Here is a 64,702-nt window from a genome sequence, read left to right as displayed (position 1 = left end):
CCTTATCCCCGCGGCCGGGAGCGGTTACCCCCAACGGCTGACACCTGGGCGGGGAGGAGGAGGAGGGAGGGGATTCCCCGGCAGCGCCGCGGGGCGCCCGGCGGGGAGGGGTCGCGGCTGGCGCCGAGCTCGTGCCCCGCCGCGGGGTGGGGGGAGAGGGCGGATCTCCCGGCCCGGCCCGGGGAATCCCTTCCCCGCTCGGCGGGGGGATCCCGCGGCCCCGTCCTTCCGCGGGGAGGGAAGGGCGGTCGGGCAGGGGGCGGCCGGCTGCCGCCCGACTCCTTCCGCGGGGAAGTGAAAGTTGCGCGCGTGGGAGGCGGCGCTGAGCCCCGGGCCGCTGCCCTCCCCCCACCCCCGCCGCGTGTCGGTGTGGCGCTAGGCCGGGACGCGGCAACAACCAACGGCCGCCGCGCGCGCCGGGCCCGGGATCCGGCGGCGGTTCCGCGCGCGGAGCGTGGCACGCGCCCGCAGCACTATTGTTGTTTGTGCGTGCGCGCGGAGCGTCCGGGCCGGCGCAGGGCCGCGCGGAGCCTCTTGTTCCCAGCACCCTCTCCCGGGCCGGTGTCAGAGCCGCCGCGCCGCCCATGGCCGCACTCGCCCCGCCCTCCGCCGGCTGCCGGCCCGCCGCCTGACCCGAGTGGACGCGGCCCGGCCCCGGGAGCCCGCGGCGCTGCACCTGCTTCCGGGCGGGGGGGCGCGGAGCGGTGCCGGAGCTCTCGTCCGGCGGGGACACCTGTCCCCCGCTCCCTCCGGTTAGGGTCTTCTCGCTGCCCCCCCCGTTCGTTCTTTTTTTCTGTCGGTGATAAGACCGGCGGCAGTTGAGGAGCCGTCGTTAGCGCAGGAGGGAGCGCGGGGTCGTCCCTAACTTGGTGTCAGCGCTGTCAGAACAATGGGCGGAAAGTGCTCAGCGCCTCTCGGCGCGGGGCTCCGTGCCCCGGGGCTGCTCGGCTCCGTCCCTCCTGCGGGGGGGCCCAGCGCTGGGCTCTCCTTTTTTTGTCTGCACAACAGACGTGCGGATTAATGAGATTAAATCAGAAGTACTTCTCGTTTGCAGCATATGAAATTAGAGCACACCTAGATCTTTTTCATGCTTAGACTTGTTTTTCTTACTCAAATGCACCTCGCCGAGTACAGTCGGGCCGGGGCCGGGTTGGGTAACCGCCCGGTGGTGCGGGGATGGATGCACGGCGGCGGGGGCTGTGGCAGCCCCTGTGTTTCAGAAACTGCCCTTCTGGTTACCGTTACCGCTGTCACGTAGTCGGATGGCTCCCGTGTGTTTGTTGACACTGCTCTGGAGTACATCTCAGGTGTTTATATAGTTTAAATTTTAGCATGAAAGGTATCTTCCAGCTTTGCTGTGGTGTTGTGATTGTTTAATACAGAACCAAATCCATATTTAACCCAAGTATGAATGAAGGCAGAAATTTAAGCTTGTTCACATAGGCTATCCCTAACAGTGCCAGCGGGTGGCTCGCCCAGAGGTCAGTGCTGGAATATGGTGTTTGCAGAAATTTTTGCTGTGTTTTTTTTTTTTTTTTTAATTTCCCGCATTGGATAAAACGGATGCTTTGCAGTGAGAAGCCCAGTATTTTTTACATGGTATGTTGCTGTGCTGCAGATGGGTGTGTTCAGATGAAGGTGAGTTGGTGACGGCGTGATCCACCAGGGAGCGTTTGCAAGCTCTGTAGGTGCCCATCTGCTCTCGGGCCGCAGCTCTCGCTGCAAAGCAGTGCCTCAGGTGGCTGCTGCGAGATGAGAGCATCACCCTCTTCCCAAACAACAGCAGTTAGGGTAATGGGGATAGGCAGGGATCACTTCTTGAAAATGGCACTAGTTGTTTCATGAAAGAAAACTGTTGCCTGAATTTGTCTTTCCTGAATCTACTTTTGTGATAAGAACTTGAATTTTCTGAAGGGAGAGTTTAAAATAAATATAATTGGACTCTTTCAAGCAGGCTGCATTGATAAATGGGGTAACCTGAATTCACCCCTTCCTCATGTATATGGGCACTTCAATTAACTACTAGTTACTGATAATTGTTTTGATTTATTTTTTTTTTAGTACAAATTTAGGACATTGAAAAGTGACTTCCATGCTCGTAACAGCACTGGTGGAGATGAGTGCGAATCATACATAGCATTATTCTTCCCTGTGTAAGAAATCCTTATGCTAATGCAAGGAGAATTTGGCAAGACTGCTGTTTTGTAAAGTGACCTTCCTGTTAAGAATCCATTTCCTTTTTCATCAGAAATACCATCACGTAATTTTGCAACCCTTAAGAAGGAGGTACAGTGAGGTAGCGATGTTCAGTGGTGTTTATCAAGAGCAGCGGGCAAAGGAGGAGCTGATGTTCTTAATGCTTCGTTCTAGTCCCTGTTAGGGGGGCTGGTCTGGGGAGGGATTGGCAAAGGAGTCTCTTGAGTGTGAGAATGGTAGTAGGAAAAACAAATTAGGCGTGTGGGGGAGTGCACAGTGAGACAGTGGGATGCTGTTGCTGGTCTTGACACTTTGTGAACAGCTAATAGAGATGTGCAGTGAGAACTACTGGCTAAGTATGGTAAGTCTTGCTTGTGAAGACAGTCTGAAAGGTGGGAACTCTTTTCTTTTCTTTGTTTGAAGAGACAGTTGACTTAAAGAGAAGATTTTAATAGAGCTGAGAAAAACAGAGTAGTACAGAAACTAGTGGTAGGAATGTTTCTTATTCTGAGATGCAGGAACATGGTGAGTGGAGGGAGTTCTGCATCTTTAGAACTTACTGAAAAAAGTTTTTTAGGTTGGCCTGTGGGACTCTTGGTGAAAGTCAGGAAGTCTGTGTAAAAGGCTTCTTAAAGTATCCCTAGTTTAATTAGATGGATTTTTCTGTTTTGTTGAAGAAAAACCCCTCCATTTGAAATATATTAATGCGTGATTAGCCTGCCAACATTAGGGAATAGATGTCTTTTTCTGAAGTTTTTTTTGTACATTATTATATAATACGTATTATTGAACACTTGTGGAAACAGGTTGAGTACATGAACACTTCTGTGATGCAGGATGGCAGAGTTTGCCTGTGAATATGCTGGTAACACAGCCTGCATAGATTATATGTTAGATGTGGTTAAGGGCTCCAGTATTAAAAATAATCATGTCCGCAAATTGGCCATGCCATGTAATTTTTCTGCTCTTTCCTTTATCTTAATTCTCCCTTAGCATAACTTTTTCCTGTTCTGCATTCTCCATTCTGTAATTCTTCTGCTTAAAAAAGAACTTGTTCTCTTCTGACTTGTTTTTAATATATGTTAAAAATGAACAAAAATGATTTGAAAAAATCATGTGCTTGAAGTACTAGGAATACTGCAGAGCTTAGACTCAATGGCAACACCTGGTTTGTTCAGGCAAGAGCCATCTCTTACTGCTGTGCTTGATTGGTTCCTTTATTTTGATGGCCGTTGCAAGTAGCACAGAAACTGCAAGTGTTTTACTTCCAAAATTACTTCATTCCGCTGATGAGCTGCCTTCTGTCCAGTACTCACTAGGCGGTAATGAACTACCAAACGGTTTGCCAGTAACTTTGCTGCTTAGCTTACCTTGCATGGAGGACTGATCCTGTCACATCACTGCAAACAGGTGTCCAGCTGAGAGTCAGCATGAATTGGCACCCACAGCTGGGCTCTCCCGGTGCAGCACTTTGGTCCGATCTGGGAGCACCTGGGTGAACTCAGTGTGCTGCCTTCTGTGGGCCTCCTTCTGCACCCTGCCGAGGGTTGTACAGGTCCTGAAAGAGCGCGAAAGTCCCGAGATTGTAGTACTCCCGATAAGGACATATTTAATACTACGAGTAGTATGGCAGCAGATGGACTTCCTGTGTGCATTGGAATTGAGCGTGGAGCATGGTCAAGTGCGCTGCTGCTCTTTGTGGGCAGAGCAAGTACAGCACTGTTTGGTACTGATCCCTTCCTTGGTGGCTGTTGTGTATGCTCCCTGTGAATCCTCTCGTGATGGCTGGAGTGTATTGCAGATTCAGGGAGAGCAGTGCTACCAATAAAACCTGCTGTTGTGATTGTTTTCTCTCAAGCCGAGTTGGTGAGGTCATTAAAACATTGCAATAAAACTGTGTTAACAGACTAAGCCACAGATGGTTTTGATGTGTGATGTGTAATGACTGGCTACCAACAAATAATGCCTTCAAAACAGAAAGCGATTTTTGGGGTACAATTCTTTTCTTTTTCCCTCTGTAACTTTTCAGGGAAAAATCCATACAAAACAAAGGAGGAAATGAGTTACAGTGAGACTAGGTGCGCAGAGCACTGTATGCAAATGAAAAAAGGTTTTCCTCCAATACGTCTCAATTCAAGTGATCTTAGAATTTTGCACTTGTAATAATCATGGGTTTGAAAAAAAAAAAGTTTTTTTTTTTCCCCCAGAAGTTCAATACTGCTGCTTTAAATTGCTGGAGTCCCCAGTGTCCCCTTGCAGGGAACAACAGCAGCCCTTAAAGGGACGCTGCCAGCTTCAGCCTCTGGTCTCTCTTTGGTCATTCTTGAAAAATATATTCTGATCTGTTTTTAAATAACTCTTGGTAATTATCAAGAACCTCTTTGTTAAGTGAGGGAGAAGTGTATGCAGAGAGAGAGCTGATGAAGACTTGAGTAAATGTTTATCCGCTGAAGTCAGTAAGGCTACTTAAAATTACTGAATTCATGCCGAAGTAGTGAAAGTAGGCAGGAACAGACCCAGGTGAATTGTGTGTCATATCCTATCACCTTTAAAAAAAAAAAAAAATCGGTCAATTTAAAGATATGTATTTTTTTTAAGTCTAAACTGTTCTTTAAAAAGTCTATTTAGTGCTTTAGCAATAATAGTTTGTATTTTTGCTAATACCCAGTTGGATTCAATATGGTTGACTGCAAAAAAAAAAAAAAGGAATATTCTTTCCTTTTCATACACAGAATGGCCAACAGCCATCTGTTCTTCATATACTGAAGAATAATTTATCTCCTGTCTCCCTTTCTTTGTTCTCCATTTCTTGTTTAGAGTAAGCAAAATCAAATTGTCAGTTATTGCAGGCCTTAGATTGTGCATTATCGAATATGTTAAGCAGGCACAAGAAATGTTTAAAAAAAAAAATCTATAATTTGTAGTTGTTGGATATTATTCATATAACACATCTCTTCCTCTTCTGTTCTAATTCCCTCCTTGTCACAGCTGATACTCTTCCTCAAGCATCCTTCTCTCGCTCAGAGGAATCCTCTGCTCTTGCAGAAAGGATTATCTGACCCAGGACCTTCCATTGTCCTTAATCTGGAGTTTCCATTTCATTTTCAACGTGTTATTGTTGCATCCGTCCAGCTGCAGTGAATATCATCATCTTTGTCAGTGTGTCTGATGCTTGTTTGTCAGTTAGAGTTAGTGGGGAGCCTGCAACAAAGAACTTCAAGTGGGAGCCATGCAGTTCTGTAACCTTGTTATGAGAACGATCTGACCAATCCTATCACTTTAAAAATGGCAGCACTGCACCCTGTAATTTTTTTTAAAGGAAAAAACTTAAGTGTAGATATCTCAAGTGGTATGGAATGCTCTGAAAGTATTGTGTGTCTGCCTTGAAAAAGCTATGTTAAGCTAACACAAGGCAAACAAATGGAATTTTTCACATTGTATGTTGCACTCCTATAAATTCCGATCTGTAAAGAGTTGTAAAGAAAAGGAAATAAAAATAATTGTCCGAACTGGAGCACACTGAGGAAATGCTCTGCTGTTGGATCACTGATCCATAGTGTGTGATATGTTTTAACATGGTATTGTGAATAGCTCCACTATCTACATGATCTCAAAAGTGTTCTAACAAATCACTGTTTTTCTGATACCTGTCAAAAATTGACAGGTATTGACTAATGAAAGCTCTTCTTTCTTGATCCCAGTGTAATAACCAGGAAGTAAGCAATAAAAATGCTGTAATTTTGGCATTAGTTGGAATTATAGGGAAGGAAGAGAATCAGTATTTGCTAATGGAACAGAAGAGGAGAAGAATCTGTATGAAAAAAGTTTGATGTTTTCTCTAAGAGCAGTGCTAACAGTGAAGGAATAAAAACTATTTAGAGAAGTACTTGACATTAATTTTTTTACCTCTGCCGTCTTTTCATATGTGAGCTGAGGCACTCCAAATCTGAAACTTACTCAAGTTTCAGCATGTTTCTGTGATCTTAAGGTTGTTCTGTGTTTGCACAATTTTAGACCCTCCTCCTGCCAGTTTGTGTGGAAATACAGGGGATGCAATGAAAATATGACACGCTAAACTCAGTGTGATTATTCTTGTGCATAAGGCTACTTACATTTGAATATTTGCCTACAGCACTTACAGGTCTTGATGCTCCATGACTGCCATCTGTAGTGAGAGATCTTGTTTTTACAATAACAGTTTATGAAGCTATGGTTTAAGAAGTGATAAATAAACCTTGATTGTGTTTGCAAGCTGCATAGAAGTAGAGCTGTCTTTGAACTTGAGGCCTATAACAGAAATGTGCTGCTTTATGAATCGGGATCAAGTTGAGAATGTTGGAAGATAATAATTTTCTTTTTCTCTTGCCTACTCTCTTTCTTTTCAGTGATTTTTTTGAACGCACCATTCTGTGTAACAGCCTTGTATGGAGCTGTGCTGTCACAGGTAAACCAGGACTCACATATCAGGAAGCACTGGAATCGGAGAAGAGAGCCAGACATAATCTTCAAAGTTTTCCAGAGGCACTCATCATTCCAGTTCTCTACTTGGCCACCCTTACCCATCGCTCACGACTTCATGAGATCTGTGATGAAATCTTTGCCTATGTCAAGGATCGGTATTTTGTTGGTGAAACAGTGGATGTGATTAGAAATAATGGTGCAAGGTAAGTATGTTTAAAATAAACACATTTCTTTCTAGCCGATGCGGGCCTTTTCTTTGAGCGTGCTGCTTTTAAGCCAAAAATCAGAATAATAAACTGTCAGACACACCAGAAGTCAGATGATGCTTAAGGTACCAATACCGTTACTGCTCCTAACTACATTAATTAAGAGTAGGATTGTATTGCTGGGCTTAGTGTGCCATTCCTTAGCTTAGAAGCATCTTTGGAGGCAGGACAGTTCTCTCCAGTCTTGATGCAGCGCTCTTTCAGTCCCAGTGGTGGATTTGCAGAGGAGTGGTAGTCCCTTGACACACCTGTGTGAGGAAGGTAGTCTGCTTGTAGGATGAGATCTAATTAGAAACGTGGAGAAACTGTGAGTTAAAAATTGTATGAAATTGTTGATGAAATCCTACGGAGCACAGTCAGTTGAATGATGTCTTCTGTACTGAAGAAAGCTTAAAGAAAGCTTAAAGAATCAGAATTGGATTTTTATTTTCTAAGTAGTAACTAAAATTGTGATCGTATTCTCAGAGAGGTAATTAATTGTAAAATGTTTGTAGTAGGTGATTACCTGAGATTTGCTTTTCTGTTTTGTCAGGAAAAAGGTGCTGGCTTATGCTGCAGAACGAACTGGGCACAGCCTTTGGGCTTTGTAACATTGTATATGTTGGGTGGTAGGAGTAGGGTGGTTCAATATAGTGGGCAGAAAACCCATGCAGAATGAAAGAATGTTTTCTTAGTATCTCATCCAGATCTTATTAAAAGGGAAAATTTCTTCGTGTGCTGTAGAAGATAACTTGCAAAGAACCTTTTGTGGCTGTGTACTTTATGCGGGCCTGTGCTTAATAATGAAAGCTTTCTATCTCTTCTCTATTCTGCCTTGTCAACCAGTGAAGTCTGTCTGCAAAGCCTGCGCAATAACTTTAGTAGAGCTGCTGTTCTCTGTATAGAAAACGTATATCCAAAGTTTGTTTCTATTTTTCTCATTTTGTCTAGTGAGTAGACCTACATCACCTTTAGTAGTAAAGTAATTTTGCTTAGGGAATAAGTTCTTCTTTTTCTTTCTTTCTTTTCTTTCTTTTTTCTTTCTAACCAGGATCCCAAGTATAATGAATTGTAAATGTAATTCACCTGTTGGTTTTCATTTGCCAAATGAAATGTGTTTGTTTTCAATCTTTGAAGATACTGTCAGTTTCCAAATTATTAGCAAAAAAAATGCTTTAGAAGATCAACCTTCTTTTTTCACTAGGAGCAGCTCTCCCATCTTTCTGCTGCTTTTCTAAACTCTTAGCTGAAATATTTATGTGTATCTGAGCTTTTTCAAAGCTTAAATGAGAAGTAGGCCTGTATGTAGAAACAAGGAAGATTTGTATGTATGACATCTTTTGAAATTCAGAATCCATTTCAGTTTCGTTTGTACACCATCATAAATCTGTTTTTAAGTTTTCCCCAACAAAATGGTTTCTACTTACCTTGTGGGCTGAATTCTGTTCAAGTAAAGTTGTGATATGTTTCTATCTCATGAAGGTAGCTTGCTTTTTTTTTTAACTAGCCTTTGATTCAATCTTATTGGTTATTCAAAATTATGTAGAGATGAATATCTAACAATTTTATGTTTATGATCCAGTTTCACGAGGAAACTTATTAATAAGATCTAAGCTAAATTTCTTAACCCTTTGGGGTGGGTTAGATAATACTGAAAACTTATTTCCATTTTACCATCTTTCCATCTTTAACTAAACTGCTAAAGATTTTAAATTTTAAACTGCTTGAGTATGAATTGTCTGTTAAAATGAAACATGAAGAATTCTCCATAGCTAATTGTATACTACTGATATTCTGGACAAATGTATAGCAGAGAGCTTCTTCAAGTCTTCATTAAATTTAGGAAACAGTGCAAGTTAAATGTTACTGTAGTGGGATTTTTATGCTTAGAGATAAATAATTAGAGCATGAAGTGAGAAGAGGTGATACATGGTTATTCTGCTGTGCAATTGAGAATTGACTTTGACTTATATTTTGAAGTACTGTGTTGAGGATTATGTATACTAACTGATGTTACATCTAAATAGCACTGCTGTTCAACAAAGTGATTTTTGTGTTTGCTATGTGCAGCTACATTTTCATGGTCTGTTCTAGCAAAAATGGTCCCTATCTGTCTGTAGTGAAGTAGTGTCTCACGAGACCAGCAGAATTAGGCAGATCATGAAACCTCATTTGTATAGGGTTGTTGTAAACTGCATTAATGTATGAAGCTTTCTGCACATGGAATGTCAGCAGGACTGTTTATTATCTGGACTCCCTGCATCATTTAATGTGAAGCCTACACTGCAATGCTGGGTAAATAAAGGTAATTTAAGTATTGATATAATTCCTAACTTTGTACATGCAATATGCTTGTAGGATAGATTAATTTGATGCAGTTTCCTATATTTTCAGCAAAATAAGTGGAAGAGAACATAAGCACTGGATAAGTTAAAAGCACATACATTAAGCCAAAACATTATCTTGAGTATGAGAAGCATTCTGTAGCACTGTAAGGAATGGACAGGTCATCTGGAAGGGTAAGAATACCAGTGCTTTGTCCAGAGGCTTGGCAAAAGACTTCTGAGATTGACCGTTCCTCTTTTCTCCCTGCGCCTTCTGGTTGCTACAGAATCTCATATCTCAGTGATTTTCCTGGTCTTATGTCCCTTTTGGGCTCTTCAGGTTTCTAGCTGATCATTGCGCTGCTCAGTTTTGAATTTATCTGCTTCCACTTTGTTGCTGAGGTCTGGTAGGAGGAGCTCAGAGAGTTTGGGAGCTCTGTTACTTCCTGTTACTTTGGTGTGTCTGGTGACATAACAGTTGTTATTGGCCAGAATGAGAATTTGCAGAGAAGCCCCCAGTCCTGTGACGTGGCTTGATCTGTGAAAATGATGCATGAAATTTAGTAGTCTAGTAGAAGTAACAAGGAGGTAATTCTGTTTGCTCTTTAACCCTTTCAGATGATGTAGAGTTTAAAAATAGCTAGCCTGCCTTTGTTTGTTTGTGTTCTGCTTTTCTGGCTAAACTTGGGCTGACCTTCCTCCAAAGTGGCAGCTGTGCCATGCTTTCAAACAGGAGGTGCTCAGACTTTCACTTAAAGAACTGTAAGAGTTCTGTATGTTTTTGTAGTGCTACTTCCATAAAAAACGCAATCATTTTTTTTGAAACATCAGTTAGGAGTTCATATAATATAGACTGAAAACTTTATTTTAAATTAAGTATAAACTTCTGTTGCCAAGGCATTGAGAACAGCTGTCAATAAATACTGTTTATGGAAAGCTATTTATTGATAAAGGCATAGAAATTTTTCTGGATTTTGTTGAGGGAGAGGGCAAGAGTAATATCTCATGTTATCTATCATCACTTAAGATGTCAAATAAGCAGCTAATGTTTTATCTCATACTTCATTGAAGCACAAGGAGAGATGTTGACCACATCACTGGAATCACTTCCTATATTTGTGCTTCAGAATGCGTAGTTTAAGACCTGTATATAGTAGTCTGTTTTTTCTGCAAAGAATAGCATATCTTGCAGTTTTCTGTCCAGTTCTTGCTGTGTTAGTACTGTGTTGTATTATTAGTATTTAAACCTTGCTGATATATTTTACAGCATCTTAGAATCTGAATTCAGTTATCTGTGGTGTTGGAAGCCTTACCTGAAACAACATCAGTGAATGCCCAAATAGGCTGAGTAATGACCAAATAAGACATAACAATGTGATTAACTCAACTGTAGGACCTGTTATTTTTAACTTGAGTTTAGCAGTGCCGCCTTCTTTTTTTTTAAAAAAAAAAAAAAAGAGGAAAAACTAGATTTAAAGCATGTATAAGCATCCAGTTGTGATTTATCAGTGTTCTGAGATTGGATGCTCTTAAAAGAAATAGTATCTGTCTTTATTAGGGTAACTGAGTGAGCAATGTAGTAATTAGTTAATTATCTGTAAGCTTGCAGTCTGGCTTGAGCAGTAAAAAGGTCGGAGGTTTTATGTTGGACAACTTTACCAGCTCTTTGATTTCGCCTCCTACTCTTTATAAATAGCTTATGAGGTGTTGCCTTCCCTTCCTCACTGATGTTAACGCACTTGACTTGATTGTTGTCCAATAGTTAGTGTGGAGTGTAATGAAAAAGTAGACCGCTGGCAAACTGAACTAGGTTACCTAAAAGGTAGGGAATAAGAAGGAAGAAAGCATATAAAAAAGTGGCAGATAGAAAAAGGAAATACATTTTTCATTTAATTTGACCACTAGATGACACCACTGCCAAAGTGCACTTGCCTGATATCTGTAAGCAAGCAATACCAGAATGCTTGTAGACAATGCGGTGTTTGTAAAATGAAACCAACTTACAGAAGGAGTAGATGGTGTTCTCTATGAGGAAGATTGCTTCATCTGAGATACAGGTTAATATCCTTTCTCTGCTCTGAATGATCTGATGTTGACCACTGCCAAGCTGTATGAAACGTAGATAATCGTGGAATAACATTGTCTGTAAATGAAACTTCTCTAACTCGGTGATTGTTCAGCCTGATGTCCTAATGCTTTAGGACTGTTCATAGTGGATTAATCATTGCTTTAAGTCGATTAAAAACTTGAATACTGTTTTCTTCTGTAAGTCTTCATGGGGACACATGGGAGCATGTTGCTACCATTACAGTGCCTGGCTGATAATGGAGTTGGTATGATAGGTGATGATCCTTACAAGAGCTAAGATTATAGCTAGCTTTCTAACTCCTTCGTTTGACCCGGCAACCAGGTTATACTTGGTTATATGTGTAACTGACTGCTGAGAACTGGGACAAGCTGATACAACTCACCAGAATGTAAAAGGCTAAGTGTACTTCATGTTCAGATTGTAATGAGTTGCGCTGATTTTTGAATTACTTTCTAGTCCACCAGTGTTTTTTCCTTTGTTTCAAAGCTGACTGGATGCAGAGGCACTGAAACTAACATCTACAGAATCAGAAAGCTGCAGTGCTGTTTTGTGTGGGAAAGGCTTAAAGATACTTCCCTGCATACAAACAAGGTTTCCTGCTTGATGTAAAAAATTGGATTTGAGTTCCGCAGTGAATTTCATGTGGTGATTATGAAATAGCATAGTTGAGAGTACTGGAGAGAAGCCTGTGTATTCATAGAGCAAATATAATTTGCATTCTTCCATCCTTGCCCTTTAAGGACCACTCAACTTCTGGTCTGGAAGAATCATACTTAAGGATTTCACTTTCCACTGCCCTTAAGTCCTTTGGGATATACTGATCTTTGTACTTGTTGACTAATAAATATATTTGTGTTTTACTGATTGGAAGCTATGAAATGATGATAATATTAGTTCACATTTCTTATGGGTTCTTAAACAGCTGTTAAAACTACCTTTCATTGCTGCGGGACTACTAGCTCTTGTTTCTGTGCGCACTGTCCTTTTATAACTGTATAAATGTAAAGGCATGGGGTTTGATTTGTTTCCTGATCTTTGTTTTTTAATTGGTACAATACTATGAAATGAAATTCAGAAATATCTGAGTTGAATGAAAAAGAAATCCGGCAAGTAAGTTTATTCCCTTTGTTTGGGATTTTCCTAAATCGTACTCATCTTGGACTACTGGGAAGTTCTAAATATGTTCTGTGTCTTGCCCAACTATCTTCATAGGTGTATGGTTTCCGTGGAACAGACTCATAGCATTCTGGAGTTTGTGTGCCTGGATTGTTTGGTTAGGAAGGTTAGGCTACTGAGATCACCTAGCTACCCCAAGAATTACATTGTTTCAGGATTTTTAATTGGGGGAAACCTTAACTACTTCTCATTCATTTCCTGCTCTGGCTGTGGCCAATATTTGCCTCTTGCGCATGCTCTGGTTCTCATCAGACCCCTCAGTGAGCCACCTGAAGTAGCTGATTGGACAGAAACTTACCCAGCTCTTATGTTGGGTTAGTTTTTGGCAGGTAAGTGAATTAAATTTAATGGCAATTAGTAAGTAATATTGAGTGCCAAAGCTTCAAAAAGCAAGCACCACAGTAAGTATGCGGCTGGAAGGAGGGATGTAAGGAAAGATTTTCCTCTTCTGGCAATGTCTAACTGTTAAGTCATCTTTGCATCTCCAAGAACAGCACCCCAAGGCTACAGGTACAATTTGCCTTTGTACATCTTCAGCCAGCCACATCCTTACCATTCTTCTGGGAAGGTTTTCTGCTAGTTGTGCCAAACTGATCTTCAAAGTGCAGCCCAGAATTATTATTCATAGAGAATGATAGAAGTGGGGCTTCTGGAGCAACCATGTCTTGTGCTGCAGGCTCCAGTTGGTATGGTATCTCTTGCCTGGTCCTCAGGCACCAAGGGTCTGTTTCAGAACAGTTCAACTCCAGAGGAGTTTGTGTTATATCTTGGCAATTTTATATAGCTTTGTAGCTGTGCACCTTTAAGTGTGTGCTTAAACTTGAATTGTTTTGCAACAAGCTCTTACTAGCTCTATATGTATATGGATTACTTCATACAGCGTGGAGGTGCAAAGGCTGCTGAAGTTGGTTGTGTTCTTTTACTTGTGCCAGGTAGGCCAGCCCTACCTGAAGTTGATGGAAATCAGTAGGAAATCTCTCTCACTGATTAGGAGAAAAAAAAACACCCCAAACTGAGGTATGTGCTGGTATTTAAGAAATAATAGATATTTTTAGAAATTGGTGATCCCTCCTCTTGCTTTGTGTTTAAAATTCTTAGGCTACTGTGTTGTTTCTTCTTCTTAAAGGCCAAGTGCTTCTCGAACCTTTCCCGTAACATCTATTTAGCCTAGCTAAAGGGGCCTCAGAGAATTTGGTTTCTGGGACTAACATAAAGGCCACCCTTGTGACAGGTCAGAGAATTTACATGCTGTTGTTATTAGCAGCCTGTAATGCAGGAAGAGGTATGCAGAACTGTTACAGGATAGGATCATCATTTTCCAGGCTTTTTGCTCTAGTTCTTGGCTGTCAATTTCCAAGCTAGAGTTGTTGAGATTTGTGTTTAAAAAAAAAAAAAAAAAATTATGCTGGCTCTATTCTCAATCTATCTGATCATACTCTGAATAATGTTTGGGATTCACTTAGTGTGAAAATAAACCTTTTTGCAGTATTGACTGTAATTTCATGGAAAGTGCTTCTTGACTGAGAGAGACGTGTGTATATATATATTAATGTAATTTTCTTCTTAGATTGAGGTGCCCAGTTTTTACTTTATTTGGAAATTCTCCCTCTTTCCTGTAATTTTCAATCCCAGTAATGCTTTTTTTTTTTTTTTTTTTTCAAATATTCTGGAGCAATCAGAAGAAGACTGATCTAAAGATTGTTGTGTAGCAACAAATGAGTTAGAACTGGTTGTGTTGAAAGATAGGTTAGAAGTCAGAAAAAGGATATACTCAAGAATAACTCAAGGTACTGGAATAATGTAAGGAATACATAACAAGCTCTTAACACATGATGAATTTGTGAATGGTCTTATATAAAGTGCTTGTGCGTGATGGTGGGTAGCTGGATTTGTTAGCAGCCTGTCATGCCTCTGTGGCTAGAATTAGAGGTTATCATGGTGTAATTTTTAGAAATGGGTGTACTGAACTAAGTAGATTGCAGCATTTTTGTGATTTTTCTTTTTTAAGAATTTATTTGGTGCATGTTTTCCTGTAAGAGGAGACCTAATCTGATCAGTTTGACTTTGATGTAAGCTGTCTAAAGATCTTAAGGTATCCTTTTTAAAAAGTATTTAAACTAGTGTTTTTTATTTGGATGTCTTGATTCAGCTGTTAGCTCTGTTCCTCTGTGTGCCTTAGGATGTAAAATAAGAATTGTAATAAATGAACTCAAGGAATTTTTAACTTCTGGAGAAGAAGCAGACATTAATTCCCACTAAAAGCTGAGTGTCTGCCCAAGGAATTTGCTCAAACTAGCCATGGCTTGACCGTAACAAGGCTAAAAAGAAGTCTTCATTCATAGATTGTTAATTCTTTAGTGCTGGAAGGAATGAATGCATCACTTTCTTTAATCTCCTGTCTATTATAAGCAATGAAATGTTATTGAGATAGGTGCAGTGTGTTTCACTTGGTTCCTTTCCGAAAGGTTTCTTTCAGATAATGATTTGGATGAAGGCATAGAGGATGCAGAATCATTTGCTTTTTGTGTTTGCTTATTCCATTAGTCATTCTCCCTGCTTAAGAAGAACAATAATAATGAAAAGCAGCTTATTGAGGATTTTGCTGCTTACTGGATCAAGTATATGGAATATATAATTTCTGCACTTAGAGAAGGTGATATGAAATTAGCATGCGTAAAGAGGTAAATTAAGTGTTGGTAAAATACTCAGTGCCTAAATATTCAGTCTCCTTTGTCCAGGAGGATCGATTCGTTTATGTTTCAGATTCTTTGTCCTCTCATGGCCCTGTGTAGGGTAGGTTGCGATTCGGCTTTCATGTGGCTTGTTTTACTGTGATTGCGACTTCAGTGTGCATGCGCTCCCTCTAGTGGTCATTAAACTAAAATAGTTTAGACAAGCGTCAGTAGCCCTGTCTATCAATGTTCTTTGATGCTTTTGATTATTTTCCACTGAAAATTCATTTAAGTGCTTTTAAATTGAGTGGAACTCACTAGAATATGCATTTAGTAACGTGGAAATAAGTTCTGCTAAGTTTTTTTTAAAGCTGGTATTATTTTTATATTAGAAAAAAAAAAACAAAACAGCCAGATAATGCACATTCTAACATCCAGTTGCCTCCATAATATTAATATAAAGTGGGAGCCTGCAATATTTTGAATATTGGAGAAGCGGGATCCTGCAGTGACAGGATATTTGACATACTTGGCTGCTCTCAGGATTGAGCTGGTGCTGGGCCAGGCCTTAATAAGCCCTGGTGGACCTGGGCTGAGGCTGTGTACAGCCACTAGGATCTGTCTCTCTGTTACAAAGTCGGGTGCTCTTGGTTCTTTACAGGGAGTCTGTTTAGATTTGCACAGTTAATTAACTTGAGCTCCGCTCATCAGGAAAACGTGCCTTCCAGACCCAAACCAGCTAGCTGTGGAAACAGGGCCAGCTGCGTTTGAATGGCGCTGTGCCTGGGGTTAATAAGTCCAGCGGACTCAAGCTGGCTCTACATGAAGACAGCTCTGGTGTCCCCATGGATAATTAAGCATATTGATTGTCCTCTTTACTCTAGGAATACATGAGGATGTTAATAGATTATATTTATTTATTTATTTATTTTGGTAACATGCCCTGTGGAGCGCGTTGGAGCTTGCTCCCTCCCTGTTGGAGAGAAGCGTGGGGAGGACAGCTGCAGGCACTGACTGCTTTGCTGCTCCTAGCTAAACTCACAGGGATTTTTCAGTGCTTTCAAATTTTCTCCCTCTGCCCCTGAGTTGTGTTGTGGTTGTTGTTGTTGTTCTGTTCTCTTCCCCCCCCCCCCCCCTGCAGGTTTTTATATCATGCTTGCTTTCAGAAAGGTGATTGTTTGAATAAATATTTGGAAGTCGTTTCCTTTTTGCCTGTATTTAGTTCAGTTTAGATAAAAAACACTTAAAATTTGGCTCTTGTGGACTTTTTTTTTGTTTAGCTTAGTTTGTTTTTTAATTTAGGCATAATACCAGGCTAATTCAAGCCCCGTGCTTCATGTAGTTTGTCATACTCTTTTCAAGTGGAAGTGTTTGGTGCTTAGAAGAAGAGAATCATTGTTTTCTTCCTCCGCCACCCCTTTGGGCTTTTAATGGTGGTACATGACAACATCCATTGACTGCGATAGTTAATTTTTGTGAAGCAGACAGGGCTTTAGGAGATTAAACTACAAAGTATGAATCAGGGAATTCCAGGAAGGGGTGAAAGTTAGTGGTTAAGAATCAGCTGTGGCAGTTACCCAGCATTAAGTGTAGATGAATTAAACTTTTTGATATGTAGTTAATTGTCTCTTTTTATAACTAGCATCCTGAATGCTAGTTATAAAGGGATAGACTTGTTTTGTCAATTGTGTGCATGCCAGATGGAGCCTTAATATGTGTCAGCAGATAAATGGGCCATTATTAAGATTAGATGCATAATGATCATTTCAGCCTTGTTTATTTAGGTCATGAGCAACGGTAGAAAATGATCTCTTTAAGTTTAAAAAAAAAAAAGTTGAAATCTGAAATCTGAAAATCTTGCGTTCCTTAGGTTATTCTGAAAATACAACAGATGTGCTTGGTGGACCATTTTCAAGTAACACTCTGTTAACTTTCAGTATTTTTTTTTCAAACTTTAAGTTTACTTGAGTAAACTTACCATTGAAACTAATTCTGCCAGTGACTTGAAAGTTTTTCTGGTTAGTGAAGCTGATGCTGTGTAAGCAAATGAGTTTAGTCACTTGTTAGATGGAACTCATGAAATGAATGTTCTACTTAGTATTTCAGTGCAAGACTCTTATGTATTATCCTGTAGACAATATAATGTTGTTACATGAGTGTTCTTAAAATAACAGCTGATACTTTCTGCGTTAGAGAAAGACTTTAACAGCAATAAATGTCTGTGTTTTATTTCAGGTTGCAGTGTCAGATTTTGGAAGTCATTCCTCCAGCACATCACAACGGAATGGCAAATGGCCACGTCAGCAGTGCTGATGGAGACACCATTGTCATCAGTGATAGTGACGATTCAGAAACGCACAATAGTTCTGCACAAAATGGGTAAATGATACTTCTGCAGGATAAGGCAGTTAGGTTGGGTGGAAATTAGACTAAAACAGGGTCTGATTGAAACAAATTACTCAATTTGTATGGATTGTGAGTATTCTGCCAGCTTGGAGGTGACAAGCTGAATGTTCGCAGATGCCTTACACCGTCATGCTAGTTACACTATGTGTAATGAACCAGGGAACTGTGTATTATGAGAATCTTGAGTACCTACAGAATACATGCTGTTAATCTCTTTGGAATGACTGTGTTTGTGCTGAAAGATAGTGGAGGAATCTTGTGTGCCTGTCACTAGTCGTCTCTGTGCTACAGAACCTGTGCTGCTATGTTGTAGAGAATGCATTTACATTCTGCAGTTCTACAGCATGGTGCTACTTAGTTTGCTGTATTCATTTATCCCCAAATATTCCGTAATGGGGCTCAGAACTGAGATTGCCTTATAATGAAAAGACATGATGTTACTGGAACTCTGTGAAGAATCTTTAAGTAGTTTTAATGTGATTGTCCAAAATACAAAAATCTGCAATGTTTTCTTCATTGTGTGTGTATAAATGCTATACCATAGCATTTCATGGATTTGAATATGATTTAGGTGCAGTGAAACAGCACGTGTCTTGTATTAAGGAATTATATTTTTGTTGCAGTGGCTTAAAAACTTTGAATAAGAGAACTTCTGGTCTATAATTGGGGTGTTAAATTTGGATTGTCTCTTTACCAACTTGTAACAGAGTTTGCATGTGCTGCTTATTCTAGCAGAGCAATGAGAGGAAAGATTTCTTTCAACAAGCACAATGTTGATGGAAGAAGAATGTTTGAAATAGGTCCCAATCTAGCATCTAATAACTTACAGGATATCCATGAACTTTTATTGACTTTGAGATATTACATGGATGCAGAAGTTAATGTTACTGATTGCCGCATTAAGACTTCCATGACGTGATGTTCCTTGAATAACTAAGGTGGAGCTCCTCACTTGACTGAGAATAGTGTAGGATTATTATTTTTGTTTTTTTAAATTATCCACTGTCCTTTGAAGGTAGCGTCCAAGTTTTTTGTGAAGAAGTCTTACATCTTTGAGAAAATTAATACATTTTATGTTCCACAAGGCATATGGAATTTGGAAGGAGGTTGTTCTTGGAGTAGTGCAAGCACACACACAGCTGACTGTGGGATTGATCCCTTTATATTGCTGTTACTTCCATGCACTCAGAGGTGGCAGTAAGGCTGTCCTACACTCTCAGTCAGTCTTTGGTTCTCCCCTGCTGATTGCTTATTTTTCCTCCCTACTCTATGTTGCCAAAAAAAATTTCTTTCTGTTAGCAAGAGAAGTGTTGTGAGAAAATATGAATACATTTCGAAGCAGTGTTTTGTGGTATACCGAAAAAAAAAAAATTGTCAAACAAACTGAAGCTGTAAACCTCTTTTGGCTTTAAAATGCCTGCTGAAAGTTTTGAGCTAGACTTCTTATAACAAATGCAGTAGCTCTCTGATTATTTTCCAAGTTTGCATATATCCTGAAACTATCATTTGTGAAATCTACTTGAAAATAGAGCAGTGTTGTCAAATTCTCTATGTAAGTATCTAACGTTCTTTATGCCTTTACTGATTACTTAGTTTTACAGGTCTAATCCTCTAGAGACTATATTTTGCTGTTTGTGGAGGATGTGGATGTTACTAGTTTTGGGACTGGTGTTAAGCTGATGCTCTCTGCCTCTTGTCTGCAGACAAGTGTCCAGGTTTTAGAGCCACCTTTCAGGCAAAGCTGCAGTGCCCCTAAACAATGGTACAGCAGATGCTGGATGTGTTTGTGACGGGGTGGGGGCGGTGGGGGTAGAGCACACGGCACAGATTGATGGGCCATCTGCAAATATTTTTCATAAAGAATCTGTAAGGCTAAAGAATCTTAACTGAAAATAGATGTCATTAGAGATCTCAGCCTTTCTCTGACCCCACTCATGTTTGCTTGGGGCAGAAATAGCCAAGAATTCTGTAAAAGGAAAAAAAAAATGCTCCTGGTGGCTATTTTTGTTGCATTCTGTGGCAAAAGCTTAGGTTGTACAAGGAAAAAGAAACCAGAACAGTCTCAGCTGATGTTTTTTCGTTCACATAATTTTGGATCTGATAAATTTTCCTGTGTTCCGTCTTGTGCCATCCTGTGATGACTTTGTGCAGGGTGTTTTGTGTTTTGTCCTGTGAAATTGATCTAACCTTTTTTAACTTCTGTATGGTTTTTATAAATCTTTATAAAATACAACAAAAGTTAATGTTGCAATTTCTGTGCTAAAATAACTGAACGGTGGTCCATTTTTTAAAGTTTTCTGTATGTACTGAATGACTTCTTCTGCACTAAGCAATAATGAGACTTTAAATCAGCGTTTACAAATGAGGATTTCAGGAACATGTTCATTTCTTAGGATAATTATCGGAAACTCAGTAACTAAGCTGGAAAAGTTTGGTGTGTTTGGAAGTTAGATTGGGGCTCCTATGTATGATCCACCGAAGATGAGAGAAGGACTTATTCAAACTAGAAAATAGAAGTTAGTGGTGCAAGTGTTAGCCATTTGGTTATTCTTTCGATCCTGCCTTCTATTATAGGCAGTACTGGAGTGGAGAATCTGTGCTTTTGGTGTAATATTAGCACTCAGTCTCTTATATCAGTGTCACCACAATATCTTCTCGTGTCCTTTAGCTAAGACTGAAGGGCTGGAAATGCAGGGGTATATGGTGAGGAAACAAGTTCAAGTTTCATATTTTGTAGGGAATTCTAGCAGCAGCATTCATTCCTTTAGCTTTCCATCCTTGGAAATGATCATGAAAGATTTCATTTCTATCAGTTTATGTATTTATTATCAGCCATCTGAGTGTTGCATTTCTTTGGACTTTTTGTTTCACAGAGTTAGTGGAGTAAGGGAGGGAAAGATTCATGCAGATTTCATGTTCACAAAGTTTATGAGATGTAGTTCACTGTATCTTCATAGGGATAAAGATAACAGTGTTAAACCGCCACAGTGGTATATTTGATCTATTTTGTTCTGTCACAGAATCTGTCTTCAAGTATTTTTATAAATGCCTGAATGATTGATAATGTCAATGAAATGCACCCCTCTATATCTACTAGTTGAGCCACAATAACTTTGTCACCTTCCCACACTGATACAGTGATGACAGTTGAACTCTTCCTCAGAAAGCAATACAGCTTTGATTACAAATGGGCACCCTAGGAAACGTCTGTTGTGTAGTTTAATAGCAAAATGCGATGTTATTAAATAAAATCTCAGTGAAATAATACCGTTAATGAAATCTGTGCATGAATAAATACCACACTACTTAGAGCAGTCACCCCAACATGCTTTCCCAGGAAGAGGTGTAAGAAAACTGTTACCGTTAACTCAATAAAAATGTTGTTTAACTGATTACTTCCCCTTTACAGTTAACTTCAAAGAAAAACTTGTCAACCACTTATTCTGAAGTGTAGATGCTTTGGGTTTACGGTTCTTGATTTTTCAGAATGTTGTTGGTGAGGGTGCTTATTCTAAATTGGTAATTAAGAAAATATTGTGTCTATGTTGTTGGTTTTTTTTAGTTAACTTTGGGATGTGATTCTATCTCTATGACTATCTCTATCATCTTTTCAAATATTTTCTAAGTCTCTCTTTTGGATTCCTTCATCCCGTGCCTACTGCAAATACTGAGAATATTAGGAAGGTTCATTTTCTGAAGATTGGGGGTATATCAGTGCTTGTCTCCCTGTTTGTTCCCTTCCTTCACCACTAGAAAACGCATCTCTTTTCCTGTTCCAAGCAGTTTTACTGGCTTTGATGTAGATTTAAAACAAGTAGCAGAAAAGCTGGCAGAAGTGAATAGGTCCAGTTGGGTACTGATGGAAGTTATAGACTGTCTGGCTGGGGATTCTGAAAAGTTCTCCTGTATATGTATATAAACAAAGCACGTAGAATATAAGACTGGTATTTTGTGATTGCCACTAACTATTTCTTAACCTTTTTTTAGGAAGAAGAAAGCCATAATTGATCCTTCTTTGTTCAAATACAAAGTCCAACCTGTTAAAAAAGAACTGTATGAATCTGTTATTGTTAAAGCATCTCAGCTAAGGTAAAATTAGTATATGAAAGTTAAAATTATACTTTACAACAACTGTGTGTGTCACTGTAAAGATGTTTTTGATATAAAATGGCATTTTATGGTAGTAAGAACTATTAACTAGAGGCACTGGAGCAAGCAGCTGTTTCACAAGCTTTGTGTATTAATGATTCCAAAATTTAATAGTTTTAATGCATTAAACCATCCTTTCAAATCTGTATTTTCACTGGCACACAGGTGAGGCCTGCAATTACTTATAATACCTGTACCTACTGCTGTGGCTGAGGTTGTTGAAAAAAGTTTGAGAACTCTATTCTATAATACTTCTGGCCTAGTAATGTTGTGAAGTCTTTTTATTGTAGCGGTCATTGTAATCTGACTACTTTACTTCTAAAAAAATAGAAAGTTGCAACGATTTTCTTTTAAGTGTTGTAGATGGGCTTTTAAACCTCTCTAACCTCTCTATCTAACCTGGATACTCTGGAAAAAGTTCCAGTGATTTCAGGACACTGTTCCAGCATGAATTGTGATTAGTTCTTTTCATGAATTACTCCTGTGTAATAGGCAAGTTTCTTGGATGATTACTTAAATCAGGGCTAATTACACCATATTTTTCCATTCACTTAAGATTTTACTTACCTTTATGGTACTTGAGGTTATTCTAGCTAGATGTTTTCTGTAACTCTGTAGCTCCTGGTTTGTTTTCTTTCCATGAAGTAGTGCAAATTCCCTGGAATGTTAGGAAGCATTTAGAGTGCATACTGTCCTGTAGCAAGGAGTTGGATGGTTTGACAAAGCAGTGTGAGAATTCACCCCCTCACAGTCTCATACTTGTTGGCATGAGACTTCTATGCCTTAGCTCCACATTTGAGAGGTAGTACTGTCTCGTTTGTTTGTTTTTTTTCACTCTCCTAAAGCAATGGGATTTTCCTTTTATTTGGATATTTTAAATGCCACTGTGGCAGAATTATATGTTTGTGAAAGACTTAGGTGAAGGTGAATAGTCTGTGGAATTGTGTGTACATGTAATAGAGGACGTAACAGGATTTTCAAAGCAAGAACTACAGTTGCACAAAAATATGTATATCTATACATAAAGATGCACAAATATTAAATGTAGTTTATAATTAAGAAAATGGCAAAAAGCTTAATCATGTGATTTGCTATGTGTGTTCTTGCACATACTGTCAGCTGCATTTAAACAATAATTAATGTATAATAGTTGATAATACTACCTTTATTTCCTAATACAGCCGGAGGAAACATCTGTTTTCTCGTGACAGACTTAAACTTTTTCTGAAGCAACACTGTGAACCACATGATGGAGTCATTAAAACTAAGGTAAATAAATAGAATAGTTTGTGGAATAGAACAATGACCTTATTCAATCTTTCCCCCTTTTTTGTTCTTTTCTACCGCTACTCAGAGCTTGTCCTTCAACTACATCAACTTTATTCTTTTATAAGCATAGTATATTGAATTACTCTTTGACTGGACTCTTTATTCTTCACTTCATATTATGGCCTTGACCCTGAAATCCTTCTTATCTTCCCATTAGTTTTAAAAAGGAGCGTTGGTTGTTTTATTACACTTTGCATTTTGTGTGTGTTGAGAGGAGTCCTCATACAGTGATGGAACTTCTCATCCTGTATAGGAAAGCTTTGATAGATGAGAGCCTCAGTGGGAGTTATATCATAGAATCATAGAGTCATAGAATCATAGAATGGCCTGGGTTGAAAAGGACCACAATGATCATCTAGTTTCAACCCCCCTGCTGAATACAGGGTCACCAATCACTAGACCAGGCTGCCCGGAGCCACATCCAGCCTGGCCTTGAATGCCTCCAGGGACGGGGCATCCACAACCTCCTTGGGCAACCTGTTCCAGTGCGTCACCAATCTCTGTGTGAAAAACTTCCTCCTAATATCTAACCTACATCTCCCCTGTCTCAGTTGAAAACCATTCCCCCTTGTCCTGTCGCTACCCATCCTCGTAAACAATTGTTCCCCCTCCTGTTTGTATGCTCCCTTCAAGTATTGCAAAGCAACAATGAGGTCTCCCCGAAGCTTTCTCTTCTCCAAGCTAAACAAGCCCAATTTCCTTAACCTTTCTTCATAAAAATAGTATGCAATGCTTCACGAATTTGCATGTCATCAGTGACAGTTGTGGAAAATTAACAAAAGCAACTAATTTTCTAAATGAATTTGTAACTTTAACATCAGTCTCTTAAAGAAATGGAAGTATAGAAAAATAGAGCTGAAAGGGGTGTAGGTGGGATCTTCTTTGGGGCATCTTCTTTGTCTCCTCATCAGTATCAGTTGATAAGGGTAGATGTCTGACCTCACCAGGTTGAGAAGTCAGACTTGAAACTTTGACAAGCCAATTTTTTTCTCCTCCTCTAATTTACTGAAGAATCATGTAGTTCTATACCATACTTAAATGTTTCCCAGCTTTCTCTGTCAAAGGTGGCTGAACAAATTCTGTTAACTTGCTGGAAATTCTGTGTCCTGCTCTATTTCTTGAAAGATATTTAAGTAAGTATTACCAAATGAGGTCAAATTCTGTCTTCAGATGTGTGCTGTGTAAGTTACCTTCCTGCTGGATGAGCTCTGCATTTATAGTATAGCAGAGCTTTATTTCTTAGGCTAAGTTAACCAATTGTGACTATATTTACAGTCTTTCTGAGGGAATGATTCATTAATTTAGATATATTTATGGGAAGGTAAGAATCTCACATTTAATATGTTTTCATCTTTCTTATTAAGGCAACATCAATTGCAAAATATAATCTATCAGAACAAAATTTCTCCTACTTTTTTCCTGACGACCCACCCACATTCGTCTTCAGTCCTGCAAGCAGACGACGAGGGAGACCTCCAAAGAGGGCATCCATTAATCACGTAAGTAATGACAATGTTTTTAACTTCAGATCAAGATGAATCAGTGCGTACTTAAGTTCTTCCATTTTCTCTGTGAACTTCCAGAACAGCTGGAGTTCAAGATTGCTGCTGGTATTTGTTGGTTTTATTTTCTTTGGGAATGATTTGGGAAGCATTATGTAATCGCTATTGAAATAGGTTGTTTGTATTTAAATATGAAGTTTAATCTCTTTTCTCAGATTATCTTCTCATCTTTCTTATTTCTGTAATCCCACCAAGAACCTAACTTTTCAGTGTGTTAAGTCACATAGCGTATTTTTCTGGGAATGGTTAATAAATAATCTTAAATACTTGAATTGCTGCTCTCAGATGCAGTTCTATCAATTGCCTGTATTTAAATACAGTAAAAGCTTAGTGCTCTAAGCTTGTTTATTTAAGAAGAAATGTGGAAGAAAAAAATCTGTTTCTTCAACTATTAGGCAGAATCTCTGAGTAGTCAATATGTTTGAGAAACTGTTATAGGCCATTTTGGTTGTTTCAGAGGACAGTTGGAAAAATGACAGTATCTGTTGCAGATCATTTCACTGTAGATGTTATGTTCTTTCTTTCAACCACCCCGAACTCTCTGTCAGGAGGACAATATTACTGCTAAGCAGAATACCCAAGGAAGCAGAAGTAAAGTAGCAAAGGAAAAGACAAGATTTCAGAAGCAAAAAGAAGATATGCAGGCCATGGGTAAGTTGAGGTCTTGACTAGTAGAACCTGTTCTTGCAGACTTGAGAGCTGGCCATAATTAGAGTGTTTTTTGGGTTGTATATTTCAAGAGGAAAATGTAATGAGAGTTCATTCAATTCTAGAATGTCACCTCAGTAGTTACAATTCTTGTTTCCTGATTTTATTTACTTATTTCACTAAACTGTGGGTATGTATGAGGCTTGCAGTCCAGCTACATTGGTCTCTTTCTCAGAGTGGTAAAGTGAAAATTTTTTTTACAGAAGATTAGACTTTGAAACTGTGCTGTGTTAATGCAGTTAATGTTAAGCTAAACATCTTTACCTGTAAATGATACCTAATTGGAATGGTAATTAGTAACGTTCATAAAGTCTCTTAAAAAGAGGTGCTTTACTAATGTGAAATTGTAGCAAAATTCCAAGAACCTTGGAGAATCAGCCTCCTTTGTGTATAGAAGAGTGTGGAGAATAAGTGTCGTTGCTCTTATTTTCCGGATGAGAGTCACTACTGGCATGTCTGATACATAGCTGAGAAAATGATCTAGCCCTTTCTCAGAATTACACAAGTAGATAAAAAAATACTTTTTTTTCCACCGTTAAGCGCTTTGTAATGAAAGTAAGGATCTGTTTTTTCATTGTCTTTCACTTGTGATTCTAGCCTTCTTACTTATTCAATTAAAATTGTAAGCTCATTGATCCCTTTTATGTGTTAGTTTGTGTGGGAGCTGACAGATATTGTCTGGTCACTGAAAGTGGAAGTGTGTGTCCTGCTGTTACTCTGCATACAGCTACAAAGAAGTCTAGCAGTAACATTTATTACCAATTAATTTTCAGCTTAAACTATGTAACGGAAGTAAAACTTGCACAACAACCACTGAAGTGATAACTAGATTTCAGATGTATTATCTTTTCAGTAACTATTGTTTTAAATACTGAAAGGTAACTTCTTTAAAGGATTTAACAATAACAAATATTTCATGGGTATATGCCATTGCAACTCTTGACATGCTTTTATTAAACTGCTGTAATTCTATGCATTTGGAATCAGTTGTCATTTTTTTTTTTGATAGAGGAAAAAATAGTAATGTCTGTATACTCGTTAAGAACAGAGAAATGCAACTTATTACAACCTTGGAAAAAAAACATGTATAATACTTAAGCCCGAAAATTCTGCTTCTCTAAAGAACTTTCAAGTGATTGAATTTCTGGTTGGCATAGAAACAATTCAGTCTTCAAGACAATATCTTTTTCATATGTTAATTATAAAAAGATAGATCTATTTAAACACAGTTAATTTTATTTAAGTTTTTGTGAAAGAAAAAAAAATTCTTTTTTTCCCTCCTATAAAGCTTTTGAAAAAGCTAGATTAAAACGAGAGAAGGCAAATGCTATAGAAGCCAGGAAAAGAGAGAAAGAAGATAAGGAAAAAAAGAAAGAAGAACTAAAGAAGATTGTGGAAGAGGAAAGGATGAAGAAGAAAGAAGAGAAAGAGAGACTCAAAATAGAAAAGGAAAAAGTAATGTATTTGCAGAATATGTGTTTTATATAGGAACACTTTAGTGGCTGTCTAGCTTATTTGTTTTGTTTGCTATCTGCGCCAAGTTATTTTCCATTAGCTGTTTTTAGTTCCTAGAAACGCACTTTAGAGGAATAGATATTTGTAAGACATTATAGGGAACTGCATTGCTAGGTATCTTCTCTATTTCATAACATTAATTCACAAAAAAAGTATGCTTTGTTCTTACGTGATATTAGATGTAGATTTCCTTGTAGTTTCTCTTTGGATGAAAATGGCTAAAAAGCCTTCTGTCACTCTACATGGGATGAAATTATTTATGCCACTAAATTCTACTGCAGCCGTATCCAGCACCTATTTTGACGGTCTTTTTTATGGCAGCTTTCATGAATGCTTTTATTTTACTTTTTTTCTTTGTCTGACCTCCATTTAAAAACAAAGGGGGAAAAAAGGTCTAACCCAAGAAAGCGTTACTGAAGGTCACTGTAATTTTTTTTTACTAATACTTTCTATGAGAAGATAAAAAATAGATTATTTCATTCTGCTGAAATGTGTTCTGATTTTTTTTTTTTTCCTGCTGTGAGTTAAATTGTAATGAATGATCTGACTATCTCTAATACAATTCTGACTTCCTTTAGGAAAGAGAGAAGCTGCGTGAGGAAAAAAGGAAATATGTGGAATACCTAAAACAGTGGAGTAAGCCTAGAGAAGATATGGAGTGTGATGATCTTAAGGTAGGATTGAATTTTGAATATCACAAGCTTGTATTTCATAGGGAATCTGACTTGCGGACCCTAATGCAGAGGTAGCTGCAGTCATGTATTTACCATTGGTGCTGCTACATAGGCTTACTTCTTAGTCTATTCTGAGCGTTACTGTGGAACAGTTTTATTTTTAAGTGCTTATCTTACTGGGTGGAGGATATTGAGTAAGCCTGACTCTGTTACATATGCAACATTAGTTCACCTGCTGTAAGCCTGAGTTACTTGAAAGATTTACGTAATGAATAAGCCATGTTTTTGGATGCAAAAGTTAGAAAGGATGTTTGTTTGTTACACCTTGAGGCACACTCTTGTTTTAAACTCAGCATCTTTCTGGATGATACTGCAAATCTATAGAAAATAACAAGAATTTACCTCCTACTGGTAATGCTCTAAACAAGGATATAGTGTGGTTGTAGTAACAGAGGAATGTCTTGTATTATACATTCACATACGCGCTGTTAATTTTGGCAGCAGATAGGAAAAGGAGGCAAAATTGTCAGGAACATGAGGATGGGGTTCACTTGAGATACTCTGGGAAGCAGACGGAAGAAAAGAGGAAAAATTAGAATAGAATAGAATAGAGTAGTAAATAACACTCCTTGGGAGGAATATCTGAGAACTGAATGTATTTGCATGAGCTGTATAGGCACTTGAAGATGAGATTGGAAACGTCTAGGAGTGTGTGTAGAAAGAAAGAAGAAACTGAAAAAAAGTGAAGGGGGTTGTCACGAGAGGAAACAGCAAAACAGATCTGCTGATATGTTCCTTAGGACTGTTTTTAATCGGCTGTGTGTTCTGCAGGGACCAAATACAATATTCAATTCTTCCTTTTGGATTGCAGGAACTTCCAGTTCCAATGCCAGTAAAGACAAGACTTCCTCCTGAGATCTTTGGTGATGCTCTGATGGTTTTGGAGTTTTTATATGCTTTTGGAGAACTTTTTGATCTTCAAGATGAATTTCCTGAAGGAGTGACTCTAGGCAAGTTGTCATTTATGTGGCAAAGTGCCTCAATTTTGTTGTGTCCTTCTACCAAGCATTTTAGGTGCACAGTTGTATCACTGCTACAGAATTGTCTGTGCAACTTCAATGTAGCGATGCTTACACATGCACAACTATCAATTTTTCTCCTCACCTACTTTTGCAGTGTTTATAAGAAGAAAATTAATTTCAATATAGAAGCTGTTTATCTATTTGCCATAAATGTCTCCTTGTTCTTTCTTATTTTATTTTTCCATTTACTTACTAACCTTACTTTGTCAGGACTTCCTGACAGCATTACTGTAGGAATATTTGTGGTAAATTATGGGAAAGTAACTTGATTATCATACCTGAAGGGGAAGATGTGTGTTTGTTTTTTTGTTTTAATTCTTCAGTACGTAATTGCTTTCCAACTTTGTGGCAAAAGTGACGCTTCTTAAACTTTATTCACAGAAGTTTTAGAGGAAGCTCTTGTAGGAAATGACACTGAAGGCCCACTGTGTGAATTGCTGTTTTTCTTCCTGACTGCCATCTTTCAGGCAATGGCCGAAGAGGAAGAAGAAGTGGCCAAAGATCAAATAGCTGATGCTGAGACCAAAGGTCAGATCCTTAATTTTACTGCTGAAAAATTGAGATTCCACTGGAATTAACTTTAAACTGCATGATTTGTGTCATTTGCTTGCTTAACTTTGTCTTATTATGCATGGATATCGTATGCAAATGGTCTTGTTTTTTCACTTTTATCTGCATTTAAAACTTTGATCTTGGAGGGCGGGGACTGGGGGAAATACAGAAGAAACAAGGTCATTGTTACTGCGCTTGTATCCAGCAAAGCATAATAAGCATTTAACAGCACCGCTTATGTTATGGAGGTGAAGGAAACTTGTGTCTACCTTCCTTCTCCTCCTCCTTCAGCACTGTTTGTTGTTTCTCCTGAGGGTCAGGAAAAGAGATGCTTTCCTAAATCTTTTTCAAAGGACTTCAACTAGAAAAAAAAAGTTCTGGACCTAATTAGATTAAAAACTAAAACTTCCGAGCACGACTATAAAGAAGAATTTTATATTCATTCTCCTTCAAATCCTACGAGTGTGCATCTGCAGCTACCAGATACTGCTTTTTTTCTGTAGCATTCCAGTAAAGCAGCTCACTGTCACTCTGCTCTTGGGCTTCACAGTAAGGCTGAAGCTGCACACATTTTTACAGGCACTCAGAATACAGTAACCACAGAATTTGTTCCAAACTTATGTTGTGAACAGCATTATGTATGTGTCTTCATCTTCGATAGACTGCTTCTGTTCTGTGTTCAGGCAGCTCAGTGATTCAGCTGGTAGTCTGTGAATGCTCTTGTAGGTACAACAGTCTGTAGAATAGGCCTTAGATCTGTTGATATTATGCAGAGTGCTTTCCAAGGGTTTGTCAGTAACACACACTTAAAGTATTCTGTTTAGGCCCTTGCAAGGTGCTTCTCCCTTATTTGTTTTAAGTCTGGCTATTTATAAAGCCTTGCTGTGAATCAGGGAGCTGATCATACTTCTTTGTTATGCTCATCCCCTAGCTAATGACCTTCTCTCAAACAATGTGTTAATGTAAATGAGGAGGCAGAAGGAAGTGTTATACTTGAGAACCTTGAAAATATTATAAGATGCCACTGTGGTGTGTACCTCCTGTGTTTTGAATTGGAGGTCTAAAACTTCTGCCAATTCTTAAGCTTCATGGAGTACTTGGTGGGAAGGAAGACAACTGTTATCACACTGCTGTTTCCCTTTATGTGTCCTTTCTGTGTGGACTGAGAAATTTGATTAGTTAAAGGAGAAACTTTCATCCTTCCTGGTAGTGCGATGTCATTAGAGGTAGGAATATAAGAGCAATTCCTGTTTGATTTGATTTGATGATTCCTTTAACGTTCCCCATGAAGACACAGTACTTCTTGCTTTTGTCTGATCTGTAAAATATCTTTCTGTAAAACACGGGTCACTATCTTCAGAAGTAGAAGCTGCTCTTGTTAATTGAATAAATTTATAGATTAGATGCAGGGTTAAGAAATTTGGACTACATATTAATTACAGTTGACTTTAGCAGTTAAACTCGTTAAACTCTGATCTTTTAAGTACCGAGAGAGAACACTGCTAGGGCAATATAATCAGGGATTCCATTATTGGGCTATCATGGAACAGTTGATTAGATGACTGATTAGATTCTTCTGTTGATTAGAAAATGCAGTGTAACGACTGTGTTTTAATTTTACTACATGAGGCTAACAATTGCAAAAATACAGTGATCATTTCTAGTTTGGCAGAGGTATGGGCAGGGCACTTTGTCCGTTATATTTATTCTACTTTCATGTAAAGCCTTTGAACTTTGATTTTTTTTTTTTGGTAGTTCTTGTTTAGACAGCTTTTTTCTTGTGACAGAATTAGATGTTCTCAGGTTTGTAACTGGCTAACCAAACTAGTAGTAGTCAGCGTGAATGTTTGCTCTCTTAAATTCTCTACAGATGGTATTTTCTGTTGCAGAAACACTATGAGTATAGGGCTTTGGTGTGTGATACTTTTTCAAACAGTAGTATACAGATAAGATGAGAAGGGGAAAATGGAGAGGTTAATTTAGTAATGTCTAGGTGGCAGTTCTCAAATGACATTTATCTTCAGGCAAGACTATTGTGGATTTGCTTTTTATGTAGTCTTAGTTTGGATTTGTGGCTCTTTGTTCAGCTGGTGACTTTGAAATTGCTTAATGATTAAAGTGAGTGAAGTGAAATTATTCAAACAGCATGCAGTGCTGGAAAAAAATAATCTGCCAACCCTCTGGAGAAATACCTGTAAGTGCTAAGGAAACTTTTTTCTAAGAAACAGGAACTTTGCTGTTTCTGCCTTTCAGTTCCCCTGCTTTCCTGGTCGGTTTGCTAACATGTGAGCGCTTTGATAAGTGTGGATGCTTCTTGTAGGTGTCTTGTTGATATCTTAGTAATGGTATCCGTGCAGATCAGTCAGGTTATCTCTAAGTTGCATATTAAAGGTATACAGTGAATGGTGATAGCCAGCATCAAAATGTTTGATTCGTTTTGGTGGTCTTAGCTAAATGTTAATAGGAAGTAAAAGTTTATTTGAGGAAGCAAAATACAGGTGTTCTTGCATTGTTGTCTGATTGTGCTTTCAGGTGTGTATCCTAATTTGTTTCTACTGCTTTTAATATTGCTATTGTGCATGTCTTGTGCAGTGCAGTTGCTTTAGCAGCTTACATATAGAGGGAGAACAGTGTGTAGCATGTGGTGCATGTCCTTAGCTTTTAGTTGCATTTAAAGATATATTACTTCTGATTTGGATGTTGAATTGATTTCTCAGTAATTCTTGCTTTTGTAAATATCGGGCCTCTTTGCTTTGTCTGCAGCTTTAAAAAATGACTTGCTTTCCTCCCTTCCACAGTACAAGTTTTTACTTGCACTAGAATAAAGTGTTTATTTCCTTAAAGATTTAACAGAGGCTTTGGATGAAGATGCAGACCCCACAAAATCTGCACTGTCTGCAGTTGCAACTTTGGCAGCTGCATGGCCCCAGTTACATCAGGGTATGTGTGGGTTTCACTTCTTGTTTTGTTACTGTTCTTGTTGTACTCTGTATTTTAAAACACACTTTTTTGTATTTATATACGTGTAAATGTCTATATAAAATAACTGTTTATTCTTCTTAACTGTAGGCTGCAATTTGAAAAACTTGGATCTTGATAGCTGCACACTTTCTGAGATTCTCAGACTTCACATTCTAGCGTCAGGTGCTGATGTAACGTCAGCCAATGCGAAATACCGCTACCAGAAACGAGGAGGGTTCGATGCTACTGATGATGCTTGCATGGAGCTGCGGTTAAGTAATCCTGGGCTCTTGAAGAAACTTTCAAGTACCTCAGTATATGACTTGTTGCCAGGTAATAAAAGACAATAAATGTTAGAGATTATGTGACTGCTTGTCAAGTAGTTCTGTCACAATTATTCAGTGCATCTTTATGAAAGAGGAAGGGTGTTTAGGAGTTGTACAATGAAATGTAAGCATTGGTCTGAATTTTATTAGGAGAAAAGATGAAGATTCTTCATGCTCTCTGTGGGAAACTTCTGACTTTGGTCTCCACTCGAGATTTCATTGAGGACTCTGTTGATGTACTACGACAGGCAAAACAGGAGTTCAGAGAATTAAAGGCGGAACAACATCGCAAAGAACGGGAGGCAGCAGCAGCAAGGTAAAACTAGGATACAGGAAGCTAAATGTTATTGATACAAATTAGACTAATTCCTCAGTTGCAAAAGGCATGTGAGAAACACTAATAGCATTTATATTTTAGAATGGGTTCATGAGACCCTAGAGAGTAGTGAATGTTTGCTGTGCTTAGCATTGTGCTTTCTGTGTAACTGTTATTTTTAGATGATGATGTCTGTAAAGAAAAAATAATGTGGCTAGATCAGATACTAGATTAATTGCGGTTGATTTTCTATGTTCTTATTACTGTTAGGATACGTAAGAGGAAGGAAGAAAGGTTGAAAGAACAAGAGTTAAAAATGAAAGAGAAACAAGAAAAGCTGAAGGAAGAAGAGCAAAGAAATCCTGCTGTAGAAGTATCCGTTGGGTATGATATGTGGTATTATTAGTGTTGTTTTTTTTCTACCTAGTATTGTAGAGTTAATTTTTGAAAGCAATTTAATCTTAAAAATGAACGTTTATTGTACTCATAATTCTGTGGAAAGCTTGACAACTTTACCTATTGACAAGAGAAACTTGAAAAAATCTAATTTGTATTTTTTTTACGTTACTTGTCTTACTGATTTCAGTACTATGAATATTTTCTTAAGAGACCACTGTAGTTTGTTTTCTAATTTGAGGAATTGTTTTGATCTGAACTAAATAGTACTGACCTTGTATAACAGTTTATGAATTAAATTTAATAGCATTTTTTAAAAATGCTATGCTGTCTCAGGTGATTTCCATAAAACTAAGATTTTTGTTCTGTTATTAAAATTAAATTTGTATGATTTCAAGTGGTAAGATACATGCATATGCAGCTGCGTGTGATTCTGGCGGAGGAGGGGGGAACCACAAGAAAAAAAAACAAGGAAGTGTACATGCAAAACTGTATCTTTACCTGCTTGTGGAAGGTAGTTAAATAAATCTGCTTGTAAGAGATAAGTATGGGCCAAAGTCAGATTTGTGTTATGTTTCTGAAGCTGTAATTGTGGGATTGAGGGGATGGAGAATAATAAATGTTACCCTCTAGTGGCTACACGTAGTTTTCTGCATTTTTAATTATGTTTGCTGAATGAGGGGAAAAATGTTTTATAAAGTGCTGTATGAGGGAATGTGCAGACATATATATGTATATATATATACTTACAAGTGTGTGTGTATGTATATATGTATGTATGTGTATATATATATATATATATATACCCATGAAAAATAATTCAGCATAGTAGAACTATATAACTATATTAGGGTATCTTCAATCAGAGTCTGATTACCATAATGCTCTGTAAAGGAAAGAGTGAATACCAAAGAGCTGGTTTTAGTCTTCAACTCTGCAGTTCCAACTCAATGAGTTACTTTGGGTGTTTTTTTAATGTTAAATAATATCTGTGTTGAGATTGAGATTGCAATGTTGTATTGTGTTCTTCTCATTCCATTCAGCTTTTAATATATGGTTGGTCAGCTTGTCACCTTTTTTGATTGTTTTATTTAATCATAACAGGGAGGAGGAGCGGGAGGACCTTGATACTAGTACAGAGAGCAAGGAAAATGAACGTAAAGAGCCAGAAGTAGACACAGTGACAGAGGATGAAGAAGAGTTGGGACCAAACAAAAAAGGTAGAAGAGGTAATGCTCTGACATGTGTTTATGTAGGTGTGTGTGCACATTATACACACAGGCATGCATGCAACTGGGAAGTTCTTGTTCATAGTAAACTTGTAGAAAATATCAATTTATGCAAATTTATAAAGAAATAACTAGACCATAATCATAATGCATTTAGCTGGCCTGGTACAAATCTGTCTGTCATCTGTGTGTTCTTCGGTTTCTTCTCATCTTCCGTGCCTGCTGTTTGGATAGCAAACAAAACAAAGCTTTTGCTTGACAAACAATCATAGTTACAAGCAACATACCTCCATGACCTTGTAAGAATCTAATTTAACAGGGTATTATGTGGTTTTGATTCTTTTTGTTAGAAGTCTGCAAAAACAACAGATATTTCAAAAGAACATGCTACATTGATTTATTTTAGCTGAAGAAAGAACTACATTTGTAGTGTACTATCGCTCTTCCTTTATCTTTTAGGAAGGAGAGGGCAAAATGGATATAAAGAATTTACAAGGCAAGAAGAGACTTCTGAAAAGAGTGAGCCTCTTACTGCTGAAGATGAAGAAGCGTTAAAACAGGAGCAACAAAAGAAAGAGAAGGAACTGTTAGAAAAGATACAGAATGCAACAGCCTGCACAAATATTACCCCCTTAGGTCGTGACCGTTTGTACCGACGCTACTGGATTTTCCCCTCAGTTCCTGGATTGTTTATAGAAGAGGACTATTCTGGTCTCACAGAAGACATGTTGATGCCTCAAACCTCTTCCTTTCAGAATAATGTACAGTCTTGCACAAATGAACCTCAGGTATTCGGTAAAACTGGAGAGTCTTTGAAATCCTCTGAATCTACCTCCAATGTTGACCAAGATTCACACACCAGTGTTGTTGTAGAGGTGCCAAGGCCAGTATATAAACCAAACCGTTGGTGCTTTTACAGTTCTCGGGAACAACTGGACCAGCTTCTAGAGGCTCTCAATTCCCGAGGACATAGGGAGAGTGCCTTAAAAGAATCTCTTTTACAAGAGAAAAATAGAATATATGAGCAACTAAGCAATTTTCCTGTGGAAAAATTCCATATTCCAGGTAAAGGAAGGGTTCCTGGTCTTGACTTGCTTCCACAGTTGTAATTACTATATAATATTCTAGAAAATTCTAAGTCTTTATTTAGTTTCAACTATTTCCTAAGAGCCAGGAATTGTTTTTCTGCACTGTTTTACTGTATGGAAAACATGTTTGTATTTTTTTTTTTAATTTTTTTTTGTGTATGGAAAATTGATTTTGTGATGTTGTGTGCTCAAAAGCAGTGATTTCTGTTTTCTGCCTGCTTAGTAACTTAAACATTGGGAAAAGATTAATTTGGGGTAGATTAATATCTGCTAACGGTAAGTCATAGATTAATTGATCAACTGACATCCTCATTTCCAGTACGGTGAAAGAAGGGATGAGATATGACACTGGTATGGAAATTTCACAAACGGAGGCAATTACTTCTGGTTTATTTTTTTTTGAGTAGGTGGGACATACTCTTCCACATTCTGATAACGCATGAAGGTACTCAGAAGCCTTTACTGATCTGAGTATTGTGAACAAGGGAAAGATAGCCTATTTCAGAGTCACAGCAAAACCTTTGGGAAGAAAAAATAGTATTAGCTGTGTTGGCTGTTAGGTCACTTAACATCAGTGCTGTGGTGGGATGGTTGGTTTTTTGTGTGGTTTTTTTTTTTTTGGTGTGTGTGTTCTTTTTTCTGTTTGTTTTGTCCTCTCTCCTTTGCAAATGCTCACTACAAGTGGAGGAAGTGTACGCTGAACTGTATTGTTATTGTGGGTTTCAGAGTGTAGGAGTGTGCACTTAAATGTTATAGGAATTCACCCTGTACTTCCTCAGCAGCAGCTTTAAGGCATTTTTGTATTGAAAACCCCTAAGTTTTTGCGTGTTCCTCCTCATCGCTGCATTGAGAGAATTTAAGGTAAATCCTGTGGAAAGATGTTTGCCACCTATGCAAATGTATGAACATTTTAATTTAGGACCTGTGCGTGCTTTCAGCCAGTCTAGTCCATTCCCCAGGCATCTTATCTGTTTGGTTTTACAGTTGGTTTGTTAAAAGGAACTGTAACTTGTTCTCTTAGTTTCTGTGACTTGACAGTTGCGCAGGTATGTTTTAAATGTGACTGTAAAGATCCATGCACAAAGGAGAAGTGAATTCTGCTTATCCAGCAGAATAAGGATAGTACAAATACAAGAAATACTGGAAGTGTGACTTGGTTTTGGACATTGTATTCTTAGCAGAGTTGTTATTGATAAAGTGCTTTCTGAAGCATTAAGTAATTTAAGTCATTCTTTTGTCTTTGGCAAGAATTTCTCATCGTGTGTGTTGGGATGCATGGATGCTGGTCTTTAGATCTTCTCTTACAAGGATGCTGTTTGGTTTGAGTAGCGTGGAGATGTTGGTATTGACAACTATTGCTGTAGGAAGGGAGTTTTGAACCTGCGCGTTGAGTTTGTTCTGTGTTGTGCTGCCTTTGCTCCCTCCACTGCCAGCTTCTTGAAGCTATTTGGTGTTATTGCAGACAAACCTCAAAGTGACATTAGACCTCCTCCAGTTCGGGGAAGGATGCAGAATGCCCATGATGCATCCCAAATATCTGCAGAAAAGCAACTTGAAATGAGACTCAGAGACTTTCTTTTGGACATTGAAGACAGGATCTACCAAGGAACATTGGGAGCTATTAAGGTATTTGTGAACTGTAGAGCACCTAGGAGCACAGTGGTGCCGCCAAGTCTGTAACTGAAATGAGAACTCTTGCATGCTGCGGGTTTTACCGACAGTGTAATTTAATTAAGTGTAGACAGTAATTGGCACTAAAAGTTTGTGGTGTTTGATTCTTTGGAAACGTAAAATTTGTATGTTTGCTTCAGGTTACAGACAGGCAGTCTTGGAGAGCAGCCTTAGAACATGGGCGGTATGAGTTTCTTAATGATGAAAATAAAGAAAATGGTATAATTAAAACTGTGAGTGAAGAATCTGAAGAAATGGAAACTGATGATCAAGATAAGTTTATTGTTAAAGACCGGTAAGAACTAGAATTTAAACAACTCTTCTTTTTGAGCATTCTACCAGTACGCCAGTTTTTAGCATTCGAACTTTTTACTCTCCATTTCTATTAACCTGGTGTTTTTCAACAGGTACGTTTTAAGATTTGAGTTGTAAAATGTGTTATTTCTGCATTGGTTTATATTTTGTAAATGATGCTGTCCTATTGCTAACAGGTGTCTTAGTTTTATTTTGACAATTTTGACAACTTCTGCCATTCAGGTAATGAATTCATTTCAATATCACTTAAAATAGAGAGAAAAATTATTCTGCCAGTGTACGTTTTGTTTTCCAGAATAAAAACTCTACTCTGTGGAGTGTTTAAAATGGACAATGGTAGTAGTAATTAATTGTCAGCTAAACTGTACAGTGTACCTCTTCATGAGTCACAGGAGTCGTGATTGCAACAGGCCATGGTCTGAATTGGCCTTTAGCGCTGCAGCAAAACCGTGATACCATTTTATAACTTTAATAATGCTAATCCTTTTGCAGAACGTACTGCAACCACAAGTCACTGTGCTGCAGCTACAAAATGTTTTCTTGTTTTCTAAACAGTCTTCCCAGAAAGAATAGAGAGTAGAGATGTATGCTGTAAATCAAACTATGGAGGCTAGGAATTTTCTGTGAATATTTTTGAATATTTAACTCTCAGAGGTTGCATACTTTCCAGAAATGAAGATTTAATTTAATTTACGTCCCTCTAAGTTTTTTTTTATATTCATTAAGTAAATGTTGAAATATTGCAAGGAAATAAGATTCATTGGAAGCGGTCTAATGTAGTGTTTGCTTGTGCATTTTGCAATGAAATTTTCATTTTATGAAAACAGTATTTCTGGATAGATTTTTGAATCCTGAATTGAATGTCGGAATTTTAAGATTCTTGAAGACTTTTTCTGTTTTATTTCAATTTGCTGAATAAGTACTTCGTTACAAGACTCTCCTTTGAATCTGAGTTCTCCAGTAGTGTACAGAATAGATAGGGTCATCACCATTATGTTAATGGCATGTTTTACAGACGCTTGCTTTCTAAGAACCACAGCGTGGAAATACACTGTTTGAATTTAGCAAGAAGCTAGAATTTATCTGTCCCTGGTTACCCTGGGCACTTGCTTCGTTCACTGATTCTCAGTTCAACTGCAGAAGCTGCTTGCTTTGTTTTTGGTGCTTGATACTGATTCCATCGAAGTTTCTGAATTGCTGTTACTCTAATATTAAAAGTCTTCCATATTCAAGCAGAGTATAGGATTCTGGAATCATGCGGCAGATTGCTTTTGATGCTGGGCTTTTTATCCACCCAGAGCAAGTGACATCTCATTAAGACCGAGGGGTTTGACTAGTGAAATGCAAATAAGTATGCAGCTTTTTTTCTGCTTGCTTTCAGGCTCTCTAAATATGTGTGACTGCAAAATATAATGAACAGCTTTTAAGTGTGAATTAGGAAGAGGGACAACCAAAAGCACTGCATTGCACATCCATCAGAATAAAGCACAATCTAGACAGTCTTTATTAGTTATTTTTTTGTTGTTGTTCTGTTGGTTGTGTTGTGTTTATAAAAAAAAAAACTCAAATAGCAATTGAGTTTTATTTTCATTAGTGTACGTTGGCCTCCTACACTATACTTCGTGTCCTTATTCTATGCATATAAATTAGGTTAAAAAATGAAATCCCTTGTGGATACAGAGTTAAGCAACTGTCTGTGGTGTTAAGTTGAAAGTTTGTTAAAAATGTGTTTAATACATTATTGTTTTAGACTCATTGGATTGAAAACTGAAGCTCCAAGTGCAGCATCAACAAGTACAAGTACTCCTCAGCCAGTTAATAATGTGGTCCACTGCTTGGCGTCTGCACTGCTCCAGATAGAACAAGGAATTGAGCGCAGGTTTCTCAAAGCACCTCTTGGTAAGCTTTCAGGATTGAAACTGTATGTCTCCAGTTTGGTGTAAGGTGTTGTTTCATCTTTGTTCTTTTCCCCAGTGCATCTGAAATACGCGGTCTCATGAAAGATACAAATGGCTAACTTACTGCTATGTGCCATTGTCCAAATTTGCAAATGCACTAGGTTACATATCCATATAACTGAGATTTCAGTGATCTTTTTGACGTAGCCCCATATTTACATGGATGCACTGGGAGATGAGCTATACCCTTAGGCAGCAGTGAGTGAGCTTCCTCTGGGGATATAATTCAGCATATCATGCTGACTATACCGTGAGTTCCTTTTCATGTCTTTAGGTTGTAAAAATGTACCCTCCTTTATATACTGTTTCAGTGAAAACAATTTAGCCCTGGTTTATCTGGATCACCTTGTTTAGCAATAACAGAATATTTATAATAAAACTTTAGTAACAGTTTAAACCACAAACTCAGATTCTCAGATCTTGTATTTATGCTGTGAGGCTTTGGAAACAAGAAGTTGCAGAAAAATCAAAACAAAACATGCTTATGACTTGAATTCCTCCAACGTGTTCTAGTGGTGAGAGACAGATAGTGAAGTGGTGTAGTGGCTCTGTTTTCCAGTGTTTGGAGTCCTTACTTGGGTCCTATCACAGTTCAGGACTGGAAGTTTGCTTGGAGATGGGTGTCCTTCCTGAGGCAGCCATCCTATCAAGCCTCCCATCCTGCTGTCACACGGAGGAGCTGTGCTTTGTGCCCCAGCTGGACTAGTTTAATTCTTAGATTCATCAGACTGTAGCATGTTTACCAGTGTAACAGAGGTCCTGTGACTGCATACAAAGTCCTTAGGCTCTGACAGATTTTGCTGCAGCAGTTCAGGATGCTAATACACCAGAATCTGTATTTTCACTAGACATTGGTGCCCCCTGGCACAGTTGATCTAAACTGACCTAAAACTGTTTCCGAGTCTCTGCTGCCCCTGCATGGAGCCTGATGTCTTAATATCAGTTGCTGCTGAAGGTGAGTTTGAGCCAGACTTAACGCCGGAGAATCTGACATGGACAGCGTTTCCTTCCACAAACTTTTGTTTTCAGCGTGATTGTGTCTAGAAGAGGAAATACCGCACATGATTGAGATCAAAGTGTAGAGCATAGGAATAGCTTAAACCATAACTGACTGAAAACTTTACTTGGTTAAGTGTTTGGTCAACTCAGTGTGTCCTGGCTTTCCAAGCCTGACATGGTGTCACTTGTTTTGAGTGGGCTTCATGCAGTTAATTACAGCACATCTAGAGTTTGTCACTTACTCTGCAAGTGCAGGTTGTAAGTATGTTGTGCAGTGTAGGGCTCCATTTCCAAACTGCTTCTGAGGAGAGTGTTTTGGCAGCAGCATTTTGCTGATAGCCACAAATACACTGCAGTCTGCACTGAAGGGAAAAAATGGCTATTAGTAGGTTCTAGATTGAGCATCTTGAGTTGAATGGAAAATACTAACGGGCAAAAGTATCCCTGCTAAAGACTTCCATTACTTCAGTCCTCATTCATCGTGGTTTTTTCAGTGATTCCAGCTCTGCCATAGCCTAATGATGGTTCTTGTTTTTGTCTGTCCTTTTGATGATGATGCACCTTTTGTTTTGAACTCATGAAACTTCTTTTCCTTTAGAGACTTTAAACTGTGTGACAGAAAAGGTATACAGGGAAGGCAATCTTATATCATCTACATGTCTTAAATCTCATGTGTTTGTTTATACTGCCGTACTGCCTGGGGATTTCTTCTGCTTTGAGGTAACTGCAATGCGTAGGATAACCTATGTAGTTAAGGGAGCAGGAAGGAATCCCAGGCTTTGTTCTGGCTTATTGCCATAACCATGAAGCTGCAGTGTCAGGTACCCTCTTCCTTGTTTTACACTTGCGCGAAGCATCTCATGTTTTTTTGATTCTGTAATGGCCTGCTCCTAATAGGTGATGGGTGTGAATGGAAGCAAATTTTTAGTTCATTCCTTAGGGAACTTCTTGAATAGCTCTGTAATAAAGAAGACCTGAAACACATACCTGTTTCCTAATGGATTTTATGACTTTTAGGCAGTTCTGTGAAAGATGTGGTGTAATGAGAGCTTTTGGACATGACCAGAGGGTGGAACTGTGTACTAGAGAGGTGTCTGGCACATTTAGGCATTTCAGAGGGTCAAGCATCAATTCTGGATGCTGCCCTTTCTGAATATAGCATTTCATTATTTCAGGTGTGTTTAGGAAAATGAAAAAGTAGACCAAAACTTACAAATTCTTATTATATTCAGCTTGAACTCCTTACTTGGAAACAATGTCTTTTGCATGTTGCCATAGCAAGTTCTGTTTCTTAGTTTGCTGATGTGTAACAGGCAAAGAAAAGTTCTCTACTTAAAAAATACGTTAGGAGTGTTATTGAATGTTCTAGTAAAAAGTGGGTAAGAATTCTTACTCGAGGACTGACTTCACAAAACTGTGGTACTTTGTGGCCTGGCTAGGAAGTAGCCAAGAGTATTCTGAGGGCAGAAATTAATTTTCAGCTTACAACCACCTGGCTTTTGTAGGTTTTTTTTGTTACCTGCTCTTACGCAGATCAGTGTCCATACATTCATTTTTTTCTAACAGGACATTTTTTAATAGTTGTTCCAACTTCCCCCAGACAAAATGCCTGTAAGTCTGTTTCTAATATTAAGCTTGGTAAAGCCATCTTTCTAGGCTGATTTAGTTATCACTGATGTTAAAACATGGCAAGTCGAGCAAGTGCCATGAGTTCTGTTTTGGTAGCGGGACAGGGGAGCACTTTTGGTAAAAGAATTGTCATTGCATTTCTGCAAACCTTGCTTTGTCTTCATTATTTTAGTTGTTGCCTTCGCTGTGGGATTTCTTTTTGTCTCTGGCACCTCACCCCTTTAGATGATGTGCTCTGCTCACATTAGGAATTGGAGCCATACTTTAATTTTTAGTTTTCACTCTATTTGCAGCCTGTACAGAAGACAGCGCAGTGAAATTCACTGCAGTCACCGGCAAGTTTGTCCTGGTGGCCTCCAGGGTGGAGAGCAGACAAAGGGACCCAGCAGAGTAATAAAAGGACCAGCTGCTCCTCTTCGGTCTGTTTTTGTTCTAAGTCTCTATCAGGCAGGCGAGAGCCTTGCTGGTCATTCTGATAAGTTTAGAATTGAGGTGCGTGCCAAATACTCAAGTTGAAGAGCGAGAAAAGACTGACACAGAAGATAGCAATGCAAAAGGAGATCTAGAAACCACAGAAACACCACCCTCTGCCTTGCAGAAATGCTAGATGGCTGTTAATCTTCTGTGGTTTGGTGATAAAATTTAACAGTTCGTTACCTGAATTGTAATGAATGCATTTCTTAATTATGAATGGCGATTTAGAAATCCTTTCGTTACACACTGTCTATGAAAACTCTGATTATCTTCCTTCAGTCCAGTCTGAGGTAGCATCTGGGAAGAACGGGTGGGGGAAAGAAAAAAGGGGGGGGGAGCGGGGGGGTGCAGCTTGCATTACACATTTCTCCTGCAAAATTAGGCATTAAAAATGTAATAAAAGCCATTTCTTTTTTATTTATCCTGAAATGTAAGCTGTTTGATGGTAACTCTAAAATGTTACTTCTTAAAAAAAAAAAAAAATGTTTGAGGGAAGAAATATTAACTATTTTGTTGTGAATTTTGCTGCTTTTTCTTAGTATAAATTATTTTTCCTTAAATTCAAGATACTTTTCAGTAGAGAAGTCTCATTCCTGTGACAGAGATGTGAAAATGGTGATTTAAACTGAAGTGTTTTGGTCACCCTGGCGACCAGTGAGGCTATCAATAGAAAAACCTCTGCTTTCTGCAGTAGTGCAGGACTACAGGCATGAAGCATCTTTCGTGTACAATCTTATACCATACAGATTTCCGTACAATTCTAACTTAGGGAAGCACCTTTGTGACTGATACTGGGAACAATTTATGTTCTTTTTAACTTGTGCTTTCTTGCTTCCTTTTGTTCGTCTCTGTTCCATTCCTTTCTAGACTTCGATTATTTTTGTTTCCTCTACTTCCAAAGTTGTTTCCCTTTCTGTTTATAATTGTCCTCACCATAACAATATCTGACATCTTCTAGCAGTAAACTGGGAGAGGATTTGTAAATATGCACATTTACTCTTGTGCTTTCGTTACTTCCCTCCAGAGTTTCATGAGCAGAGTCAGAGAAGGTGGAAGTAAGCTTTTTTTCTTTTCTGATGAAAATTTTCTTATTTATTCTTCAGAGAAGACAGTCAAAGAAGATATCTTGCCTTTGGATCAAATGGGGCTTAGTATGGCCCTTCTTGGGAGAGTAGCTTCATCATTTAATACTAAAGAATGTGCCTTCACACAAATACCTTGTCTGTCCAAATGAAACGATGAAGTTAAGCTAGTTTTCTTGGTCCTTGCCAACTGTGGCCACAAAACAGCTGTATTTTTGAGATGTTAGAAGGCTCCTGACAGCATAGACCAGACAACTTGCCTGGTCTGAGAGAGAAACCTTTGGGCAGTAAGGTGTGTTATAGCCATTCTTACCAGAGGTGGACGCAAAGGTAAGGTGGGATAGACTTGAGGAGCTTTCAGTCTGTCTTCCGCTCATAGTGGGAGTCAAAGTGAATCCTGAGTTATGCAATTACTCCTCGGACATTATTCTCTTACCCTTCACTGCCTGTCTTCTTCTATATGCATATGTGGTAACCACTGTTCTATTTACGTTTTTAGACTATGCAAGTATGGGTAATATGAATTAATTAAAAAAAAAAATCCACCACAAAAAAAAGTACTTGAAATAACTGTATGAATTTAATGTTAGGTAAAGCAGAAGATAATAAAAGGAGCCACAGGGAGTATAAAAAGAGGAAGAAAGTGGAAGACAAGACTAGTCAGAGAGATGGTAAATTTTAAATGTTTACTTGTAATACTAAGAATTAGCAAGTATTGCATATTTTCATCAGTTTTCTTTTCTTTTCCCATCCTTTTAATTGTGTAGCCAGTTCCTTATACTGAAGGATTTGCCATATAAATACTTAAGTATAAACATTATTGAAAGTAATTCAAATACAGAGCAAAGATTTAAAAAACTAAAAAAAAATTCTGCACCCAGACATAAGGAACTGTATTTTCTTTTTATTGTGCTCATATAACCCTTCTCCCCCCCCCCCCCCCCCCCATTTTAATGCCTCTTCTTATTTTTCCTTTTTTTTTTTTTTCTTTTGGAAACCTTGCAGCATTGTGCTACTGCATATCCTTTCTGAAAATACTGTGATGGAAAACCCTTCCCTCAACTCAATTAGCTATTGATAGATGAATGCGTAGATCTGTCAAACAACTTAATTTGCATTGTAGCAAGGCTTGGACGGCTTAGCTTGCAGAGAGGTGTCCCACTGAGCAATGTAGAGCTGCTCTGACACAAAGGGAGAGGCCGTTTCTCCTGAGTTAACCATATAAATGAGAAAGATGATGGATGGAAGAAAAAAGTGTTACTCATATTTTACGAGTTGGGAACTGAAGCAGTGGGAGCCATTTGGCATGTTCCTTTCAGCGCCAGAACATGTTTAAACAGGCAGTGGTCAGTGGTTGCTCTCTGCATTGCAACTGCAGTTTTGTAGTGCACGTATTTGTTGTGTTGTGTGATGAACTCTATTGATGAACTAATCCAGATAAAAATAGTTGCCAATGAAAAAGTAATAATGTTCAAGGTGCCAGCGTCAGCAAAAGAAATGCTTGCCAAAATATACATACACTGAAGAAGAATCACATCTGCCAGAATTGTGCTGTGGCAGAATTGAGAACTGAACTGGGTTTCAAATTCTAGTCTGGTGTCCTGACAAGCAGTTTTAATGTTCTTACTCAATTTTAAGTAATACATTGAGAGCTGTACTGCAGTACTGCGAAGTGGAGCTTGCCTACTATGCATAGTAAGAGTGAACTTGAAGGGAAACCTTAAGGACAAAGTAGAAATACTGAGAAATTCAGGTTTGTATTTGTAGTTCAAAAGTGACTAAATTTTATTTACGAAGCTGTGCTGCCTGTTTGTCCTCTGCCTTTGCTCATTGTTTCTTTTGAGCTGCTTGCTGCTAATGCAAATATATGCAAGATTAGGCAAATCCTGGCAGACAGTAGATGAGAAGGCAGAAAGGCCTTGCCAGGAGAGTAATTAGTCTCATTTTTGCTCTTTCATTTTATCTGTTATTAGATGGCTTTTCTCTTCCTGTTTCTGAGGAGAAATCATTTGGCAGACAGCTAGATTGCAAGCCATTCCTGTGCCCACTGTGACTAGTAGAGCAGGCAAGGTAGCATTTTTTTTTTTTTTACTTAAGTGCATTGTTAATGAGCTAGAGATCACAGAGTAATAGCTGCAGCATCACTTTTATAAGGGTCATCTTCAGAAATTTCTATAATTAAAAGTCCTGCTTTTTTTCCTTCTTGCTTTAGAATACGAGAAATAGCTTTCAGCACTCATATTTCTTTTCTGCATAGCAGCAGCAATGCAGGGTGTAATTCATACTTTCTCTTTTTTTTTAGCTCCTCAAACAGCCCATTTGCTTCTGCAATTCCCAGCTGCTAATTCCTGTTCTGTACTGCTCCTTTCACTATTTTGTGGGACCACTTCAGTGGCCTGGATTGAAAACCAAACTTATTTAAAAAAGTAACATGATTTCTCACCCCTGCCACTCGTTTATTTCTAACCTAAAGAGGATCCCAAATCTGTCTTGTTTTTCCTCTACGTATGTATCACAGCTCCCTATGTGCAATATAGCTAATAAAATACCAAGAAATCAGTTACTTTTCCTTCAGATCAGTCACCAAATCTAACCACACTGACATGCAAATGCCTGTGAAGGCAGGCTGCAGGATAGGAATAAAGACACTGAAGCACTGGGAGAGGGCTGAAAAACTGTCTGCTAAACTATGCCACAAGGGAAGGTGTGAGAGCCTTTGGAGTTGGTTAGTTGGTATTTTGTGAGGTTTTTGTTGTTTATTTTTTCTTGTTCAGGGAAGTCTCTGTTCGGTGCTAAGCAGTTCCTTTAAATGAAAACATTTTGGGGATTTGATATATCTTCCCATATATTTTAAGTTGGATCAAATTATTAGGTTTCCAGGTTGACATCTAAGTAAAGATTTTCATCTTATGTCATATGTAAGTGGAAGTCTGCAGTTAAATTGGTATTGAAAGGTGAAATCCTAGAGCTTCGGCAGCTGGGAAACTAAGGAGGAAATGCTTCAGTACTGAAAAGACAAGACAAAGGTGGTTCTATCATCTCAATTTACTACTTCATATCTGTTTGAAATACCAAGCCTTGCTTCAATAGTCTGCAACAACCTGAATGTTTGAAAAAGAAGCTTGATCCTGTGCTTTGTTTTGTTTTCTTCTTCTCTAATGGAAGATGCCAGCGATGGTGGACGATCTTATAAAACAGTTTTGGATCGCTGGAGAGAGTCACTTCTTTCTTCTACCAGCTTGTCTCAAGTCTTCCTTCATCTGTCTACGTTGGATCGAAGTGTCATCTGGTCGAAGTCCATCCTCAATGCTCGCTGTAAAGTATGTCGAAAGAAGGGTGACGCAGAAAGCATGGTGCTTTGTGATGGCTGTGATCGAGGCTATCATACCTACTGTATCAGGCCCAAGCTTAAGGTACCTGAGGAAAAATAAGTGCTTCCTTTTCACATAAAATTGGCATAATTCTTACAACTAATGGTGTCCTGCTAATGCATTTTTTTTCCTCGTTTCTAGATCATTCCTGAAGGAGACTGGTTTTGTCCCGAGTGCCGTCCAAAGCAGCGCTCCAGACGCCTTTCCTCCAGACAGAGACCATCTGTGGAAAGTGATGAAGAGATGGCTGATCGAATAGGAGAAGGGGAGGAGGAGGCAAGCTACGATGAAATGAGACAAAGCGAGGAAGAGGATTATGAAGAAGAACATGAAGAGGAAGATGAATCTCAAGAGGAAGAGGAGATGAGGTAAACAGGCATCTATTAGAGTGATTTCCTTCTGGAATGCTGTCTTGACTGTTAGGTGAAGTAAATTTTCAAATAAGCATGTCTTGAAAATCCGATGCTGAGTGGGGAAGGAAGCTAGTTGCCAATTTGGCTCTTACTGATGGGATTAAAAAAAAAAAAAAAAAAAGCTAGCACCAGTGGACTTAAAGTTGCTTTTCTGGATTAGAATTCCACTTTTGCTTGTGTGGGTGAGAGATGGCTATCAGAGTTGGAGTTGTGTGTGGCTGCTGTTTGAATGTACAGTGGAGAGAGTTTCAAACAGTAAATATTTTCTGGAGAAAATCTGGAGTGTTCTAGTCCAATTTGAATTTTAGGGGACTTCCCTGATAAGTATTACATTACAGAAGACAAAGTATCCAACATAATGTCATGTTGAGAGGACTGAGGATTTCTGCAACAGCGTTTTTTTTTTAATTAAAAGACACCTAAATAATTCAATGTGATAATTTCTGTAATGTGATAGATCTGATGTACAGTAGGGCTGTAAAAGCTGAAGGAAACTTTTGATCTGAGAGTACTTTTTGTCTTTTCAGTACAGTCATTTGAACTGACTGAACGGAACCTATGTTGAGAATTAAATTTGTCTTGGATCTTTCTGTGCTCGTTTAATGGCTGGAGAGGCTTAAGTATTAGTTACAAGCCCTGACTAAAGCTTAACTTGATTTGCAGCTTTTTAGAACTGTGGTTTATTTCTTAGCTAATAATGTTCAAAACTCCTAGTGGTTACAGTTGCTGTTAGAAATGAGTAGTCAATTTAAGAAAATAGGTGGTGTTCAGGCAATACGTTCATGTTGCACCAGCTGCCGGGGTGATGCTAATTCTGACCACTTTTTTAAAGTACGTGTTGCACATGATGTTTAATTAAATAAATTCAGAGCAGTGTTTAAAAGACTGGTAGTGGGGTGACTGCATCAGTGAAAGCGTGTTGCCTGCTGGCCTTGAGTTGCTGGGTTTTTTTTAAATGCTGAATTAGAATATAGAAGAAAGAAGAGAATGGAATCTTGGGATAAATATAATTCTTTTTTTTTTTTTGTAGCCCTTCAAAGCACGGAAGACCACAGGTCAAGTTTCCATTAAAAATGAGAGCAGCCAAACTCAACAATCCTTTTTCAAGTCGGAACATGCAGCGTCAGGCAAGATATGCTTCCCGGAGTCAGCAAAATACACCTAAGCAAGTGGGATCTTCATCTAGAGTGACCAGAAGAGGGTTAAGAAAGGTAAAATCAGCCCCTCCATCAGTGACGAAACCTACTTTAAGACTTAGCAGCCGGACCACTCGTCAGAGCCATAGTTCATTACAAGCAGATGTATTTGTGGAGTTACTCAGTCCTCGAAGACGACGAAGAGGAAGAAAGAATGCTGAGAACACACTGGAAAATAGTCCTGATTCTCTTGGATTTAGAATTGTTGATACTACAGACTCAAATGAACGGGTTAGAAAATACCCAGTTGCTGCTCCAAAGCTTTCTCTTCCTGTTAGTGAACCCAAGAGAAGAGGCAGGAAACGACAATCCACAGGTTAGAGAAATGTCTTTGTGTTAAATGAAAACGAAGTTCACTTGGTTGCTAAAATTGTGTGGTAGAGAAAACTAGAAGTAGCGAGAAATGGTGGTTGAAGGCATTTTTGCCACTTCCAGCAAAACGTTCCCTTCTTTTACAGTGACAGAAGGGAACCTTAAAAATGGCTGGTAATGTAAAGAACAAATACATAATTTACTAAGAAGATACTCATGTCTGAAACTTTGTATTTGCACATAATACAGAGCATGGTACGCAGACAGTCTGAAAGTTGTATGCACTCCTGAAACCATGTGAATATCTTCTTAGAGATTGTATGCTTTTATTAAAGGATTGGAGGTGTGGGTAAGATAGTGACATTAGGAATATACAAATATAACAAGAAACTGCCACAAAAAGACACGTCATCTTTCTGGTACGGGACCAACAGTGTCCTTGCTTTTTAAGCTAATACCAGGTATTTTGCAGATTGCAGAGAAGTGCTTGAAAAGCTGCAATACCTTTTACAAACCAAATGACTTAGTGTGAGACTGAAGAGTGTAAAACAGCTTGCAATCCAGTGTGGCTGCCTCGTATTCTATGCCATTTCTGTCCTTCACCATTGGGAGTTCCTGGGCTTATCCTGTGTAACTACCCTGACGTCTACTCTTGAAAACAAATAAAACCACACTGAATAGAGTTTTTGTGAAAGTAAGTCAGGAACAGGCAGCTAATTCTGGTTTTCCTCTAATAAGGCTTTTCTATAAGTGTTCAGCAAATTGTTTTAAAATTGAAATCAGTGGAAAAAGTCCTTTCAAAATTAATATGGTGAAGAATTGAGAAGGAACCCAGGAAAGTCCTGGTGCTTAGCATTTTATACAGGAAAAAGAGATGTATAGTGGTTAATAACAAGACTGTAACCTAGTTAATTCCTGAAGCCAAACAGCAAAAGTTTTGCCCTGAAACTGTTATGTTGGTGGTTTCAATACCCAGTGTCTCCCAAAGCAGGAGCTGTTAGCTTTATTATGAGCAGTTAAACAAGAAACTACTATTGAACACTTCAGTAGAAAAATTCTAAGTACGGCAGTAACACAAAATGAAAATTAACACATGCTGTTGTGCTACACAGAAGTCTAAAGATGAAATCATCCTCTTTTTTTAAATTTCTTTCCAGGGTTTTGTAACTTAAATGTGGATTATATTTTCTTCTCTCCTGGTGTAACATAGCTGTTGTTGGGATCTGCCCCTGCTTACAGTGAGTAGGGTGTAGGATGAGGCAGCTAAGCTGGAGGTAAAAATCTGTGTCTTACCTCCATCTCCTGTGACACAGGGACTGAGAACTCTGGCAGTTCATCTTCTCACCTGCCATGTCCTCTTCCTTTTTTTTTTTTTTTCCTTTTACAACAAGATAATGTTGTTTCACTTCCATTTGATTTTTACTTGTCACACTTTGACACTTTTATTTTCATCTGGTGGGGTGTGTTTTTTTTTTTTTTTTCCTGCAGAATCATCTCCTCAGACCTCATTGAACAGGAGAAGTTCAGGACGTCAAGGAGGAGTCCATGAACTCTCAGCATTTGAACAACTTGTTGTGGAACTGGTACGACATGATGACAGCTGGCCTTTTATGAAACTGGTTTCCAAAATCCAGGTAACTGATAGAACTGTAGATATAATGATAACATTTGAGAATCTTATTTGCTGTCAGCAGAACTTGGACTTTATAGCATTGCCCAAGCAGGAGGGTGCAGTGGGATTCAGGAAAACTTGTGCTTCAGCTCAAATAGCTGGTGCAATAAGTTTTTGGGATGTCATGATATCATGCAAATGTTTAAGTATGCTTGATATCAAGAGTTTAAAATGTGAAATGCTTTGACTTGAAAAAATAAACAGAACAGCGCACTGCTATAGGTAAGCTTATGGTTATTCATTAATTAATTGAATTTATGCTCAATTTGTGCAAAGATATTTTCAGAACAGGCCTGTAACAAAATAACAAGGTAGGAACAGCTTCAGTCTGACGTTAATTATAATGCAGTAAAAAGGTAATTTCTTAGCTGAGTTCTTAATTTAACTTCCTTCTGGTTTAGACTTGACAGTAAAGTAGATACAAGCCTCTAAAGCAGCATTTACTTAGGGTATCTCAGTGAAAGTTCCCAAAGCATGTCTGCTTTTCTGTGGATTGCGCTGGCTTGTCAGCTGCTTGTCAGTGCTGGATCTATTCAACCTTAACGAAGTGCCAGTCCCCTTCAGCCTCTCTGGAGCAACTCTGTGCTGACAGCAGCCATAGTCATCTTGCAGGAGCTAGTGCTCAGTGGTTATTAAAATTAACAGTAGTAACTGGTAAATGAAGGATTGAAACTTGAGTTGCAGACATTGGGGAGCTGGAAGGCTTAATGTATCTGATCTACAGATGTGAATGAAAGATGCAAGAGCAGAGGAGAGGAATTTTTAATGAATTCCAGACAAGTGTCTGGCTGCTAAAGTAGTGGAATTGCATTGGAAAGAGTAGTGAATGCAAGGAAACAAGGAGGAGGGATGGAGGATTCGATTTAATTTAGATAATGAGAAGAAAATGCTGAAGTTCAGTGCGTTCAGATTTGCCTTAGTAAATCACTAAAGGACAGTTGGGACAGTTCAGAAAGAAAAATTCATGAGTGTCCTACATTTTCTTCATCATGCTGGAAATTCTGGGTTAAATTTCTCGATGTGTTTAGGACACCGTGGAAAGTACATCAACTGATGAGTGCCCAGCAAGCCTGAAGGAGAAAACTAAAAAGAATGTAATTTTAATGTAAACTGCATTCCAAGAGGGAAAGGAATTAAAAACTTGTTCATCTAATTCTGTTTCTGTAGTGATTCTTCCGCCTAGGTTTGTTTGCAGGTTGTACTTGATCCGGTAAAGTGTTTCAGGCAATAGTAAAGAACTTGGTTTTAAAATGTTTTCAGTGATGCATGGGGGGATATTTGTTCTTGTAACAAAGTCAAATCCAGAACAGATTGTGCTTTTAAGAAGATAGTGTTGTTGTTCCCCACACACACACACACACACCGTGCTGTGGGTAAAACAAAGGCAAGGGCACTCTAACTTCAGTGCTTGTTTGGAATTCAGAATTTGTGATCCAAATGATCGATATCCCTAAGGCTTAAGCAGCCCATTTTGTCCTTTAGCATTTATCACACAATTGCTGTTCTGAGTGCCTCTACACCTCTTGTACTTGCACGCTGCATTCTGCTTGATACTGAAAGGTTCACTACTGTCTTTTCAACATAACAAAACGGAATTTCAAGGAACAAGGAACCTTTCAAGAAGGTTAACAGTAGTGGAGCAAAAGTGGCCATTCATGATTAAGGAGCTTTTAATAGGGTAATATGTTACAGGAAAAAAAGTTTTAAAATCTTGGAAATCATTTTTGCTCTCGACCAGTTGGAGTAGCATTAATACTATACTGTTTATCTAGTCTTGCAATTTTGTATCTTACAGTTGTTTGCAAGGTATTGGGGATTAGATTTATTTGTTGAATTACTGGCTAATGTTTGTTGTGATTGCTACTTTAATGATAGAAAAAATGGAAAAGCAGTATCTGCACACTGATGTTAAGATCAGGAAAGAGAGGTGTTCCTTGGACTCCTCTGTTTGTTCAAAACCAAAATGCTTTCTGCTAATGCATGATTTACTTTTTTCTTTCTTTTTGTTCCATGTAAGTAGAATTTAAGCTTCCATTTGTTTTGTAGGAATAAAATTCTTTTTTTTATAGGTACCAGACTATTACGATATCATCAAAAAACCTATTGCCTTAAATATAATCCGTGAAAAGGTGAATAAATGTGAATACAAGCTAGCATGTAAGTATCACGCATTGAAAGGTCATGAACCCTGTTCTTTCTGCAAAATAAATTCTCACCCTAAAATAAGGTTGTGTCAGGATTTGAAGCTGAAATTGTTTGAGTTTTTTGAAAGAACTTTTGCTGATCTGTATTTAACAACTGTTATTAAAAATGCATCTTTTACTACCAAAGCGTGTGATGTGCAGATGGATAAGAAATAAGCTGCTGAGATAGTGCAGGTAATTTATGAAGCTTTTGATGTCAGTGTGTGACACTGATGAAATACTCGGAAAAGCTTCGGTTGTTATTGCCCGATTTGTAATCTTTCCGGTGATTAGCAGGGGAGTTTTAAGTGTTTACATGGCACTTGGCTAATACATGGTACGTACTTGATGTATGTGTAAAGACATCTTTTTTTGGGAACTCTTTCCTCATTCATTGGTGTCATACTCCTTGATCATACTGCTCTCTGATGTGAGACACGCTAAATTCATTTATTTACTTTTTTATTTACTAGCGGAGTTCATTGAAGACATTGAGCTGATGTTTTCAAACTGCTTTGAATACAACCCCCGTAACACAAGTGAAGCAAAAGCTGGAACTAGACTTCAGGCTTTTTTCCACATTCAGGCTCAAAAGCTGGGACTTCCTATCGCATCTGGTAATGTGGACAATGCCGCTCCCGTGACCAAGAAGTCACGAATCTAACCTCTGCCTTCCAAAGGATTTTTTGAGGGAATCTGCTATGTTCATGAAATGAAATGTTAAATCATGCAGTCATCATACCTGTATAAAGCAATAACAGCTGTTTAACCACCTTGAAGTGTGGCCTGCACTATTCTCAATGTACTATTAAGCACTCAGGAGAACGTAGGAAAGATTACCTTTGCTACAGTTTTATTCAGTGTCTAATAATTTTGATAGCTGTACTGGATACAGTACTGGTTTACAGAGGTTTTGTACATTTTTAATACATTCATGTGTCCAAATATCTTCTAGAAATGCATTTTTTTTCCTGCACCAAATGATCTTCTTTCATCCTCTAGATATTGTAAGAGCTGTGGTATTGAGGGCTTTATCAACTCAGATAAAATCTTCTGCTGTAGCACAGTTGAGGAAACTGTGCGTATGTTTAAAACTCGTTTGAGCATATCTTCTCAACACTACACATGAATGAGTACAATGAGCATATCTTATAAGTACTGTACCAGTGCTGGCTGGAGGTATTCAGTCCGAGTTTATTAAGTAGATATTTATTTAGCATTCAAAGTAATTTGTGAATTTGTTTTGTATTTATAAAATTTGTACTGGGGATTAAAAACAAAACAACAACAAAAAAGAGTTCCATAACTTTTTAAATTTTCGCCTGTGTTTTTTGTTTATCCCCTCTAACTTCTTGATGATCAATCAATAAATACCTTCCCTTCTCCCTGGCAGTTCTTCTAGCAATGAGTAAATTTGCAGGACTGTATTATAAGTTTCTATGTACAACTTTCAAAGTGTACAAATAAAATGACACATTTTTCAAAGTATTTTGAGTTTCTGGCACTTATTTTTGGGGCATACTGCTCTGCCACCACTGATGTACTTGTACAAGTTGCTGGAGAGAACACAACAGAATTTGGTTTTGGCATGGGTATCCTATTGAGCACAGCCACTGTGATACCTGGTCTCTGTTTGTCAAATGTTTGTCGGTGTGTAAGTAACACAAAAAGAGTGTATGTAAGCTGTATGGTTCTTTAATTAAGGTCTTTAGTCTAACAGTGTGAAACCTCTTAAAGCATCCTTACTGTCCTTGGTAATGATCTTCTTAACAGAATTTTGACGTCAGGTCCATACCTCCATATCTGGAGAAAACTGCATGGAGCGGAGATCGGGGAGTGGGAATGAAGAGCTTGGGAAAAACTGACAGATGAGGTTTGCTGCTGCTGCAGCTTTTCTGCCTGTGTTTGTGCTAGCTTGTCTTGTAGCAGTGAGACCTGTACACGTGTAGACAACCACAGTTGTGGGTTTTCTCTGCCTGTAGTGTGTGCTTTGCCTTAGAGATGGCAACAACAGGTATTCTTTTGAGTTTGGGGTATGGATGGTGAAGGGGACTGACCAGTTTGAAGGGGTTTTTTGTTTATTTGGTTTTGAAGTATGAGAGCAGTGCATTTTAAAATCCCTGTTAATACTTCAGAGTTCATATATGAGCTGCTCCTTCTTCCTAGCTGGCATATCTCTTGCTACTGGATCAAAGAAGCATTTCTTGTTCCATAAAGTTTTTGGACCTTACTGTCTCAGAATGCTGAACACGATAAGGAACTGAGCAGCAGCAGCAGACTTGTCTGCAGGCTGGGTGATTGTTCTGGCTGTCCCTGCATCTGTCTAGTCCCAAGAGGATGCAACAGTATTGGCCAGCAGGTTGCACAAACAGTTGTGTGAGTTCTTGTCCACATGAATGGCACCCATTGACTTTGAATGTGAATACTTTGGGGGCCACAGGGAGCTGGATACACTGTGACAGATGCAATTTAAATTGTCATTGTCCCCAGTGTACTCTCAGCTGTTCATTCCTATCGGTCTTTCTCCAGGGCTGTTTTCTTCAATAGTTTCCCCTTAGCACCACAACTAGAATTTTGAGTTTGTGTAGAGTGAATGGGAGCATAACCTCTCTTTATGACGGGTAACTGATGCAAGCACACAAACAACTCTATTTTCCATTAAGATTGCAAACCTAAGGCCTTTGCTAAACTTGCTGACAGTGAAACAGGGAGAAATTCCCACTTCTCTGAGCAGCTGTGCTTAAAACATTCGAATGTGCTGTGCATGCAATGCAGACCTGACTGTCCATGGTGCAGTGGTGCTCAGAGCATTCTCACCTCTTGTCTTCTGGTGGCTGCTGTGTGCTCAGGCACACAGGAAAAGCAGGTATGGTTCATCACTGTTACTTCTCTCTCAGTGCACTGCCTTGAGTTGGTGCTTTCATTATTGCTTTTTCATACTCCACTTATGCTTTTTCTGATTGTGTCAGGAAGTCTTTTTATGACTCTTTATTTCCCCCTGCTCCCTTGGAGAACAGGGAATTGTTTCATGTCTCCCTCCTTATCTTGGGGGCTGAGATTTCACGTTCCTTGTTCTCTTTTTTTTTTTTTTTTTTCCCCCTAAAACAAACTAACGTCATACTGTGAGCGTGTTTCCTCAGGCTGCCATCCAATGCCCTTACCCTGTTAGTAAGGGATATGCAATATCTGCAGGAAGCTCTGAGCCATAGTTTCATGAAGGTGCGGGAAAGAACAGGTTCAGTGGCTTCATCTCTGGTTCACAGGTCCTAACTAATGGAGCCTTACCTGACTCTTCAAGTACATGGGCAGTAGGCTTCCTTGAGCTCCAAGCTGTCTGCTTTCAGAAGCAGAATTCTGGTTAAATCCATAGTGAAAGCCTTTCCCTTCTCCAGTAGCACTGGTATAATGTAACCCAGCAGGTATCCGAAAACTTAACAGCAGCTCTTCCTGCTGTACAGATCCTGTCTCTCTTCCCTTCACCTGCCCCTTTCATTCGTCACAGAGCTGGGAATTAGTGAGTAACCACACTAGGCACTTTCTTCTGATGCTTTTTATACATTATAATTCTTTTATAACTGTGGGACCAGTTCCTTTGGAAGAATTGGGTTTCAACCCCAAATAATGTCTCTTCCAGGAAATCTCTGTGTTTCCTTAACAACCCACTCTGTTCCTGGTCACTAGAGATGGCCAGATTCAGGAGACAAAATCATTAGTGTCCAGTCAGTGTTGCTTTTGGAAGCTGCCCTTTCCGTGCAAGCAGGTCTAGGTCAGAAGGAGAAGACTTGTTCTTGGAGCTCTGCCTTCAGATGCTGGCTGTAGCCTAGTGTGGGGGCTGATGCTAGCTGCTTGTGCTTTGCTGTGCGTGAGCAGCACCACACAGCGAAGTTGTTGTGCCCTGGCCTCTGTCAGCAAGTGGGTCATTTACTCAGCTGTTACACCCTCTGTCAGATTCACCTGGTGGCAGCTGAGCTCCTGGAAACCTTCAGTGATGCTGGAAGGCTGTGACGGAAGTGAGGCAGTTCTATCTGCTGTCAGGGGCTTGGGCTGGGGCCTCCACACTACACATCTAGTGTTGTGCTCAGTTGTATGTTCAGTACAAGTCTGGAGTAAGAACTACTCTTGGATAATCTCCAGCTACCAATAAAGTTTCCCATTTTGTGGCACTCAGGTTTGAAGATGTTTGGACGAACTCAAATGCAAAAGGTAAATGACTTTTGTGGCAAATCACTGAGTTATAAAGACAGATAAGTAAAGCCATCGCTTTGACTCCCATCTGTTTCCAAGGAGGGGTGCTGAAGTATCCCTGAAACATACCCATGTATTGCAGAATCTGGGAACAATATACATGTTTTTAAATTATGTGGATACTCGTGTATACCTGCACAAAGTTTTGAGTATTTAATTGCTGTAAACCATCTACTTTTAAAATAATAGTCCCCGTTCATGAGCATTGTACTTATGTGCGTTTAAAGGTTCCATCTCCAGTACCTGGGAATATGCTGCTCCCACCAGCCATGCCGCAGCAGCAGCAGCAGCCCGTCTCTGGGGCTGCAGGGACAACGTGTGGCCGTGGCTGTGTTTAAGCTTCTTGTTTTTTTGGTAAGTGCTCAGACAAATCTGATTCCAGGGGGTGAGGCACCCCAGCCCTGGCCACGCACCTGCAGGCAGATGATCAGAGCTGCGTTCTGGCAGATGGATGCTTTTCCAAACCCATGCTTTCTAACACTTGGAGTACGCTGAAGTACTAAATGCCACCATGAAGTGTAACTGGAATGTTTTCAGTGGCAGAAGGCCACAGACAGATTATGTTTTCCAAAAAGTACACAGATGCTGACACTGGGCTTGTCTTTCTGCCTTAATATATCTTTCTCCAGGCTTTTTAGTGCTTCTTTTCTAGAAAATTGCTGATGTGTTTTGTTTGTTTGTTCGTTTTGTTTCTTAGATGTAACTCTACAATTATTTTTCTGTGAAAGGAAAAAAAAATGTTTTTCTGAGACCTACAAGGCAAGCGAGTAGCAGGGCTGCCTGGAGCGAGGCTGTGCATGCTGCCAGCAGTGAGCACAGCACCCTGCCCTGCTGCTGTTTGCAGAATGCATCCAGCTGTTTGATTGGGCCAAGTGTCCTCTGGGGATGCTGCATTACAACATGCTCTCCAAAGCACTGGGTGCTGCCCACAGAAGTTCAGCTTTTGTGTATTCTCTGCAGTGATTTGAGTTTCATTTATTACGTTAGTTCCAAATAAACAGGAAATAAAGGGTCTTTATCCTTGAACCTCTGCAGCACTGCACTAGCACACATTAATTGCCTGGCAGCCTCAGTGGGCAGTGCTGGTATCCCAGTGCTGGGTACTGCCTGAAGCATGTGGACGAATGGGAAATGGGGTGCTGGAGGTATAATTTCCCTTGTGACCTATAGCAAAGTTGCAGAGGGTATTCATGCTTTGATAGGGTAATACAGTCAAGCTTGCATGTTGTTATTTGCTAGTCTTAGTTTACCAATTTATTTAGGCTTTATATAACTGTTCCCTAGATTGAGTCCTATAAGAGCATGTATAATAATATTCTATGTGTTTTTCTATTTTTCTTCTCCAGGCACCTTACAGAACAAATTAGATGGGAGAGTAAAGGACTTTAAAGAGAACAGTTGTACTGTGGCTTGGCTCCTGTGAAATGCCAAAAATGCGATCCAGGATGCTGAAGCGTTTTGGTTCTGAATGTGTATGTGGCTTTGCCTGTGGGATCAGGACATCATAGTTCTTTTTCGTGAGCATTCCTGCCTAGATCCCGCCATCAGTCACATGCTGGGCTCTGCGGTCCTGGCACCGCTCGAGTCCCGCTGTCACAGGAGGACACTTTCACGGTGACCGACAGGTCCAGGGATCTGGCTGCAGTTATAAATATTCCCGTGCCCCAGCTATCCTAAAGCCCATTCTCATCCACAAGCAAGTGACCTCAACTCATGTATTTAGCATGTTACACTTAGTTAATATTTTATTTTTAGGTTGCTCTCTGAAAAACAAAAGCGTACTGGTTTTCAAATGCAAGATTTACTGGTCTTAACACTTTGTGAGGGGCCTTGCAGTGTTGTGGACAGACACATGAGTAGGTTACCCTGTGCATTTCTTGGTTCCGTAGCTTGTGCTTCTTCTGTTTCTATAGTGTGTCCATTTTTGTTTTTAAGAGGTTTCTAAGAACCAGTCCTTGGGTTCAGCCTTCATCAAACAGTAGCATTTCCTTAGATCTGGATGCAATGCTGCAAACTGAGTTCTAGGTCTGTCTGGAGCAATTTTGACAATGTCAAAACTTCAGAAGCAAAAGTATCCATCATTTTTGTTGGGTTTTTATAACTTCCAGTCTTAGTGGGCCATGCAAATTAATCTCCCCTGTCCTGGCACAATTGTGATGGCTTCCTGAACTCCTGGGCTGGATTTAATCCTTTCCTGGTGAATGTTTCTTGTGTTGCAATGATGTCTCCTTAAGGTGAGCCTACAAGTCATGGATGTGATGATGACTTCAAGGGCCTTATGCCCAACTACAGCAGGAAGAGAAGCACACAGAGGTGAGATGTCATCTTCAACTTAGCAGCAGAACTGGGCCCAGGCTGCAAGATGTGGGTGTGGTGCTTGCAGTGTGTGTGGGCTGTGTACATCCTGCTCTGTAAATGTCCAACCACTGGAGGAGGATCCCGTGTCCCACCAGCAGCCCTTGTTGTCTCTGGGGCCCGCTTCTTTGGACTCTTCTGTAAAGAGGCATATAGCAAATCTGCATTGTGTTCCTTATGTGCTAACCAGCCCAAATGTCTCGAAGGTTTGTGTGCCTCTATCCAGAAGAAGAAAAGTTCCTTAAATTGTTGCCACCTCTTCCTAGAGGTGCACTAGCTTATGTGGTGCAATCTGCTGAGATGTCTGCCCACATCCCAGCTTCTGGCAGTCATTCTCTAAGAATCAGTCTGCAGCCAGTCAAGAAACTGCCACTTCCAGCTGTGGCAACTCCTCCTCTGCTGAGAGAAGCTGCTCTGTCTGTCCTGAACAAGGCTTCAGAAACCTAAGCAAATCCTTTGTGCTCCTTTGTCTAAGTACTATCACATTTATATACTGAGTTTTGTATGCTAAACAAGTGAAGAAGTGATTGGTGAGCCACAGTACTGAAAAGTAAGAAAACAGAACACTCTTAAGAAGAAACAAATCTGCTCCTATGCTGTGGCAAATCCATAGAAATCCTGGCATCAGGATTTGATTTCCTAAACTTGGAGAGAAAAGTAGTTCTTTGAGACTGGCAGCATGAGGGCTGGGCCTGTGTAAGACACAGGAGAAGAAGTGCAAACTGCAGAATGTTGACGAGTGAAGTGCTCAGCAGCAGACCTTACAGCAGCAGGAGACACATGAGCCAGGCGCATGGCGGTGTTCTGCTGAACAGCTGCTGTCATGATGGAAAACTTTCTTCTCATGGAAAAGCAGGGGGATTTTAGCCATAAACCTGAAGAGGTTAGCGAAGGGTGAAATTGCTGCTGGAGAAGTACCTCTTGGGACCGTTGAGTTGATTAACATCCCTGCTAACCTCAGGCATCCCAACTTTACAGCTCCACTGGAAGCTCCTGACAGAAAGCAGCAGAACTATTAGTGGCATCTCCTCTGTGCTACTCATGTGTGTGTCCTTGAATAGTGACAGGAAGGAGCCTGGGGCTGCTGGATTCCTCTGCGGCTGGGAGTGGCTGCTGTGGGCTGGGGGGGCATGCTGAAAGAGCAGATCCCGGCATCACTTTGCACTTCTCTGTGCAGCACGCTTCTGCTGCTGGCACAAATGAAGAGAGCAGTGCTCTTCAGACTCAAAACAATGTTCTTCAGCCAAAAATGAGCTGGCAGTGCCAGAAAACAATTTGGTTTTTTGTCCTCCAGTTTTCACAGCTGGCAAGCTTTTCTCAAGCTTTCGGCTTGAGAAATTTGAACATTTTAGGTGACTGTGTCATTAGCTCATTTTGTAGGAAAAAGTTGTGTATATGAAACAAGAACACAAAGAGAATAGATTATTCAGAAGAGGTTTTCCAGCTGACCAGTACATCCAGCAAATCGTGCTACTGCTTTTTGGCTGCTTAGAGAAAATCTGGACTTTCATTTGATCAGAATGATTAAATAAAATCTATATTTTGTTTTGCATTACAGCCTATACTTGCAAAGCAGCCTGGCAGCTTTTCCCCAATGTACTTACCCAGCATATGGGTCAGATCTATACGCCTGGTTTTCCAAAGGTCACTTTGGCTCCCTTCTTGCCATGTCACTGCAATAAGCATTATTCTGTGAAGCACAGCACTGACTGTGCCTCCCAGAAAACGACTCTGCTTTTCACTTTTTCAGTCTTCAGAAGAGACTGAGCGCACACATCCATGTCTGCCACAGAGCCAGGGTTCTGCTTCACTCTGTATACAGATATATGTGCCTCTTCACTGCAGTATAGTTAGAGCAGCAAACTTCTCAGAGCTGGTGTTGTCAGAGGTTGCTTATTGAGAAGGAAAGTCTGAACTCACTGTTTGCTTGAAACTGAAGTTTCAATAAATAATTGTTGTGAATGAGCTGCATTTCCTTCCTAGGGAGGAAAGACACTCTGCAGCTCCAAGTGTGGCATGGGCACCAAGCCCCCTGCCCTGCTGCTGAGCTTGGCACAGCTTCGTGAGTGACCTCAACAGCTCAGGGAACAGAGAGACAGTGCCTGCTGGGTGGGGAGACTTTATTAATAATTGCAATAGAGAGCTTGCAAGAAGTGCAATATAAATGCTACAAATAGTATAAGTGAAAAAAAATATATACAGTCTTTACCATGGAATGAAGGTTTTCTTAAAAATAAACAAATAAATAAAGATTGTAACAGTGTCAGGATTGAATAACTGATACACAGCCAGTGGCTGATCGAATAAACACTTCCTTACCTGAGGCTGTGCTGTGAATTTATCTCAGCTGTGAACAAGAGGCAGCAGGAAGAGACGTGGGAAGAAATCGCTCCTGGGGAAAACACGTTTTGCAGGGTATGTGGGGATTTATGAAGGCTATGGGGGTAAACAGAAATTTCTTCTCCCAGCACTGTAAATGTGCAAAGCTGTATGAATGTAGAACACATGCTAATTACTTAGAAGTCATTTTTTTTATCTCATGTGTGTTCATGAATAGTACTGAGCAAAATTTCCCTCTGTATCAGGTTTTGGGTGATTTTTTTGGTTTTGTTTACCCATTTTTCTGCCAATAGTTTCTCTCACAGGAGGATTTTTGATTCCCTTCTTTGTTATGCTTAAGCACTACCTCTAAAATCATGTCACTACAGGGCAACTCATTTTTATTAAATCTGTCCTTTGCTGCCCATGGGCCGCTGGCTGGTCAATAGGAGCCTGGGGCCAAGACTCACCAACATGGGATTTGGTGGCCCCAAGAGAGCAGCTGCCTCTGAGAGCATCAGCTCTTGCTGCCAGAGCCCCAGGACTGACTGAACTTCATACTGACTTCAAGTGAGTGCTGAGACTTTCTGTTACTTCAGCAAACACCCACACAAGTTCCTCCGCCTTCCTGTTATAGCCCTCTTCATGAAGGTGGTTTGTCAGCACCCGAAGGAATCTGAAGTCTGACAGCAGAACTCAACAGGTCTCTGAGCTGAACCTGTAGGCATACAGCCCCACTTTCTTCTATCTCAAATGAATTATTTTATGAAGCTTAATCACTTAATTAAGGATCTTAATTACATTTGTGACCTCTATCCTTCTGCCAGATTCAACTCAGACAGGCTCACAAGCTGAGTTATGGGACCAAGGAGCAGCCTGGGTGACCACAGGGACACGGACGAGGCCTGATGCTGGCCTCACCTCCACAGGAAATTGGCTGGAATGGCACTGCTGAGCTCGGTGATGTGAACGGAGCAGAGAGCGCAAAAGCAAAGGGGCTCTGATTTAAGAGAGCCTGAATGCAGAAGGCAGCTTTGATCATTATGATCATTTCATGCCAGTGAACACCCAGGAGAGGAACCCAAATGAGCAGTGCCTTCTGCTTCACCATGAGTCACTGCCTCCGTCCACAGAGGGCGAGGGGGACGTGGAGGTTTCCTCGGAGGTGTGTGCTCAGCACAGTGTGTCACTGCGTCGCGGGGCTATTTTGGTGGGGCCTGGTGGGATGCAGGCCTTGTGGCACCCGGGCAGTGAAACCTGATGCTTCCTGCATGCAGCCAGACCTGAGGTGGGGATCAGAGGAGTAGCAGCTTTGTCCCAGCGTGCTCCTACAACACATTTTGTTTGGTTGTTATTGCCTTTGGCTGGTTATCGGCCATTTCTGTGGTCTCCCAAGGTTACCACCGGACTCCATCACAAGTCCCTGTTCTGGCGGCTGTTGTCACCAGGAGTCCCACACTCACTCTCTTGAAAATGAGAAGCCCCTGTCTACCTCTGGCCTCTCTGACTGTTAAACTTGTTCATCTCTCGTAGATTTCTATAAAGTCATAAAATACCCTCTCTTTAATCCTTTTCAGCACACTGGGGACTGCCAGGTACCAGTCAGGGTCCTGGGGCAGCATCCCACCTGGCTGGAGGCCTCAGCTAGGCACCTGGTGAGGAGAGCAGAACAGTGAGCACTGTGCCTCATTATTCAGTTTCCATGGCAGTGAGCAGGAGGTGAGTCATGCCTGATTTTGACTTGTCATCCCTGGAGCATCAGCCCAGCTGCACAGCTCTGAGACTGGTGACTCCTCTTCCACCACTTGCTGTCTGTGCCTTGGTGCGGGGGGGCAGGCCTCTGTGCAGGTGGGGAGAGTGTCCTGTGAAGGCACGGGACTGGGGCACTTTGGTGGGCTTGTGCAAGTGTCAGGAGCAGCCTGCTGAGGCCACAGCAGTGTTAGGATTTAGTGACTAAATCTATTTTCAAATGCTACGAATCCCTCGCTGCTGTTCTCCCTGTGGCCTCCTGGCACTGGGTGCAAGGACACAGAAGGGCACGTGCCACAAATACTGACACACTACGGTGTCTCAAATGGGTTTGTGATTCACCAAACCATGCTGAGCAGCTGGAGTTCACCAAAGCCTGTGAAGCTGTGCGGGAGACATCCCAAAATGGGGCTGAAGAGATGGTCTCATTGGACTTAGATTGTTGTAAGTCAACCATAAAACTCTGTCTGGAGAATTATCCATTTTAGGATTTGTGCTGTTAATCCCCATAAATTTTCACCTATCCTACCTAATTACTTGTGTGATCAAAAGCATATACTGTATTTGAAAACTGAATTGTTATGGATTACACAAGATGCAATTATGCAGTACCAGCTCACTTCCTGGGTCTGACGCTGCTGGCAGTGTGAACAAAGGAGCGGCCATCAGCTGGAGGAAAGTCAGTGGCTGCAGAGATGCCATCTTCAGCTCTGTGTTGGCAGGGACTGCGTGGATGTGAGGGGCTGGAGGCATAGTGCAGCTATAGGGTAGTGGCCTCACGGCCGATGGGCCACATTTTGGATCTCACTGAGTTCAATTCAGGCCTGAACTCTGAAATCAGAGAGGGCAGGATATGATTCATCACGTCAACATGGTGGCATGTGGTAATGGATAAAGGGGGAAAAAAAACCCCACACATCATGCAGCACTGTATCAACATACATGTATGTACGTATACATCCACCAAGACACTGTTAGCAGTCCGGGTGCTCTGTGGAACTGGGTGCTCATTCGTACTGCTGGGTGGATCCTGCCTGCCCAGGAGCCCTGGGCTGCCACACAGCAGCTCATGGGCTGAGAGCTGTGCCATGCCAGCAGTCCCCTCACCTGCTTGCTGTGCTGGAGACACAAAGGTCCACGTCCCGTATCCCGTTCCTGACCCTGGCCCCACCCAACACAGATAAGTGGAAAGCTCCCAGGAGGGCCGTTCCTTCTTGCTTTCCTAGAAGCCACCTTCCTATCTTACAATACTGCTCTTTACCCCTTGCATGCCGCGCCCTGCCCTGCCATATCAGCGGTTCTT

The 64,702-nt window shown here is 39.7% G+C and overlaps 1 protein-coding gene across 1 annotated transcript; it reads left to right on the top strand.

The window, feature by feature from the left end:
• BAZ1A (bromodomain adjacent to zinc finger domain 1A) lies at nucleotides 6,582-54,219 on the top strand (the record flags this gene model as incomplete). The annotated part of the gene is given in 26 exon segments (XM_021401657.1): nucleotides 6,582-6,860; nucleotides 17,399-17,542; nucleotides 21,557-21,658; nucleotides 22,900-22,987; nucleotides 24,412-24,546; nucleotides 25,158-25,260; nucleotides 26,606-26,772; nucleotides 27,411-27,506; nucleotides 28,378-28,516; nucleotides 28,970-29,116; nucleotides 31,985-32,080; nucleotides 32,210-32,434; nucleotides 32,578-32,743; nucleotides 33,014-33,127; nucleotides 34,244-34,368; nucleotides 34,828-35,433; nucleotides 36,919-37,082; nucleotides 37,268-37,422; nucleotides 39,193-39,341; nucleotides 44,175-44,255; nucleotides 46,750-46,997; nucleotides 47,097-47,323; nucleotides 48,399-48,880; nucleotides 50,365-50,510; nucleotides 52,618-52,705; nucleotides 53,205-54,219. Coding segments are annotated over 26 exon segments (4,663 nt in total), but the record flags the coding sequence as incomplete, so codon positions are not given.

This window comes from Numida meleagris, chromosome 6 (genome assembly GCF_002078875.1).
Source record: "Numida meleagris isolate 19003 breed g44 Domestic line chromosome 6, NumMel1.0, whole genome shotgun sequence".
NCBI classification, from domain to species: Eukaryota; Metazoa; Chordata; class Aves; order Galliformes; family Numididae; genus Numida; species Numida meleagris.
The sequence above is the reverse complement of the archived record's forward strand: the minus strand, read 5'-3'. Positions and strand labels throughout refer to the sequence as shown.